A 72,089-nucleotide genomic window follows, 5' to 3' on the forward strand; every position below is an offset into this window, starting at 1 on the left:
GTTTGTGCCAAGTCACTCCAGTGATGAGAAATTTAATGCATGCCGAGTGATTCATATGCAAAGTGAACAACGAATGCTGAGTGATTTAGAGGTCATGTTACAACATTGAAGATATAGTGGATGTTGAGCATTAGAGGCTTCAAGTGTTGAGTAAAAAATTTTGGACATAGTTGTTTGTAATGACACAAACTCCTATGTAAACCATTTTTGGGCCAACTTAAGGATTATTTTTCGATTCTAGAAGATAAGAATGAATCTACATTGAGAATCTCTATGCAATACATGCAACCAGTTAGATAAAGGGATGAATTAAGAGGCAAAATGGGTGAATCACAATGATTAATTCCTAACTAACCTTAGGTCACCTAAGTATTCTTAAGGAGGGAAAACCCTAAAGAGTTTATGTGCGAAGAGAGAAGTTTGCATGCACAAATAGAGCATTCATGGTGACTAAGGAGTTGTGAGAAAGATATGAATTATAGAAGTAGTTAGAAAGAATAGAGGAAAGTAGAGAGAGGATAGAAGTGATACATCTGATCATGAGTATCAAGTATACATCAAGAAAGAGAAGATCTGATATCTAGCAAACCAGTGCTAACTGAAGGATCAAGGCTGAAACATTCTAACAGGTGAATAAGTAAAAATATCTTAACTGAGTAGTCCTAGTAGGCTTTTGTAAATCCTTTAATAGGGTAATTACTTTATTGTAAGTTGAAGTCCTTTAACCTACCACACTTTTAGCAGGGTTTTGAAATCCTTTAACAGGGTAAGATTTAACAGTCTTTGTAAGCCTTCAACAAGACATACCTTTCACAGGGTAGATCATATCTTATGATCAAACAATTGTAACCTTCATTGGATACACTTTACAACTGCAATAGTGAAGATTTGTGGGTGTCATCCCCACCCTAGTTTTGCCTTCTCATTAGAGGGTTTCTGGTTAACCAAACATCTTGTGTCATATGTGCTTAATTGTTTTCATGCTATGGATGAATATGTTTAGTTTGGTATTTCATTTTGCATGCAAATTGTGAGATGGATGGTTGGTGAATATTTTAATGGTTAGAGTCTTGAAGTACTGATACCCCCCCCCCAATGCCACCACCACCCCCCCACCCCACACACACTCTCAAAGTTTACTTTGCCTATTTTTATTTCCAATAGGATAGACCCATTGTATATCAGATTAATGAATTTATAGCTGAAATGAGAGACAATCTTGAGGGCATCATGGATGCATATTTTGAAATCTTCAAGGAAAGGATGGAGAGTAGGTTCAAAATACTTAAGCAACTAGTGGATGATTATGAACAAGACATATGTTTCCTTGTAGATTCTGACAAGGTGCATATTTAGGCAGTTAGACCTAGAGTTGCATGGGTAAAACCTCTTGGTTATGAGGTAAATATTGATGATACTAAGGACATCATTGAGGGTCTTGATGAGCATGTGGAACCTAAAGTACCCTATTTTTGAACCTATGAAGAGACAAAAACCAAGATTTCACTTGAAATCAAGATTCCTTAGATTTTGAAGAGAGGAAGGAAGAAGGTGGAAAAGATTGAGAAGGAGAATGTGAAATCCAATTCCCCTCTTCTGCTCACAGAAGGTAAGGGGTATGCCATTGAAGAGGAAGGAGAAGAAGCATAGGAAGAAGAAGAAATAGAAGAAGAGCCTCCAAAGAAAAAGGGGAAAGTAATAATAACAAAAAGAGCTACAGAGTCTTCACCTACCTTCTTCACCAGAAGACCTACCAAAGTCAAGAAAGAAGCTCAGACTTCAAGATGAAGAAGATGAAGAAGAAGAGTAGAAAGTATCTTTTAGAAAGTTTGCTCCTACCTTTGAAGAAATATTGAAAAGACTCGTAGAAGGTGGAGGTATGACATATTTAAAATCTCTTAAAGTATGAAACAAGAAGTAAAGAAGAGAAAAAGAAGATAAAAGAACCCTTAGTGGCAAAGATGGCTAAATGGAAATACTCTTCAAGTGAATTAACTAGTCAAGTTCTAGATATTCTACTTAAGGCAGTAGCACCTCGTTGGGATAATGTTGTAATGGTTTCCAAGGATAACTAGGAACAAACCTTGAGGAAGGTTATCCCAAATCTTTCAGACAAGGAAGTGAAGGAAGCATGAACAAAAGCTAACTTCTAAGTTCAATGCGTCCTTGATTTTGTCAAATGATATTGAATGTGTTGTACAATCCAACACAAATAAATGGAAGAATATTTTTGGATTACATGAAATAAAGCCCATTGAGGAAGTTGTACAAGTAGATGATGTCGATGATGATGAAGAGGAATAGGATGATCAAACAGTCAGTGATGATCTACTTGAGATTCAAAATATTCAAGATTATGATCCTAAAAATATTCTAGCAGAGGTAATGGCCTCCCTCCCTAACTCTCCAAGTAAAGACTTAGTGATATCTAGCTTAGAGAAGGTTGCAACTGAGTCACAAAAAATTGGGTTAATCATTGTTCAACCTAGCACTCAATTAACTATTGGAGTTGTCTTACCAAGTATAGAGATGGGTACTATTACCACTACTCCATCTACTGAGCATCAAACTCTACTCTTCACTGCATCAAGCTAGACTGAGTCACAACAAGGTATTGTAAGTACTCCTATTGTTGTTGTTTCTCAAATCAGTAATGTCATTTCTATTGTGAGTGATTGCGCAGTAAGTGCAATAATAGTTGAAGTTAAGCCTCAACTAAGCATTGAGGATTTGAGTAAAGGTAAGGAAGTCATTCCTTCACCTATTCCAAAGGGAAAAGGAAAAGAGATAGAATTTTCCAATGATGAAATTGATCTAGAGGAAGATATAGTAATTCCAGATTGGGATCTCTCCAATATAACTCCTGATTAGATGGACACTCTTAGAGAACTTTGGAAGAAAAGAGCCAAAGAGCAAAAGCTGAGAACATAAAGCAAGAAAAGAAATCAAGTGCTGGAAGATATCAAAGGTATATTTATTGATACACTTGGTATTGAAATTGATGATAAGAAATCCATTTTGGATCAAATTGTTGAGATAGTTCACAAGTTCAATGAAGATTTGAATGGTCAAGAGAAACTACTACAGAAGGTAGAGAGAAAATTTGACAATAAAGTTTTCGAAAAGGTGGCACAAAAGATTGCCATAGACTAAGTGGAACTATCCACTATTCTTATTTCTTTTGAGAGCACTGTAAATAATGTTGTTTCCTTGTTTGTAAAATTAAGTGATACTACAAAATTTACCAAGGAAATCAAGGACAAGTTGTCAAAAACTGATACTGATCTAAAGGCAAGTGCAAACTAGTTGTCACTTGACCCTAGCACTAGCTCAACACATTTTGTAAAGATCAAATATTTGACAGACTTGTAAGTAGAGTTACTAAGAGAAGAAGCAAGAATTAGGTCTACACTAGTAGAAATTCAGAGTATGATAATTTCTAACATGGATATAATACAAAAACACATTGTTCATAAAAAGACATTAATCCATAATAACAACTTTTCCATTATTGATCATATAATAGATTTATCGGTTGAAGTTCAGATAGCTTTGCACACTTTTAAAGTTTTGCAAGAAAATTGGGACAAAACCATGTCTCTAGCTTTGAAGGTACATAGTGATTTCCTCTCACATATTGGTATTACCTTGTAAATATGCATTTTTGGCATTTGTGTCAAAAAAGGGGGAAATATAGTTATATCATACAAATGACAGATATATATCTATAAGGGGGAAATATAGTTGTACAATAGGAATCTATGTGTATAGAAAAAGCAGCAAAGCTACAAAGACAATTTTGAAAAATAAAAAATAGAATCAGTGTCAGTTGAGTATTAGCAACAACAATCAAAATCGAGTTACAAACCCAAGCACATTGATAAGGGGAGTTTTGACTTATCATTTTTAAGCATTCAAAATTTTTTGGTATGGTAAGTGTTTTGTCACTAATGCCAAAGGGGGATATTGTTGACCTTATGGTCAAACCATTTGTCAATCAGTGCCAAAACACTTAGTCATATAGTTGGTTACATTGTTACTAAGCTTCATAGTGTAAACCAAGTTGTTGTGGTGTCAACCAAGCAGAAAGTAAGTGTTAATTGAGCTGAGTTGAAAGATAGTGTAAATTGAGCTAGTCGTGTAAACTGAGTAGAGCTTCAGTATTGTTGACCAAGCTATAGTGTCAATCAAGCTCTATAGTGTCAACCAAGTTCTACAGTATTTGTCAAGTCATTAGTGTTAACCGAGTTCATGTCTACTCTAGAGTGATCAATGTGGATCGAGCACTAGTATTAATCGAGTGCCAAAGCTTGTTGAGTTCACTGTGTTGGTGAGTGTTAGTATATCACCCGAGTGGTCTTCAAAACTCGAGTATCAACATTGAGCCAACCTGGTGAAGATTGTTGAACATGGTATTGTAGGCAACTCCAAAAGGTAGTTATTTGGATTGATATAAATGTAAGATATCTTTTCATATCCAAGTGAGATTGTAAAACAAGTAAAAAGCACAAGTATGAATGTGAATTAGAAGAAGACTACAAGTAGTATAAGGAAAAGAAGAGTCTCATCTATTACAACAAGGTGATCATTCTACATCAAAGGAATCTCATTCAACAAACCAAGTTGCATAACAGAGATCAACTATTGGTTTATCCTAACAGGTGCATCAATTAAATCCTTTAACAAGGTGGACATAACAATCTTATGCAGAATCTCCTAACTAAGTACATACTTCATTATATTGTATAAATCCTTTTACAAGGTGGACCTAATAGTCCTTACTACTCCTAACAGGGTAGATCACCATAAGCGATCAATTGTAAGCCTTGACATACCACCTTTATATTGCAGTACTAAAGCTTGTGGGTATCATCCCCACCCCAATTTTACTTTCTATTTGAAAGGTTTCTGGGTTACCAATACTGTATCAAGTATTATGAATGTTTTATTAATTTTAGTCTTTCATGCATGTAATTAGATCAAATTAGTTTGTGAAGGATTAATTGGTGAATTGAAGTAAAAGTTTTATTGGTATCTGATTCACCCCTCCCCTCTCGGTCATCTAGTCTATCCTATATTTCCAACACTTCCTCCTTCCTTTTATTTTCTTGTTTCTCACTCTTTCTTTTCTCTTCATCTTCATCTGCTTCCTCTTTTGAATCGATATAGCTAGAGATATTGATGCTTGCATGAATGGGAGTCTCTTGATCAAATGGAAAAACATATGAGTGATCAAGGATTGAAATCTAAATTGGTCGTTATTAACTTTCTTGATCTTTTCCAGGTTCTCTATCAATTGTGCTCTTAGGATTTCACACAAATTGACCAATACATATTTTGCAAGCTTCTTATATAAAGCTAGCTGCCATATCGTCCTCTTTGGAGTTGTAGCACGTACTTACTAAAATAATTCTTCTCAATAATCTGACATCATCTTGCTTAATCTTACTGATGATTATTCCCCTACCCTTATAAATTGATTTAGTGTTTTTAAGCACTAACTTCTTGACATTCTTTTCATTTACTAGCATATTGTCTTCATTGCATAATCCAGTAACCTCAAAAATTGCCATGCACCTCCATAATATTATTTTCCTCCTTTTTTAACCATCAAAATAATTACTTTAAAATTTTATATTTCAAGATCAATTAAAATGACTACTTAAAAATAAGCAATAAAATGAGTAGTTGCATGGGGCCACTAACTAGCTGCACAAGTCTCTCCTATAAAAGTTGAGAGAGTAAAAAGGCATACACATTTCAACATACATTAGTAATCACCATAAAGTATTTAGTAAGTATAAACTGTGATGCAGGAGCATCTTGGGTGTGAGGGCAATCTTGCATTACCCAAAAATATTTTTATTTTCAGCCTTTTATATTTTAATCAAGACTAGTAGATAGAGGGGGTTACTATTTCTGGGAGCTTACTATTTTTAGTAAGTTTGTTATACGAGCTCATAATGTTCTAATTTTCTACATGAAGGTTTATTTCAAAATTATAAGCCTACCATACAAATCTTATTGCTCCAGCTTCAGTATCAGAGAAATTATTGCATATTTTCGATCAAAAAATTTGGAGAAAAATATTTGAACTCAATTTTGAAGACCTTAGAGGCTCCGGATGAGGTCCGAAAACTCGAAAGATGGGCACTTGCACTAATTCAAGCCTGTAGATTAGGAGCTAAGGTTTCTGAAAAGTGGTTATAATAGCCAATTGGAGCAACGATTTGAGATTTATGGCTTTCTGAAGTTGGGCTACCCAAAATTTCTAAAATAAATGTCAAAGGTGTATTTGGTCGACTCTATATGTATTGTTAGGATCTATCGGCCTTGCGTATTAAGTTTGATTGTCTAGAACCTTCTCGGGCGGCATAAAATTGCCTATTTAAGAAATGCCCGAACATTGTCTAGGACAACTCGGGGTGATAGTTCACAGCTTTGTCTTGCTATTTATTGTAATGAAGGCACCCATGTGGGTTAGCATATTGTAAATTTGAATTTTGTAATTCTGCATTTGTGGTGATAATAAGAAGCCCATATTTTGTTCTCGCAACTGTTGTTGTTTCTTTGTTTTTGTTATGTTATTGGTATTGAGGGGAGCACCCTTCATCAGCCTGCAAGCAATCAAAATAGTAAAAATAGAAAAAAAAAGGTGCTTTACAACCACTAAAATAGGAAAAACAAAACATGCATTGAACATTATGTAAGTGTACATTAAGCATATATTCAAAGCATTATAAGGAATACCTAGGATGAAAATGAGACAAACTATAGAGCATAATCTACGAGCATTCAAACAAGAAATTTTCAAAGAATTCAATGTGGCATTGTATCCTTCTTATAGAAATTTTGACATAGAAGAGGTGATTGATCGATATAAATTTTGAATTGTGGTATGAAGTGATAAGTCGTTTCATACAATGAATTATATTTAATGTTTGCTTCATGCAATCATTTCTTGATTTCACATTTGAATTATTTGTTCCTTCTTTTTTCTACTTCCACCTATTTAATTCAATTCAATTGGTGATTCTTACACCATTCAGTGTGCATACATGTATCAAAATAAGTTGGCTTAAATTCTTCAAGCTATCATATAATTTGGGTGTATGTAGATGAGATCATTTAAAAAGTGGTTATCCACCAATAGATATGGATCTTTCTTGTTACCAAATATGTAATAAATATGTAATGCACTTATTTAAGTGTCATAAATGTATTATGAAATGCATATTAATATTTGTATTCTTCAAAAAATTATGTCAATTTAAAAATATGCACAACAAATTTTTTTTAATGATATGAATGTCACTTTTTTGTGGGAGTTGTGGAATATAAACATAAATATATCCCGTGGAATATAAACATAAATATATAAGTGCATTTTAAGCGATTATCCCGTGAATTTTTGGCAGTAGGTATTAAAAAGAAAACATTTTTGGTAGAATCTATCACGAAACAACTGTGGTCATTAGACCCCTAACGGTCCCTCAATGCTCAGGGTGGGTCTGGATCCAAAAAAACATTGTATCAACTATATTGATGTGCCTCAAAAAAAGTTAAAAAATCGACTATTAAAATATGAATAACGTAAAGCTGACGCATATCAAAGGTAATATGACCTGTCTCGAATATATGTACATATTAGGTAATCAATAAAAAAATAATAAATATTTTGTAGCCAAATGACACGAGAACAGCAAAGCCCTTTTTCCATTTCACACGTATCTTTCGTATTGCAGGGAATCTACTTCCATAAAACATGATGCCCTTGTTTCGTGCACATCATTCAGTAAAATGGGAATGGCACTGAGCTCATGGAGTGTCAGGCTTCCAGAGATATCTAGATTTAAATATACAGAAGCTAGATGGATATGTAGGAGCCTGGGACCTTATGCATCATTCTGGAGGAGGGACTGGTCGAAACAGAAGCATTTTTAACTAAGATTCATGGCAGAAAATTTTAGATTACAAAAGAAATAACTATCAATATGACTTATCTGGGACGACACCTGTCAAGAATTATAATATACAAAACAAAATTTTTTCTATCCTTAGATCTTGTAAACTGCGACATTATCAAAAGCTTTCATTTCATTTAAGATAAATATTATGGTCCCTGAGCTTCTTTATCTTTTCAACAAAAGTTTCGATAGACATTTCTCAGTTCGGTTTCTCCAAATTTAGTGTTAGAAACTCAGCATCTAAGTTTGGGTTGCGTTATAATGAACGAGTCAAAGGTTGAAACAGTTGCACGGGTTGCTCAGTGGAGAATTGAGAACTTGGTTTCATCTTCGTACAGGAGGTCCGAACCCTTCAAGATGGGCCTCTGGAATTGGTGAGTGGTATCTATTGTTTGGTTTTATTTTGGAGCGTGAATTTTAGTTGAGGTTGTGGGCTGTCTATTAAATTGGGTCACAGTTTGATTAGACTTTGGTCTTTTCAACGGTCGTTCTGAAGGTCATACTAGGTCACTTCGGCATATAAAATTCTCTACGGGAACGAGGGTAGTTTTTCATTTAATTTTTTATCTTATCTAAATTCGGCAATGTCCATCCATGTATCCCGGGTACCCATAACTTTTTGTATTGTCAAACCACCTCCATCCTCTGTATTGTTGATTCATTTGCACCTTTTGTACACTCTGCTACCACAAACTCATGATATATCTCACCTTATTACTGCGAGAACGATTTGAACCTAAGTTGTGTCTTATGAGTGTCTCTGTTTGGCGAGGAGTTCTTAGTATCTATCAATGCAATCACCCAAATTTGATCCTGGGTCGTCACCATCATTGCACATATATTTAGACTTGTAGTTGGGGTAATACGTTTGCCTCTGTGGTTAGAAGCTTGAGCCAATGAATCACCCTACTCACAGCCTTTCTGGCAGGTTAGGGTTTTGGTGTCTGGATGTTGTGGGATCACTTTATGGTAGAATCCACTTCCACTTATTTTTGTTGCAAGAGAATTTAGGATAATGAGTAATTTGTGGTTTACTAAAGTTCCTCAATATCTTTTCATAAATAATTTGCTAATCCAGGCATCTGTCTGTGGAGAAGAGCCGTTGTGTGTACGTTCGGTTGTTTCCAGAACCTAGCCGACATTCAAAGGAGCAGCCCCCAATTGCCACATTCATGCTTCGAATATATAACGTTGCAGCCAGTAGACGCCCCTTGACATCTCTGGGTGAGTATACATAGCCATATAACAGATTAAATAAGATAGTTGGCACTGGAGTACTATCTTTACAGTTGGCAGGAGAAAACTTTTTGTTATCTGTGTCTGTGCATAGAAGGATTTTGGGAATATCCGTGTCGAAGTTTCAATATTCCTGACATTTTGGGTTGCAACTTTTAACCCTGAAACATCATAAATGGTGAGAAATCCCTTGTACCAAGTCAAATGCTAATGTGAAAAGTGAAAACTACATCAATCCGAAAATTGGGGCATGCTTATAACAAGATAAACCGGAAAGCTGGTATTGTGAGATTAGAATCTTTCTGTTGGTCAAAGAAAGTGATAAATTGAAAATAAAATAAGAATAGGAGTTTAGCTTTTGTAATTTTGGCTTGATATAGTTGTGGGTTCAAGTTCGTATGGTGAAAATGTTCTGTTGCACACCGATTGTTAGGACTAGATTGTAATTTTGTATGAACAAAATAACAAAATATTAAGACACAGTCAGCTTCATTGTTATATTGTATGAACAAAAGATTAAGGCACACTCAGCCCTGTTGTTCTATTGGAAAAGTTACGAAAGCAACATATTTCTTACCACATAATGTCTTGGTTAAATTGAAATGTTTACGTGGTGAATGGTTGGCAAAAACTTGGAAAATCCGGGCAAATTTAAAAATATAAAATGAATATAGAAAAAGATACTATTTTTAATTGGTAGAATGAAGTTGGCAGATTCCTTACTGTAAAATGCCACCGCCCCATACAAATAGAGTGCTGGAAGATGTAGAAATGTTTCTTTTCCTACCAGGCTATGAGATACTTTAAATTTCAATACAAATGACCTTTTTGAACTGTCTATACATGACTAAATGGCCATTGGGCTTTGGATGGTAACAAACTAACAAGCTAACCGCAGGCATGCTAAAGACTTTTAATATACAAAATTAGGGACCATAATGAAGAGTTCAATAGTTTCACATATCACTGATGAAACTTGCAGAAATAAACTGTAGAAAAATTTGTAAGAGATCTCCCTCTGCCATGGAAAAGACTGTGTCTTTAATTATACTTAGACCACCTTGTGACAGTCTCGTGAATCCAGATTTCTGCATGAGTACCAAAGGTTGGGTTTTGCTCCATACGGACTCTTCAAGTTGCCACATTGCCATTGGGACATCTGCAGATGAACCCTTGCTTCTTATTCCATTGTTTTAAGTCCACTCTTCAGTTTTATCTAGTTTCTTTTAAGGAAGATTATAGCTTTGTCTCAGTTCCTCCTTTGGCCTTATGGGGTTGTTCATAATGCCATTGAAGTCTAGGACCTCTTTATCTTTAACCCACTCTTTACCTGCACCCATTTAAATTCCATAAAGCCTTGTAGGAGAATCACTAAGTTTGAGATACTCTTATCATGGGAAACATGAGAACTAGAAATATGAGATCAGTGATCATGAGATGGAGAATGCTGATAATATGCAAACTTCTGAGGCACAGATATTTGCTGGGAGGTGTATTCAACCAGCTATGTTCTAATACCAGTTGATAACATCTTTAACGGCAACTATTATGTTGTCACTTCATAATCTATACCAATTGTATTCACATAGTAGAATATAATTCACACAGACAGACTGAGAATTGATCATTACAAAATGTTTGTGCCTTCTATTAATATTTTTTTTGCCATGCTTACAACTATATTGTATTTAATAAAGTTACTAGTTCAAGTCTGGGTATCTCAGTATGGCATCTTTTACAGGTTGGGCATCTGTACACAGCATATATAAATCAGTGTGTGTGTGTATAATTAAAACCTTCTTTTATAGAGCTTGAGCATTTTGTTCTTCTCCACACTTGAGGACGGAAACTTTTTTAGTAAAATTTGGAGGACAAAACCCCTCTCAATTTGCAATTGAGGTATGCTGGAAGTTTACAGGTTTCTGCTTTTAGTTGTGGTTGATATTTCCAGTGAGTTTGATGATTTAATTTTAAGTTAGTTTAGAGGGATTTCTAGTATATTATATTTTCATTGTAATTAAAAGACAGATTTGGTGTTATTTTGGGGCCATACTTTGGCTGCTTGTATATTTTGCATTGCATCTGTCCCAATTCCTTAAGGCAACACATCAATTGTTATTAAACTATTTGAATTTTTAATGATAAAGAGAGATGGCGCTCAACAATTTCAAGAGCAAGATAACAGTTTAAGGTTTTTTCATTTGTGGTTGAACCTTTTTCAAAGGGCTCTAACTTATATGAAATGCAATACAAATGCTTCTGTGTCGTTGAAAAAAAGCTGTTTATATCATTTGGAAGTTATGTTGAGCATTGTGTACCATTCATTGGGGTCGTACTCATCATACAATGTGAAGGAGACTCTGAGTTTGTTCAAATTATTAAAATCCATCTTTACAAGCTGTATTTTTTTGAAGGGAAATCATGCCATATTTTGGGAGTTATTAATTGCTATTGCTTATTTCTCTCAAGTGGCCTTAGGCAAAGCATGTTTTGCTATTCAAGAAATCTAGTTACATACATATTGGGTAGATTTGCAAATGACAATGGCTAGAAAAGCAATCCATATATATGAAACCCACTGAGGATACCTGCAATACACTATAACTGGACAAGAAAGATGTCCAACAGTACCATAATTATTCTTGCCCGACCTCCAACTACTAATCCAACTGATCATTTTGAATAACTTGAAATACTTGTTGGATCTTGTGCTGGTCCAACCCATTTCGATCAACAATATTCCACTTAGTAGACTCCTTAGAGGACGATTTACCTTCGAAATCTGCTACCATGTTCTATTCTCTAAGAGCTGTGGACAAAAGATATCAGCTTAAAATTAGAAGAAACAAGGAGAATTTTCTGACAACTTGAGCTTTTCTCCATGAGGCATCTTCAAAATTCCCATTATTCAGAAAATAAACCAAAATTAAAGAGTTTTACTGAGCTTTTCTCCATGAGGCATCTTCAAAATTCCCATTATTCAGAAAATAAACCAAAATTAAAGAGTTTTACTCACAATCTTCGTCCATCCAAGCATAGTTGCCTTTTATATGGCCTTTATAAGTGCCCAGACCTCCGTCAACTTATTGGTTCACCCCCACATATGTAGAGAAGAAGAATTGAATAGTCATTGCAGTATTGACCAATTCTTCCAATTCCTGATGGGCCTGGATTTTGATGGGCCAACCCATCTCTGTTAATGTTCACAAATTGTAAGGAGTAGACCATTTTTTGGACCACTTTCTGTGAAGAAAGCTCTCTATGGCTTGTCTAGTACAAAAAGTTGTAGAAGAAACACGCTCCAAAAGTTTGGCAACATGACTATCCAAAAAGGATAAGGTGCCTTAACATACAATTTGGCTTCAGTAGTTTCTTTGAGCGTGCTTCTAATTTTATTCCAAGTTGCAAAGCTAGACTTTGACTCCCTCAAAAATGGATCGGATTCATTCTAGCTAAATCTGCCAAAGAATAAAGGAAGGACCTGCAATCCAAGAAGCCACCAGGAAAGACTTAGTAACTAGAGGATGACCTTTATTATCCCACAACTCAAAGAGAGGAAGCAAGAATTCCTGATCTATTCCAAATAATCCACCAAGGGATCCAAATCACAATTGAGAAAGACCTCTGGATAAAAAGATGATTAGTCAATTCATCACTTCTATTACAATAGTCACAAAATTCAAATTGATGGCACATGGAATCCTCCTTTTCTAATGCTCTCCCAACTCAAGTATTTGTTTTGGAGTAAAAGCCATATGGACATGTTCCACTTATGGTAGGTGACTTTATCACAAATTTTCTTCCACGTACGCATGGTTCCCACTTTCCTGCAACTATGGCAAAATAAATAACTTTATTGTTATAGCTCCAAGATAGAATATCAGGCTTCATTATAGAACAAGGGTGACTAGAGAGAATAGAGGCAAACATGTCCTGATCTTCAGTAAATCCTCCTCTTGGCTTACTTTGGAGCTCACATCACTGATAAACCACAGATCTCCCTATAGTGGTAGAGCACCTCGAATCTATAGCTGTTGACAATTGTACCGGCAAGAATTTCTTAATCAGGGACTAAAGTTGGGGAAAAGAAGAAACAACCGGAGGATTGTTGTCCTAGGAATCAGAACAAAGAGCATAGTTACTCTTATTTATTAATCATCCAAAAATCCCCTCCTTAATTTGAGAGGCCCCCCTTTTGGTTGTACTCCAAATTGTAGAACCCTTCCTTATGGTTGATGTAAGTTTTAGTTCACTACAACATGCACAATCAAACACTCAATGTTTCAAAGTGAAACATCACATACTCAACTCTCTCTTGATATAGGGACACTTATTATGCTAAGCCTGCAAATTAAGATCACGAGGTGACTTCAAGTTTTTCTCTATTGTGGACACTCGCTTAGTGGAAATTATTTGATTTGCCGGATCATCAAACCTTATACTATTTCATTCAACGGGTATCAACTGCTTGCACTTCTATAGATTTAGCTCCACAATGTGCAATGAAAATCTAGTTTGGTTTTCCAACTTGTGCATCTTAACTTAAACTTAACTTCTATAACTACTTCTATTTCTAACTATGAATGCAAGTAATCATAGATGGACTCAAACTCTACTAGACATAGCTCAATTGGCGACTACACCCACCTAGTGCATGTTTCTATGGTTATACTCAAATGGTTTTCAAATCAATATCTACCCTCATCAATTCCATCAATGGATGCAAACTAAATATTGGATATCAATTGAAGTTAAGTACTTTCACTAGCTCACCACATAAAGCACTCCTACCATCAACAAGAGTTTAGTGGCCTAGTTTATATTTGAGTCAAGCAAGTAAACATCCACAATTCGTTCATCCAATTAAACTAATTGTAAACAACATGAAATGAAATCCTAAGCTATGTGGGGAAATATGGATTCACCATGCAAGACACTATTGAAAAGTATAACAAATTTGGTATTTTATTAGCAATACTTCTCCAACAAGTCCCTTTAAACAAATGACAGGGGTAGGGGATTATATAGGGGGGCCCCAATTACATTGAACGACCAAGATTAAATTGAAATCAATGGCTTAGATTAAACCATTACAAACCCTAATTAGGGAAACCAAAAGTAGCCAATAGAAGTGAGGCACCACAAAATAAGCCAATGAGAAAATTCAAAGGTTTGAGGGCCAATAACAAACAAGGAAGCTGCCTAGTCATCAGCCAAGATATATATTTCATTTCTTCCTCTCCCTTGTAGCAAAAACAGTGAACTTAAGCAAAATTTCCCAAAGTTTCTCCATTTCAATGCTATGAAGGTTGTTATGTTGTAATTCTATGACCTCTAACTTCTCCATGTAATCTTCATCTTGATTTGACCTCCTTATCCTTAGGATTCTTCATCGTTCTTGGAATTCCTTCTCTTGAATGGCTGGACTTTATAGTGCTTGAGCCCTTCGTATTTCCACTTTCATCGTTTGGAATTCCTCTTTGTCTTCTTCATCTTCAGATGTAATCTTTGGAGCAATCCCTTGAACACATTGACATCTTCCTTGGCATATCAAACTTTCCTCAATCCATTTCCTTGTATGACTCAATCATCATTAGGATCGCTCCCTTGATGGGAACATTGTCCTTAGATTCTTTTTGCTCTCGGCCTCAAACTTTTCCTTATGTCCTTGCTTGATGAAGGTTTGATCTTTGAATAATTTCTTCAGCTTGAACCTTGAAGTGTTGTCCTTTGAATTCAATCGCTTTAGACTAGTCCTCTTTCATTGCTATCCTTGGCCTTGAGCTTGGACGTGTCGTCCGCATGCTTCTGTTCACTTCCTTGTGACTATCCTTTCTTTTGATTCAAACTTGGTTCCTGGTACAAAGCTCATAGTTAGTTAGGATTAAAGACTAGAAACTATTGAGTCTAGATCATGAAAGTGCTTGAATGTATCCATGAATTAAACGATTAATTTCACACATAGTTTAAATGAATTACTGGCAGAGTACTCTCCGAGTTTCAAAAACTGGTCGAGTTTTCTGGCTTGGCGAGTTTCTATGACTTTTATTGGCACCCAAAACTTGCAGAAGTTTTGGCAAGAACTTGTTGAGTTTTTGTTAAAAACTTGGTTGTAGTTTTATAATAGTAGTTAAAGGCAAAAAACAACCCAAATCAGTTTCATTTCTCATTTCTTCACTTGTATTTTGCTGAGAGGAGGGGAAAAGTCTTCCAAACACTTGCAAATTGATTTCGATCGATTTGAAGTAGACTTGAGGCATTTTTGAAGCACATTTGCAGTGGGTTTGGAGCGGAGTTTTTGAAGAGGATGCCATCAATGATTTGAAGAGGCAGGCTATGGAGGAAGGCGTGGATTTGGTTTCATGCTGGTTGACATTGGTTGAATGAGTAGTCACTGCTAGTGCCAGGAGAAGCTAGAGTTAGAGCTATATCTAGGATTGAGGACAAGCCACAAACTGAGTTCGATATACCAAGCAAGAAGGCAATCATGGCCAGTTCAAACTTCTCAGATTAGACCCTCTAGTACCTCTCCTTTAGTTTTTATTAGAACTCAAAAGAGGAAGATGTAATTGGAATGTGATGTATTTATTTTTAGTTTTACATAAATTATTAACTATTTTGATTCCAGCCATGAATCTTCTTCAGGAGAATGTGATTTTGTACCCACTTTGTGTTTAAATATATCTAGACTAAGCTTGTTTGTTTTGTGTTCTCGTTTATTGACTAATTTGATGTATCTTCTCATTGAATTTTGCAACAAAATGCATTTCTAATTAAAATTTAAGCAATTTTTTAAGTTGCCGAGTTTTTGCTGAAAATTGGCCGAGTTCTCCTCGAATTTATTTTCTAGAGCTTGGCGAGTTTTCCAACTATGCGCTTAACCACAAGGTTTCCTCCATCTTTAAACCCATAGTTGGAATGTAATGTCCCCATCTTTTTAGCAGCTAAGTGGAGTTCTTTGCCTTCACGTTCTCCAAAGGCTAAGTGGAGCATAAGAGGAAATTAAATTAATTTCCTATAAAGTCATTAAATAAATTAAAAATTAAAAGGTGACTTTATATTTAATTAATTATTGTATTGCAAGGAGAAACTTCTAGACAGTGCATTAATTATTGGAAAGGGGGAAGCCTCTAGTAATATAATTTTCTAGAAGCACAATTAATTATTGTATTGCAAGGAGGAGTTTCTAGAGAGTGCATTAATTATTGGAAGGGGGGAAGCTTCTAGTACTTACAATTAATTAATATTTGATTTCCTTCTAGAAGGGTGTAGGGAAAGTATAAATAGAGGTGGGAGCTCCATTGTTTAGCATCGGATGATGGTGAATTGCATTTGATAGGAACTTGGATGTATAGTTCTGTTCTTGGCATTAGAGAACGTTCATCCTCTCTTGTGACATTCTAGATGTCATTCCCTTGGGGTTTGGCCTTTGGAATTCATTATTATCAACTCATTAACAGGCAACTTGGATGCATTTCTAGCCATAGGCCGATTGAATGTAATTAGTGAGTTGAACAGTTTGTTATGTACTTGATAATGCTGGAGTAATTAGCGAGTTGCTATGTATTTAATTTTATTAGTTTGAGAATTAATAATAGTTCAGCAGTAGTCCAATTTTCCATTTGCATGAATTCTTTTGTTTATGTTCATGTTATGTTCATGCAATTGGTTTAGTTCTTGGACATTTCCAGGGTGCCCATTATAGTGGTATCAGAGCTATAAGTCCTGCCATCCTGTGGAGGTCTTATAGGGAATTTGGGATAGCCGGATAGAGGAAAAAGTGTTTGACAAAATGTATATCGGTTCAGATCAGAAAAATGTAATGTTCAGGTTACTGGATACATTAGAGGAGGGGTAGTGTATGCAACAAGAGCAGAATAGGCGAATGGATATGATGCAACAGGAGCAGAATAGGTGAATGGATATGATGTTGCAGCTTGTGGCTAGACAGATGGGGATCAATATTGATGATTTGTATGTTGCTCCAGTGCAGGAGGTAGTTGATTCCTCAGATGGGATTGAGACACATATAGAGCCACCTAGCTATGATGTTGGTGAGGTGGTGTTTCAAATGAGTCAGTGGATGGTGATGCAGCAATAGTAGAATTAGGAGAATGCGAGGATACTGTCATATTAGCAGCCACTTTTGTGTCAGTTGAACCATCCAACGAGGAGTTTAGCAGTATGTATGTGGTTGTAGATGTGTGCTCTAATGATAGTACACTTGTTATTGCTAATGAGGTGAGTGATATAGTGACAGAGCCATATTATACTATCGATCAACAAAGTGTTAATGTTCACTTCTGGGATAGTACTATGTACAACATGGATGCAACATTGTCTTATGACAATCTGATGTTTGAGGTTAATGTTGATCACTCACCTGAGTGGAGTTGGGCTCAGTTTTCACCATCTACAAAGATTTAGTTTTGTGTTGCAATATTTAGGAAGAAGAGGTTTCATAGATCTTCTATGGAGCCACCTTCTGGGACATTCTAACTTCTACATCATCAGCACAAGTTTTGGGTGCTAGGCTGCAGGAATGTGGTTGGTCCTAATGATGCTCGTTTGCAGTTGGTTTAATGTCCACAGGGATGTTAAATACTACTTCAATTGGGATCCAGGTGGAGGTTGGAGTTCATTGTGTTGCTGGATTGCTTGAGGACAAGCAATTTCAAGGAGGGCACACTGTAATGTCCCCATCTTTTTAGCAACTAACTGGAGTTCTTAGCCTTCACGTTCTCCAAAGGCTAAGTGGAGCATAAGAGGAAATTAAATTAATTTCCTATAAAGTCATTAAATAAATTAAAAATTAGAAGGTGATTTTATATTTAATTAATTTAATTAATTATTGTATGGCAAGGAGAAGCTTCTAGGCAGTGCATTAATTATTGGAAAGGGGGAAGCCTGTAGTAATTTAATTTTCTAGAAGCACAATTAATTATTGTATTGCAAGGGAGGAGTTTCTAGAGAGTGCATTAATTATTGGAAGGGGGGAAACTTCTAGTACTTGAAATTAATAAATATTTGTTTTCCTTTTAGAAGGGTGTAGGGCAAGTATAAATAGAGGTGGGAGCTTCATTGTTTCGCATCAGATGATGGTGAATTGCATTTGATAGGAACTTGGATGTATAGTTCTCTTCTTGGCATTAGAGGACGTTCATCCTCTCCTGTGACATTCTAGACGTCATTCTCTTGGGGTTTGGCCTTTGGAATTCATTGCTATCAACTCATTAATAGGCAGCTTGGATGCATTTCCAGCCACAGGCCGATTGGATGTAATTAGTGAGTTGAACAGTTTGTTATGTACTTGATGATGTTGGAGTAATTAGCGAGTTGCTATGTATTTAATTTTATTAGTTTGAGAATTAATAATATTTCAGCAGTAGTCCAATTTTTCGTTTGCATGAATTTCTTTGTTTATGTTCATGTTATGTGGCTTAAATCTAATGCCCATTACAGTGGTATCAGAGCTCATTACAAGGGCCCATTACATGGAAAATTTGCCAAAGCCAACAACTTGCCAAGACTCGGAAAGTTTATTTGGGAAAAAATTGGCCAATTTTTAAAAATAACTCCGGAACCTAAAAAAATCGCTAAAATTTAATAAAAAAGTACATTTTGTTTGTAAATTTCAATGAGAAGATGCATTTAATGAGTTAATTAAAGAGAACACAAAAGACACAACTAGAGTTTAGATATAAATACATGCATAGTGTTTACAAATTGCATTCTCATGAGGAATGTTGATGGCGGGAAGCAAAATAGTAAATAGTTTTTGTCAAACTAGAAGTCTAGAAGTAAATACTAAATAGTAAATACATCAATACAATCACATCTTCCTCTTTCCAGCTCTGCTAGTAGAAAAGAGAGGGGGTCTAGTCTTTGAAGAGATGCCTTGTATTGAGATTGGGCGTGAGTTGTGTGACTTTGAAGTCTGTGCCTGTGCCTACTCGCTCGACATCCCTATTGACTGGCTTAGTGTCCTGGAAGTGTATGTGTCTCCTCCTATGTGTGGCATTGGAAATGTCTCCTCTAAGTCTGAATCCTCACCATTGTCGTCCTCAATGTCATCCATTGTGAAATGAAAATTTGTTCTAGCACCTCCCTCCATGGTCTGCCTCTCCAAATCAGCATCCTCCTTTGCTGGAAACAATGGACTTGGCTCTTGTGCCGTCTAATTAGAATAAGGATCTATTTCATCTAGATCAAGTGGACCAAGTACTCCTAAACTCTGTGCCTTTTTTATGTGCAACTTAAGATTATCGTGCACATAAACAAGGTCATTGAGCCTTTTTTGAGTCAATCTGTTTCTTTTCTTTGTGTGGATGGACTCAAATAAGCTCCAATTGTGCGCACAATGGGATGTGCTACAAGGTTGGCACAAGACTCCAAGAGCAATTTTTTTAAAGTTGGGGGTATTTCCACCCCAAGTTGACCACCAACCATCTGCAACACAAAATATAATAAGTTATAAAGCAATGAAAAAAGATATGCAAAAGTTTTTAAGTTTAAACTTTGACGGTTTACTCGGGACTTCAGTGCCTCTTGCTCTCTTTGCTAGCGTAGAAGAGAACAAATTACCCCTTGATTCCACATAGACATGTTGTTCGGTCACAACGAGATCTCTCTCCATTTCATCGGATATCATCCTCTCAATGCATCTAGAGAGACCCTCCATGACTTCTCCATTAGGATCTGAATAGGAATCATCAGCCCTAAAACAAACAGAAAATGAAATCAAGTCTTAGTACAAAACCTTAAAAAATAAAGTAAAATAAAGTCTTAGTAAAATCTGAAGGAGAATCATTGTACCTGGATTTGGGGTTGAGGAAGTAGCTTGCTGTATGAATGGGTTGGTGGAGCATATTATTCCACCTCCTATCAATTATTTCCTAAATGGGGTGTCAAATTTGAGTATTTGCATGGTAGTAATTTCTAACAGCCTCTTTCCTTATCCAAGGCCTCATAAAGACATCCCATTGGGGATTGTTGCCCATCACATATGCGCAAGTGTAATGTCCCCAATTATATCTTAAGAATATAGAATTGTAACTTCAGCAATGGGGACTTCGTTTTGCTAAATTCCTTAGAACATAACATAGATTCTCTTAATAGCATACAAGAACCAAATTATTGGTCCAATCTATATAAATTTAATCAACTTTTCTACTCCCTTAATTGTTTAAGTGTTATATGCAAAGTTAATAAGGGTATGGAACTCCCTTGTGACAATTTGTTGTTATGTATTTTAGATTGTAATGTATTGATTGGTAATGAATACAAAATGGTGAATGTACATATATGACTTTTCCCTTTATACTGAGCAAATGACCATCCTTCACAGTTCTCCCAACATATGTATATTTTCAGTTATAATGTGACTCTTTCATGTTTACCACCAAGTAATGTTATTCCTTTATTGAATTTCCTTCCAAATTATACATATAAATGCTATATGTTTATTGTTTGTTATTAATATGTCTTCTTAGTCTCTTTTCATTGGTGATGTTTTATACTGCATCCAATAGTCTTAATCGTATTGTGTAGTTGCCTCTTCCATTTCTTCTGCAATATTATATATTCCCTTCCATTTGCCTAGATAGATTTCTATACTGTTTCCTCCTCAAGTCTCTACCTCTATGCTTCTCTTATGCTATTATTGTTGAACATATCATATAATATTTAACATCAACACTAATTGTCTTGAATCTATGTCACCACATACCTCTATATGAAATTGCATATTGTATTCATATACTATTCTTTTATTGATTTTGTTTGACTTCTTCAGATCACTTTTTTTTTTCTTTGTATGGATATGTGAGGGATAAATGATAGTGACTCAAATGTAGATTCCACCTCTATTCCTGGAATCAATGTCTTATATTGCTTCTTATTGTCTTTACACTGCAACGGGTGTATATCTTGCCGAGTTGTATGCCAATGTGGAATTGAAGTAGTGAATCGGATTATTTTTTTCCCTTATATGTGTGTTAATTGACTGTGTTCTCCTTAACCGCTTATTGTATATTCCACTATCATCGATTTCTCATATGAACTATGTCTTCCATAAGAATTGCATAGGCGCTATTCTCTTTTCATAGTCAATGCTTCTTGTTGATACTCTTTCCCATTCGGTGGCTAAGATTTTCTAATTCAGTGGTGATCATTGGTTGGAGCTTTGTGACCGCTAAGACATGGAGATTCGATTCACTAGCTTAAAAATCATGTCTATGGATTCATCCTTTGTTTCCAGTTGTGTCATGATACAAATAACATATCCATGTTTACTTTGTATGCTGGCTGTAGACTCCCTAGATGTGCTCCCCGGTTTCTTTCTTACGAATGCCCAAACATTGCCGTCTAGCTCTTCATTCTTTTCTTTCCTAGACTGCCGTCAATAATGGTATCCATTTTCCTCGCTTATCAGTTCATGGTTTACTGAGACTGAAACAATGTATCTAATTGGATGTTTCCAAATTTAATAGTAAGACTCCTAATGCAATTGATTCTTCACTGGCCTGAGACCACATAATAATTGCTCCTCCTCTCGTCTATGTGAGGCTTCTTTTTTTTCCGATGCCCTCATAACCTGTCCTTCCTTGCATAAATATCATGGGTTTTAGGGGTCACGACCAAATGGATTGGTTGTGACTTCTCATATATGTGCTTAATTATATTTTAATCGGTATATATTTAACCTTTTTTAAGTTTTAGTGATAGCTATTAATAATATATGTTAATTGAATGGTATTCATTTATTTTTAATACTACTTATGCATTTTTTATAATAGCTTGTAATAACAATTATATTGATAAAAGGAAGTTGACTTCAATTATTTTGTTCCATAATTATTGATTATTAAATAGGAGTTAAAAGTATAATTATTAACAAGGAAGTTTTACAATCGTTATTCATTTATGATTATTATAAAGGAAAAATTTGTTCTCTCCTAAGTCACGGGGGTCATTACAACAAGACTCTAACTAGGGGCACAAACATCTATTGACATTTGAAAAATACATTACTGACATAGTAAGTTACAAATTAATAATGAAACTTGAATCAAGTAAAAAAATAATGTTTTGATTCTTGAAGTTAATGATAGTTTTTGTACCACTTACATATTAGCAATTGAATATCTAATACAGAGTATCAAACACACAATTCCTCTCGTGAAAAGTTAATACTCATGGGACATGAGAATAACTCCAGTGTTCCTTACACTTGTGGATACTAACTTAGTATATCGATGTGATTTGTTGGTAATCACGTAGGTGGGCTTACGTTATTCCTTCAAGGACAACTTGGATTTTGGGATGATGGTAATGGTGATTCGGTACGAGTGCCAGATGATGTTGATGGTGATCGAGGGTGAGTGTTCAAATGGCTTATACTTTCTTAACCACCTTCTTCAAAACCTCGACTAGTCAACTACTCGCTAGTCTACTCCTACTCCTGTGAATGGAAAGATTAGCAAATGGACGGGGATCGAATCTAATGAAAGTTTACTAGCGGCTCCACCCTCATAGATGCAATGATTCAAAAGAAAAAGAACTAGTTTACCACACAAGGCTTCCCAACAAGCCGCTAGGATGCTAGTGGCCTAGTTATAGATCCCTATCAAACATCTACTAATATCACCATACAATTAGCCATCTACTTCTACTCTAGCAACATGAAATGAAATCTTACTTTTAATTTGAGAGATGAGAAGAACCATGCAATACACCAAAATGATCATGTATATCCACTATGCAAGCCACAACAATGGATAGAGAACAATTTTGATAGTATTTTGGCAACAATTCTCCAACATAACTCCCTCACAAATGAGAGCAAAATGGCCTTATATAGAGGCTCCAAATTACAATGAATGGCTGAGATTAAGAGGCAAAATCAAGGGCCAAGATTATATCTTACAAACCCTAATTAGGGTTACCATTATTCAACCAATTACATGAGGGCACCAACTTTGTGGGCCAATGAAAAAATTACAATAATTTGTCAAACAATGAGAACATAGGACACTTGCATGATTTGATTGCATGCACATGAAAGTGGCACCTCATCAACCTTATCTTATAAATATATTCAATCCTTGAGATAAGGTGAAGCCTTGGATGCTTGAGTTTGTCCATAGAAACTTTCTCATCACCACTCAAACTTGCTTGTACTTGATGTCCTGAACTTGAAAGGATGAGGTCTTCATGCACTTGGGGTAATCTTGCCTTATCCTCGGTGGCTTCCCTGGATGCGAACTTCTTTGCAACTTGAGAGCCTTGCTCTTGGCCACTACCTTGAAATCAAACTTAATCTCCCCCATTATCCTTGCCTTCCTGGTCTTCCAACCTTCCCATTCGAATTCAACCAAGCTAGCATGCAGGAATAGCCAAGCCTTGTCTAGCCTCAAATATTTTCAAATCTCTTCTACTAATCCGCTCTTTCTTGAAATTGTGGGGCTTCTTGAATCTTAATCTTATCAAATTCGCCCGTCACCCGATTTCATTCTTCACCAAAGCTCGCACTTCAACCTTTGCCAGCTTGCAATCAACTAGAAGGGCTAGGACCCCATGTGGAATTGCTTCTAGTTTTGCACTACCCTAAGTTGTAATTCTAGATTTTCACTTAGAATTGTAGCCCAATCAAATTTGCCCCTTCCATTTGCAATTTCATCAATAAAGAAGTATATCTAGTTTTCGGATTGCATACCTTGAGCTAGGCCCATGATCCGGCTAAGAAGCACCATGAGATCGCCATATTCTGATTTGAAGTCTGCCACTGTGAGCCTCGATGATCTGGTGACTCATTTCTTTCCTTCGTGCAGCCAATTCTGCTTTTGTAGATCTTTGCCATGGAGAATTGTCCTTCCTTTAGTCTGTCCTTTACCTGTATCATATTTACTGTACCGACATTGGTATCGGTTATTTGCCTCATTTTTGAGAAGAAAGTTGTTTTGGGCATCATATTCTCTTTGTCTTTTTTAGTGTTCGTTCCCTTAGGGTTCTTGCTTGCACTAACATCTACCATCCTAAACACTTATTTTTGCCCCTTCGTTCTAAGTGATATGGACTACCCTTGTCAATCTCCAACCTTCTTTTTATCGATAGATTCTACACTTATTTCTGCCTTGCCAAGGCCTATCACTACACATAATCTCCAATCTTCAACTTAGGGGTGGGACTACCACTTATCTCTGCCCCTTCGTTACGTCAGGATGGACTACACTTATATCTCCCAACTTCAACCTAGGGTGGTCTAGCGTATTTCTACCTCGCCAAATGCTTTATCATGAATTCTACACTTATCAATCTCCAATCTTCAACCTATGATGGGATGATGAAGTGGTGGATGATGAATGCAAGAAGAACCAAGAGAAGCAAAACTAGACAAGAACAAAAGAGCGAAATTCACTTAAGCACCACTTTCAACTCTAAATGAATTGAATTTACCTTTATCAATGGCCGGGTCTTCTTTTGAATTTCGGATCAGACCTAAGAATTTCAAGCCCCTTGCAAATATTGATGCCTTAGCTGAAGAAATCAGAATTCTGCCCACTTGAAATTGCCCATGCATGTGCCAAAAAATCAGACCTTAATCACCTATTTCCTGTGCCAAATAATACTGCTTAGATTTGATGCAAAATTGCAGCGCCTCAAAAAAATCAGACTTCCACAAATTTCGGCTGCTCCACAAAAATTACAGCTCCACAAAATTCGTAGCTCCACAAAATTTGCAGCTCCACTATGGAAATCAGACATCAATCAAGAATCATCCAAGGCAAGGAAAATCATATCTACCTTATAAAAATCGCCAAGAACTGCCCTATAAAAAAAAGGCTAAGGAAGAAGAGCTGCTCCCATATGCAAATCTGCCCTTTGCCAAAAATCGTCCAAGGAGGAAGAGCTACTCCAAGCATGGAAGAGGAAGATGGAAGAATGCGGAGACAAGGGGAAGGAGAGCTTTCTTATACCCAATTCACTTGCCTTCCCTAGCTGGCCGATTTGCACCTAGGAGAGGAAAAAAAACAAAAAACATTAATTAATGCACAATTTGGTCCCAATTAAATGATAAGCCAAAAATTAATTTTGCCACAATGAGATTTGCATCATTAAATTGCTGGTTAGACCAAAATTGCAAAAATAAAATTAATAAAGCTTTGGAGATGCTAAACGTTTTCATTTAATGACGATTTAGTAATTAATATATCATTAAAAATTGGATTCGGCAAGCTAAAATTGATTTTTTCAATTTTAAATTTCTTTAAAGACTTTAAAATCTTCAAGGCAAATTTAATCCATTTAATGTCAATTTTTGCAATTTAATCCAAAATCGATTTTGCCATGCTATTTAATTTTTTTTTTAACTAAAATAAATCATTTCTCTAGAATCCAAAATTGATTTTTTTCAATTCAATTTCACTATCACAAAATTAATTTTCACCAAAAATTAAATTTTTTTTAAAACAAATAAATCTAAAAAGTTATTTTGAAAATGCTAAAGATTATTCAATTATATCCAATTTTCAAAATAAAATCTTCTAAGTCCCCAAAATTTTGTAATTCTATCCTGCCAAGTATAGTTCTTTGAAATTTGTTCAGCCTAAAGATAAAATTACTCGTTACGGAAAATCAAGCTTAAAATTGGGTGAAAAAACAAACCTAAACCTCCTCCCTCCTGGCTTAAAAGTGTCCAAGACGTAAAATTTTATAAAATCGGAAATTTTTTGGACAACTTCAAAAAATTATTTATTGCCAAGGCGATCGAAAAAAGGGGGTCCCCAAAGTTTTGAGGCGATGGTGTGAAAACTTCACAATAGAAGTTACCTCCACAATCTCAGTAGCCTTTTCAAAAAGCCTATTATCAAAGACTATGCGTGCCACAACCTCTCCTTCAGGCTTCTTTGAGTATGGTGAAGCAACCCAATCAACACACATAAACATTTGTTTCAGAGGCAATATTGTGTCGATAATACTTTGCAACGTCAAGAACACCATTGCAAACCTTGTCATAGTGGGTCTCACTAAATCTTTGTCTTTAGTGATCCTTCTCATCAAACTAAGAACCCATGGGTGGTTATAGATATATTTGGTGACTCGCTTTGCATCTTCCACAATCGGACTCACCCATTCAAGTTTTCCTTTGTCCTCCAAAAGAAGGTCAAGGACATGTGCTGCACAAGGTGACCAAAAAAGTGTGGGATGCCTCTCTTGGAGGATTCTACTTAAAAGATTAGTAAAAAAACAATAATTAGTTACAAACTTTCCATATTTACACCAAATCTAAATTGAATAATACCATTGCGTTACGCTCATGATTCATATTGAACATAAAAAAACAAATTTACCCGCTTCCACATATGCTGCTGCATTATCTGTGAGGATTTGCACCACATTCTCTACTCTCACCTCCACGACAACATTCTCCAACATTAAAGCCAATGTGTGTGCATTTTTCACTCTATTGGAGGCATGGACAGATTTTCAGAACATCACATCATCTTTTTAAGAAACCAATAAATTAATAATGGTTCTACTTCTTCCATCTGTCCACGTAAAATGGTGCAGCCATATTTCTTCCACTCTTTCTTTTGGTCTTCTATCAATACTCTTTTCCTATCAACCGCATTGTCAAGCAACCTACAAAATTTAGGTGTGATAAACTGTTAGTAAAAAATAGGAAATACTAATTAAGATTTAAATTATAACAATGAACTCAAGTGGATTTCAATTATTTATAGTTACTAAATAGTAAAATACTAACCTTCCACTCAAATCCTTGTGAGAAGGGGGCTTGTACCCTTTGCCTGATATTGAAATTGTGTTCACCAAATTTAACCAATAGGGACTATCAGCCACATACATTGAAATGTTGTTGAAAATCCAAAACTTAGCTGCTGCAATATTAGTTTGCTCATGCACCTCCTTGTTCCATCCAGTGCCCTGTAGTAATGGTTGTGATTCAACTGTGTCCTTGGACACAAAATAACTCCCCATCCGTGATGCGGATGGTGATGAAGAACTAGGTAATGTAGAAGGAGCGGAACCAACAAAAGAGGCACTTTATTTGCGGATCCATGGGCTATGAATAGATTCCACTATGTTCTCAAGTGCTTCTTTTTGAATATCAATAGGAGCTTCTTGAGATTCAGCTATGGCTTCCCTCATAGCTAATTTGCCCCTCTTCCTAATCAATTTTTTCTCTTCAGCAGCTGCAAGTAAGCATTAATGATTCTTTTTTCTTAATTGGTTACCTTGAGACAAGGAGTTGAATCATGTTTTTTTATGCCTGCAAGGTGGTACTTGAAGCGGTTTATGCCTCCATAAATAAGTTTTTCACATGGAATGCATATAACCTTCCCAACATCATTTGGAGCTTCCTAGGCATACTGCCATGCCTTATCTCTTGCATTTCTAGGCCGAGTGCCTATATGTCCAAATGGGCATGGAGTCTATGGCCACTCTTCCTATGAACTTGTTAAGCTTTCTAAATGCTTAATCGCTACCCCAAAATTGAATAAACAAAGTTAGAAGTTAGAAGTTAGATCTATGAGTGTGAACTAAACAAACTAAACGACCAACTAGGGTTTGTTTTTAAAAAATCTTACATATTCTTCAAAAAAAATTGTTGAACATAGAGTTGAATGGCTTTCAAATGATTCAAACACAGAGTTGAAATGCTTTCAAATGATTTGAATTCATTTACAAGCATCAGGGAAACAATAGAACATTTTATAAAACTATAAAAACAATCTCAGCAAACTTACTCAGGAAAGAGATTTGTTTTCTAAAACTGGTTGGAATTCTCTACAAATCCACTCAAATCTGCCTAAAATAGCTTGCAATCATCTAAGAATGCTTTGGAACCTTAGTTACTGATTCGTAAAATAAATCCGATTCGGGCATTTGAATCAGATCCGTGGATTTGTGAATTTTTTTCCCCAATTATGATTTGTGTATATATATATATATTTGTACTAAAAAATGAGAGAAGTATACATAATTCTAAAACTAAATCATTTCATGGTATGAATTTGTGATTCTGGTATGAATCTATGGATCGAAGCCATTATGATTATAAGAAAATAATTGAAAAAACAAAAAAAACTTAAACAAAATCGAAAAAAAGAAATTTTTTTTTTAGAAGGATGCAAATCTAGGCACGGGTCCGGCCTATAGGGCACAAATCTGGTAACTAAGCTTGGAACCATTCTTCTCTCCACACCTCAAGCCTCTAGAACACAAATGAAACTGGTGTAGAAAAAAACATTTTTTTTGCTCTATATTGCGTGGGCATGTTTCTAATCAAAAACTTGCTGATTACTTGCCTAGTAGTTGGCGATTTTTTCCTTCTGGCCGAGTACTTAAATCCATGATTAGTTTGGCGAAAAAATTGCCCAGCTCCTTAACTCGGTGATTACTAGAAAATCGCAGATTAAACTGCAATTCTGCCAACTATGGTTAAACCCACTCTGCTTGCAACCCCATTTACTCTTTTCTAACCAGCAAATGAGAGTTCAGATAATACATATATATCATCAAATGAAATGTACAGATAAAATGACAACAATCATGAAAGATCAACAAAGCTCACAAAAGAGATATAACACTGTTTTTCACAAGTCGAAAAATTTCATATGGATGAAAAAATACTCGAAAAGTGCCTCATTGGCTAAATTAAACAAATCACTATTTACAGAGCTTCACTGGCTAATACTTTCTCACTGAAGAATGAATATGCCTCACTGGCAAAATCAGAATTTCTCATAGAATCAGAGAATATGCCTTAGTGGCAATCAAAACACAATATTTCAGAATATAAATGAACAGAGGTATCATCACTGTTTCAATGTGAAACATTTCCTGATAATCTCATTATCCTTGAGATTCAGGAACAATAATACATTTGCGGCAGTATACTGTATTCTGTTATATACAATATGAGCAGACTCTCTATTCATAGCACAGTATCAAGATAACTCCAAATATCTCTGTTCAGAATATACAATAAAAACCCTTTTTACAAATTATGTTCTTCAAAAACTGAGAAATCTCTTACAGAGACTGTTTTTCCTCTTTTTTAAAAAGTGCAAAAACTCCTTTTTAAATATTTTTATTTTTCAACTGCTTTCTGAAACTGCTATGTTAGCAGGAAAACAGAGTTTCTAGCTATACTATCCATAACTGCTAAAAGATCCCATTGAAATCCCAAAACAAAAACTGTCAAGCATTTAACTTCCGAATTTGTTAAGCCAATCAACCATGATAATTATGCAATCCAGATTCGGAAGAACAAATACCATGTCATTCTGAAAACAATTCATCACGACCTGTTATTCTTCCAATGACCACTGATTTGGAATGCCTTGCAGATGAAACCACTGTGCCCTAGCATATCAGCTAGGGGTTCAAGACTATGAGAAACTAAAACAAATAAAATGCCTTTAAACCAAAGCAAAGACAATAATCCTTTACCATTTTTGAAGCCCAAGTCATGGTCTGTCAAAACCTTTGACTATAATACCTTTTAATAAGTAAAATGAATTTGATCCCGAATGTAGAAGCTTTCACCAATGATGCTATCTATTGATACTCAGTGTGATAATGATAATGACATTATCTATGTCGGTCAAAAACATAACATCCAAACAATGATGTCGACCACACGAAGTGTATCAAAATAATTATCAATGCCAAGGTCAAAGGAATGACCATCAAGTAACATTGGGTCCAATCAAATTCGAATGCCATTTTCACTCCAATGAGATAAACCATGCCTAGCATGCCAAGCATACTAACTATGTCATACTTTGTTATTCAAATGCTGCCAAGTTCGCTGTCACATATATTGATAACCACTGTCAACTGTCAACTATCATCAATACTGAATGTCAATGATATGCCAATGTGAATATATGTCATAGTGTCTTTTGTGTATACCATGGGTATAAGCTGTTTTCACATATTATGCCAAGATTAAAATGCCATTACTCACAGATTTGTCATCGATCAAGTGATTATTTTTGTGTAACACAAGTTCTATTGACATTTGACACCTTGTCACTCGATAGATACAAGCCTTGTATACCAAAGACTATTAATAATTTGTACGTCTTGTTTGCAGTGATGTTAAGAGACAAAGACATGTAAGACATTAATATCTAATATGTAACAAGATAAAGAATAATAAAAAGAATACACATCAACCATGTAAATAAAAAGGATGTAATATATCAATGATATTCATCCTATAAATTTGTCCACTGTCTAATGTTATCACAGAGTATCCAATCTGTAGACCTGTCCACATTCTATATACCTGTTCATACAGTATCAAATATCACCAACTGTATCATGTATCCTGTAGGTAACCAATGTCCAATATACCAAATGAACAATACCAAGGATATTCAAACGTGTCACTGTGAATATAGCAATCAAGTAAAGTATGTGAACAAAATACAATGCCTGTAGGCTGTAACAGAATCTGCTGATACCAATACCAAGAGATTTGTGTCTTTGTCATCAAGGAAAATAACTGAGAGTGCAACAATATGATGATAATCTACTAATCCCAGAAAAAAAGAAATGACAGCTCCCCCTGCCAGATTTACAGGTTGAAGTTTTAGTTAGTCCATAAGGATCAAACAACCATATCCCATTATCATATAAAACCTCTACATGAAATACTCAGAATCCAAAACTGAATAAATGAATTTCTAAAATCTTAGACACAACTAGAGAAGGTTCTGATCCTTTTGTTCCTAAATAGCAGTGACATTCCCAATGTTTGGACCTTGGACAATAGAAAGTTCAATTTACAAAGGATGCCTGTATTATGAGAATGATGTAAGTGGTTGGTGGAAAGAATGAAGGCATTAGGTTTGACATGAAGAGGAATTTTAGTGCCTTACCATGGTGTAATGGAAATGCAAATGCCATTTGTCTTTCTCTAATTCCTCCAAATTGTTTTGAGAAATTATTGAGATGTCTTGTGATCGCCAAGTTTGTCCTGTACTTTAGATTAATTGTTCTGAGTTCTGTGTTTGTCTGATATGCTTGGATTCTCAAAATATATGTTTGAGTGTTTAGATTAATGGAGTATTTTACAGTAAGGGTTGTATATCAATTGTACCCTGTAGTGTCTGATATGCTTGGATCCTCGAAATCTATTTATTGGTGGTTTAATACATGGGGCATTTGTGGTAAATATTTTTGTCGGTGAGAGGGACAAAGTAGTCGTTTCGGAATATCAAAAGGACTATGATGTGTTACAGCAGCGGGGTGCCAAGTTTTGATGGGTTGGTTGAGGTTTTGGGATGAGGTATTGTGGAGTGTTGGTGACATGAATGTGGATATGAAGAAGTCATTCTTTTGGGCATGTAGAACAAGAAAAATAATTGTGGGTTAGGGGAAGGTATAGGCTGGGTTGTAGACCACGATGAATTGTTGGTGACACATATCTAGGCCCTGCCATGGAAAATGATCGTGCCACGTTTGTTTCACAAACAATGCTGCTGGAAGTGGAGCTCATGATGCTGTGGTTTTATTTGGCTGTGCCATCCAAATTTAATTCAATCCAACCAGGGTGAGTGGGGAAGGGTTGTTGCCATTAGGCTTTGACTGTGACTTGGAATCATTTAGGAGATATCTTCCTTTTAAATTCGAATAGCTCATCATTCGATGGAGTTGAGATACCTTGCTGGCTCAAGATCAAAGTCAAAGCAGTTAAATGGAGATTTTCCTTTGTCAACTTGAAGAATTAAATTGGAAATTCTGCTTGCTTGCAGAAGATTCAAACTTCTACAATTGAATTCAAAACTGCAATCTATACATCACAAAGATTGTGGGCTGCAGCTTTTTCTATAGGTCATAGGTTTGGAGTTCCTATTCCCAGTCTCTGTCATACCTTACAGTTTTGTTAGATTGAATTGAATGATTGATTCTTAGTACGCACATATCTATCAAATTGCTCCACAGAAAAATTGTTTGGTAGCTTTGGAGAAAAGGTTGGTCTATATTTATACATTTTCTATTATTTTGGAATTAAGGCAGGTTATTTGTCCCTTTGCATTTTTCAGCTGCCTGAAATTCAGTGTTGGAATTTTCCTGTGAATCAGCAACCATAAGAGTAGTTACTTATTTATCTTTACACAAATAAGAAAGTGATGGTTATGTGATGATTCTCTTGAAATAACTAAATCTCTCCATATGTGTGCACGTGTCTGTACTTGTGTGTTATTGTGATATGTGTATGTTTTTAGATGAATGGAATGTAGCACTAGTGGAGTGGAGTAGCTGAAGATCATTTCTCAATAGTCATGGTTAGGTTAAACTAGATCATGGATTGTGATGTGAATATCAGGATTTAACTGTGTGATTTTGAGTCAAACTCGATGACCCATGTTTCATGAGTAGTGATTCAACATGAATCCATCTCTCATGAGAATAAATGGAACACTTAGCACTCATTGGATCTAGGTGATGCTCACAGGGGTGAAGCACCGGGACTTCCCGGGAGGTCACCCATCCCAGTACTACTCCAGCCTGAGCGCGCTTAACTACGGAGTTTCCTCCACAGTTAAACCCAAAGCTTGCAACCCCATTTGCAAAACCTTCACCAAGTGTTGTGCCTTATTAACCATTCATTAGAAAGCCCCTTAAGCTCATCAATTGATAAGTAGGACATGATTTCCACAGCTAGTCAAATTGTGATGTGAATATCAGGATTTAACTGTGTGATTTTGAGTCAAACTCGATGACCCATGTTTCATGAGTAGTGATTCAACATGAATCCATCTCTCATGAGAATAAATGGAACACTTAGCACTCATTGGATCTAGGTGATGCTCACAGGGGTGAAGCACCGGGACTTCCCGGGAGGTCACCCATCCCAGTACTACTCCAGCCTGAGCGCGCTTAACTACGGAGTTTCCTCCACAGTTAAACCCAAAGCTTGCAACCCCATTTGCAAAACCTTCACCAAGTGTTGTGCCTTATGAACCATTCATTAGAAAGCCCCTTAAGCTCATCAATTGATAAGTAGGACATGATTTCCACAGCTAGTCAAATTGTGATGTGAATATCAGGATTTAACTGTGTGATTTTGAGTCAAACTCGATGACCCATGTTTCATGAGTAGTGATTCAACATGAATCCATCTCTCATGAGAATAAATGGAACACTTAGCACTCATTGGATCTAGGTGATGCTCACAGGGGTGAAGCACCGGGACTTCCCGGGAGGTCACCCATCCCAGTACTACTCCAGCCTGAGCGCGCTTAACTACGGAGTTTCCTCCACAGTTAAACCCAAAGCTTGCAACCCCATTTGCAAAACCTTCACCAAGTGTTGTGCCTTATGAACCATTCATTAGAAAGCCCCTTAAGCTCATCAATTGATAAGTAGGACATGATTTCCACAGCTAGTCAAATTGTGATGTGAATATCAGGATTTAACTGTGTGATTTTGAGTCAAACTCGATGACCCATGTTTCATGAGTAGTGATTCAACATGAATCCATCTCTCATGAGAATAAATGGAACACTTAGCACTCATTGGATCTAGGTGATGCTCACAGGGGTGAAGCACCGGGACTTCCCGGGAGGTCACCCATCCCAGTACTACTCCAGCCTGAGCGCGCTTAACTACGGAGTTTCCTCCATAGTTAAACCCAAAGCTTGCAACCCCATTTGCAAAACCTTCCGGGATGGGTGACCTCCCGGGAAGTCCCGGTGCTTCACCCCTGTGAGCATCACCTAGATCCAATGAGTGCTAAGTGTTCCATTTATTCTCATGAGAGATGGATTCATGTTGAATCACTACTCATGAAACATGGGTCATCGAGTTTGACTCAAAATCACACAGTTAAATCCTGATATTCACATCACAATTTGACTAGCTGTGGAAATCATGTCCTACTTATCAATAGATCATGGATGTTATCCATTCTAACACCTTGAAATTATCGGGCATAATAAATTTCTTCTTGCCTTCATCTAGTTTGAAAGCTGGTAATATGCTGTTACCTTCCATAACAATTCTAGAAGTTAAAGGCAAATCATTAATGGTTTTTCAAAGTTTTAAAACTGTTAATACTGTCCTGTTATTTAAATATAAAAGTTGATAAAGTAGGTTTGCTGTTTAATGCCTTTCCTTTTCATTTTCCTTCTGCTCATTCAGTTGATGCAGTTCATGACAGGTTACTTCGAAGCAGTGAGGATTATGTGTGGGCTGTAGAGATTGCTTTTCATGGAAGGTTTATCATTGATGTAGAGTTTCTAAATCTAAAAGTTACTTCAGTTAATGTAAGAATTGTAACAATTTTCAGTTCCTACAATTGCAATTTCTCATATTAATGTAGATACTTGCAAGTGTACATCTCTAATATCCTCAAAATGTGATTTATTTAATGCCTTGCAATGAAGGGGGGTGAGCCTTCTTCTGTATGGCCAAATGAAGGAATCATGCGAAGTCAAGCAATAAAGGGTACACTAGCATGCCTCTCTCGTATGCTGAATGATGGGCTTCATGCTGATGTTACAATAAACACCGCTAATGGTACTGTTAGAGCACATCGGGCCATTCTAGCAGAAAGGTCCACTGTATTTGAAAGGATGCTATCAGAAGACTTTAAATGTAAAGAATCATCAATAATTAACATTGAAGATATTTCTCTAGAAGCTTGCACAGCTCTCTTAAGCTACCTTTATGGAGGCATCAAATATGAGGAATTTAGAGAGCACAGGATAGCTTTGCTCAGGGCTTCTAAGAAGTTTGATATTGGGGACTTGAAAGAAGCATGTGAGGAGAGCCTCTTGGAGGATATAGATTCTAAAAATGTTCTGGAGAGGCTTGAAGTAGCCTGGCATTATGAGCTAACCCAATTGAAGAAGGGGTGTTTGAAGTACCTGTTTGATTTTGGGAAGATTTACGAAGTGAGAGAAGACCTCAACATATTTTTCCAACGTGTTGACAGGGAGTTGATGATTGAGATGTTTCAAGAAGTACTGAATGCTTCAGGGATAGCTTAAGCATGTACATCACTCAGCGAAAAACAGAAAAGCATAATTATGTACATAATAATCTATTTATGGAGTATGTAGGAACTTTAGTGGATGACAGCCTATGTCCCAAGTTCGCCCATGTATGGATCTCCTAAAAGTGTTGTTAGTTTCATTAGAAGAAACCAAGGTATTTTATTAAGTATTCTGCATCTACCCAAGGTATATTCTTCTCCCATGTTGAGCTAATTTACTTTTGCGGATAGTCTTGCTGTTTCAATTTCAAATTCTTGTAGCTTTTCATAATCTTTTAGCCGATATATATGAACTTGTGTTTTTTTCCTCATCTTAAATTTCTGTTACTGTTGCAGTTTGTCTATCTAGAAAATAAACTTTTTGTTTTACACATGTGAATCAGACCTTTGGGATTTAACATTTCAATGACATTTTATCAGGAAAGCTATGTAATTAATTATTGGTCAAGGGTGTGATTGATGTAGAATGTGTTTATGACACAGAATCAAATTGCTAATGAGAGTCCAATATAATGCAAACAATTCAAGAGCGAAGGAAAATGTGTTTCACAATTGCAGGGGGGAACCTCACTAGCTCTTATGCTTCTGGAACTATAACTTGCATGTCACATAACAGTAAGAATCTCTTTTATTATAATTATCTATAAATAGATACACATGGTTTAAGTAGGAAGCAATTAAATCAAATATAAATGGGTTGCTTCATAAACACATTAGTGCATGAAATCCTGATCTGCTCTGGCAGTTGGCAATTTATACTCTAGCACCACAGTTATTATTGACCTCTACACTGTCCCAACGATTTGTTGCTAAAGATAAAGTGCTGGTATACTGGACTTAATAATATTTGTGGTGATATTGGTAAAGGTGGATTGGATCAGCAATGCCATATTTTAGTAGTGATTCTTCTTAAATGTCTTTCCTTGGGAGCTCAGTAATAAATAATTTGTATATCAATGCTTTTGTTAGTTTTGAATTGGTTTGATAAGAGGCAATGGGCTTATATCGTATCCATCCAAATGCAGACTCTAGTTTAGAGTTCTTTGTTCACCCTCCTATTACACTGGTAGTCTGTATCTTAATTTCTTAAATAATGTAAACGAGAAGACAATTGCAGTGCTAAAATATGTTTTGAGAATTTTGACAGTATCTTCTGCTTACTGACACTGGACTCTCTCCCTTCCCCCCTTTTTTGACCACGTCACCTAAGATTGAATGTGAAGTGCAAACTTACTGCAGTTTTTAAAAAAATTTGAAACAATGCAATTCCAAGAATAAAGCTACCAGGAAGCAGGTGATAGAAATTTGAGACTATTCAATGTACAAAACAGCCAAACAGTGATTGTATAGAGATACAAATGAGTTCATAACTTGGCAAATTCCTTGATTCTCATCATTAGTATAGAGTCATTCATAACTGGCAAAATTACTTGATTCAGATTAAGAGCATGCAAAAATGGAAACTGAGGCGCTGTTTGATTTGCTCAAGCTTGCTCATGGTATCTACATTCCTTTTGTACAAATCTGGCACTGTGAGAAAGGAGAAGCCACCTGAAGAAATATATCAGAGGAAATCCATAGGATAACAGTTAAAAACATTCATTACTTCTCGTTTTCCAAATGTGCTTTCAAATATCCGCCACTACATTATTATGCATTCCATAACCAAAATTGGCCTCTCTCCATTTTAATTCATGACCAAAAATGGCTGAAAAATTTGTAAAAATAAGAGTCCGTTTCTATGTAGCATGAGTGAATCCCAAAAGATGTGTCATATTTTCAACCCAAGGACAAATCGGACAACTTGCTGGTTGAACCAAAATACATATTAAGGTATATCCTACAGGTAGCTTGCGATGTAAAATTTTCCAAGCCAGCAAGTATCAAAATCAGTTTTGGATTTTCAAATTTGTGCACTCATATTTTACCAAAATTTGCTACTAAATCTGCACTTCCATTTAAGAGTTAGACAAGGTGTAGAAGAACAGTGATGTAGCATTTGCCTGAAAACTTCTTTTAAGGGGGAAAAATGCAATCACAGGAATGCAAATTTTCATTCATAGCTCAATGGGGATTAATGACTACACAGAGAAATTGTTTATTATTATTGTTATTAAGCCCTAGTTCTCTTCAATGATCCGCCAAGATGCCCAATCAAACATATGAAAATCCCAAATGTCAATGAATTGTTGAATCCCCTTCTTAAATGTACAATAACCATGTTTAGGAAAGCTAAGAGCTAAATGCTTGATCATATTAAGTTTACTCCACCAAATAGACATTGAAAAATAGACTAGAGGAAATGAGTCTTTAGTTTTGACAAATGGAAAGATGAGGATTGTGTCAAGCCAATTCACATTTTGCCACTTATTTTTAACTGAAGCTTAAGGATACAATAACAAAGCAGAATTTTCCAAGGTCCATCACCACTGGTAAATCTTATAATCCATTTAGTAGTGAGACAACCTTTGAGTTTTGGGTTCACGATTATCAAACGTCCTTTAACTCTCAGTTGAATGCAATAAGACCATGATGAAACAATGAATTTAGGACCACTTGGACTAAAGGAATTAGTTAATTAATTTAACAAAATCTTCCCTACTTTTTAAAAGAAAGGATCCAAGAGGAAGAATAATAGATGTGGACAGCAATGATAATTTTATTAGCAACTTGAATCCTACTAGTCAATGATGAGAATCTATTGTTGAAATGTGAAATCAATTCTAGTGTTATTTGCAACAATGATGAATAGTCATCATGGGGTACCATGGTAGTGCGTTAGGTTTGTGCTCATGCAATTGTCACAACTATGTAGCTTCAAGTTGAAGACTAAAGGCTAGGGGTTGCATGTGGAGCTGCTTATGCTCCCCTTGCCATGCCAAAGGTGGATTTTGTTTTTGGGGTGCTTTAGGAATGATCAATCCTCCATGAGAGACAAACAAATCAATAGGAAGATAATCAATATTGAGATCTTACATAATGTGCAAAATGTTGCTTATAAAGTCATGGAGAGAGTTGGCAGGGAGAAATAACCAAAGAGAACTCAAAATATACCTAATTAATTAATGGCGCCTAAGAAGGTTGCAAGTTGGGAGTAAATATTAATTTACTCTTATGTTCAATCATTTGGAGAGTAATTGTTAGTTATCACTATTAATCGAAAGAGAGATTAGGACCATTCATGCCCATAACTGCAAATTTTGGAGACCAGAGGTGTTTTGGCGCCTGCTAATTCCATCCCCATGGCTTTTGAGTGACCTAGGCATGGATGGGTAGCTGCTCATGTTTCAAACTTGGGCATTTTAACATCGCTCATTTTCAAGAGTTTAGGGGCCCCATTTTCAAGTCGAAGCATGCTCCACATGGTGGTGTTGTTCAATGGATATCTCCTCATTTTGGCTTGGATTTTGATATTACAAAGTAATTGGAAAATACGTAATTGGAAAATACTTGTTTAATATTAACAGTGATTAAGAGATCAATCCATACAAGAGATTGAACGATGTTTCCTTAGGAAACAACTACAAAGATTAGAAACATTCTATTTTAGAAAGAGGAAATTAAATATTAGAAACATTCTAATATTTACAGGAGATTACAATAGATGACCATTAGATGCTAAACATAGATAATAGAAATTATCTATTATCGTAATACTCTCCCTTAATGGTTAATCTATCTAGAGCATGAAGTTGTCAAAAGGCGTAAAGACAAATTATGTGTGCTCTGCACTATTCGCTATGGGCTGCCAACCAGATTGCTTAGATAAGGTAGCTAAGTGCTTCTGAAATTCAAACTTCATGTGCCCATACTTGTGGTAATAGTTGCATTGAATGTTCTTTTCCTGGAGCCTTTTGAAGTTGGAGCAGAGGACTTTTGCTAAGATTGATGTGAATGAGACTTGCACTTATCCTTCTGAAAGGATTCAACAACAAAGGCTTTCTTTATGGAGGGGAAGCTTGAGTTGCTGCGAAACTGTTGTTTCCACCAATCTTACTGAAGCAAAAGTGTGCAGAGCTCTGTGAAATTCAGAGCAACACCAGAATAAGTGATGTTGAGACTCGATAAAATGCTCATAGGACTTGGGTAAACTTGTGAGGGTTATGACCATAATGTCCTCTTCCTCCCTCTTGTGTCTAATGGCAAGTAACTGATCACAAATTTTCTAAATTATATTTAGGTGATCTTGGAGTGATTTTTGCTCATCTATGACAATAGAAAAACAAAGTGTTTTTGAGAAAGAAGGCTCTGCTTTTGTTTGAAGTCTCATGAAGTGCCTTGAGATGCTCCTATATCTTGACAGTTGTCTTGCCAAATGAAATCTGAGGGAGTTGATCATCAGATATAGATAATTTGAGAAGCATCACCGCCTCCCAATTATGCTGAACATATGAAATTTGATCAGGACCAACTTGAGTAGGTCGAGTTGTAGTACCCATAACCACTAGATCGTTGTTATGATATATGGAGATGGTTAACATTCATTGTTTCCACATGCCATAATTGTGATTGTTGAACTTTTGATTTTCCTTGAGAAAAATATTAGTTAGGGATGCTATAGCACATTTTTCAGTGAGAAAACATGAAAATTTGTGAAGGCATTTACTTTGCAACAAAAAAGCGAAAGACTTAGAAAAAATGAAGAGGTACCCAAAAGAGAGCTTGAAAACCCAAAAGGAATATGTTGTCAGATTTTGGAAATGTTGGCTCAAAAATTAAGGCACCTAGAAAAATGAATGACAACCTAGATCAGCTCTAAAAAAAACCCTGCACTAAGAATTTGTAAAAAATTTCAGATCCGCTACAGAGAATTAGGGTTTTGACCAAAAATAACCCTGGCTACAAAAAAGGCCCTCCAAAATGGTGGATTTGTAGAAAAAATGCCAATTTTGGGCATAATTCAAGACCAAAGGTTTGTAAAAACCCTAGACATGTTCAAACACTACAAAAAATGACCACTTTTTATTTAATTTTAAAAAAGGTAAAAACGAGCCACAAAACATACATACGATTTTTAGAGAAATTTGGATGCAAGTGAAAAAAAAATATGGGTGTGAGTTGCAAAGAAATGGCCCAACAGATCTCTACGTAAACAATAGAATAACCCTCAATTTTTAGAGGAATAAGTTGCACTAGTTGCAGATAGAAGGGTGCAAGTTTGTAGACCAGAAAAAATTGTGCAAGTTATAGGCAAAATGATGCAATTTTTTTGGCAAAAAACCCTAGTTGATCCAGAGGTTTTGGAAGCATATATGAAAATAATTTCAAAAATAAAAGACAGATAATTTTGACCATGAAATTATATTTTTTTTTTCGAAAAAAATTAGAGTATTGGCTCTGATACCATATTACCAAGTAATTGAAAAATATTTGCTTAGTATTAATTGTGATCCAGAGATCAATTTATACAAGAGATTGAACAATGTTTCCTTAGGAAACAACCATAAAGAATAGAAACATTCTATTCTAGAAATAAGAAACTAAATATTAGAAACATTCTAATATTTATAGGAGATTATAATAGATAACTATTAGATACTAAACAAAGATAATAGAAACTATCTATTATTGTAATATTTGATCCTTGTAGTCCCTATTTTCCACATTCTCTCTCATCCTTTCCTAATAATATTCTCATTCTCAACCATTTCCTAGAAACTCCTAATGATACCCCTTGGATTCTTCCTCTATTTTCTTTTGTCAACATTTATCTCATCATTGTCCATCTAAGCTCAAACATCATGTGAATGAGATCAATGGTTCTTCTTCCTTCCAAAAGCACAAAAAAACATAGATGTCACAATGAAAAGTATAGGACTTCAAGGAGGCATTTTTGAAAACACCATTGGGACTAGAAATTGATGAAAAAAAAAGGATCCCTATATCTATGGACCTTGCTTCTTTACTACATCAAAACATTAGAAAAGCTCTCCATCCCCATAGCATAGTACGGTTTAAACAAATGGGCAAGTCAGGATGACTCTTTCAACACATCTTCTCAATCTACAAGTATAAGGCATACTTAGAGAGTTCTAATTTGTAAATTTTGGTACCAGACCTCTCTTTCTAATCTTAAACTCTAGTGCAACTCTTCATGACCTAGTGTTAATGAGGTATTATATATTGATAATGGCCATGGATATTTCATTATGGTATTTTCAAACAAGAAGGATAGAGATTTTGTGCATAGAAACAAATCCTTGTTCATGTTTGGTTTTGGGATACCTACCCAACTTTGGGTCCTCTATTTTATTCCTTTGGCCAACTCTATCCTCTTTGCTCCATTTTGGTTATCATTTCCCTCAACTTCGTTAGAATTTAGAGAAATAGAGGCTGTTGCACTTGTGAGCAATCGGTTGGGTATATTCTTGAAGCATGTCTTCAAGCCTTATGATAAACTTGGTCTAACTATCAAGTTGTGTTCCTTGCTTGACCTAAACAAAAATATCTTGAGGAGTTTGTAGTTTTTGCTCGTTATGGTCTATGGAGTCAAAATATACTTACTAATAGAAGACCCAAACTTAGTAATATTAATATTGATAGATTGGGTCATTTTACTTTAGAGTTTCATGGAACATATGGTTTAGAAATAGTAATGTGTAAAGATTATGTTTCTCAAGCAACTCTTTGCTTAGTAGCAATTGATAACCTACAATGGAACCCCTCATGAGATCTCTAATGCAAATTAGTTGATCTTGACTAATCACCCACCCATGGAGTCTATTGAATTAGAAGCTTCAATTACTTAAGTTATAACTACATACAATGATTGTGGGGTGTTGAGTTTAGGATCGTTGTAAATGTAATAGCACCACTTGTAATGTATGTGCTTTCCAAAATCAACAATCTATCATATTTGTGTTGTGAATGAGCCAAGGAGAGACATGTCCCTTCATGAGACTTGTATATTCATTATTATGCGATTAATATAATGACAATTATGTATATATGTAAGTAATTTCTCAAGTCAATTATATCAATTTCTCTAATATATATTGTATGAGTTAAGTATATACATACATCTCATATATACTAAACATATATACACGTCTTCACTAGTTTTGATTGAGGTTTTATCCGACTAGGCTACACAACATTAACACTCCCTCTAGAAAGGGAGGATAAACACATGGTTAGATATTACCTCAATGCGATATCAAGTTGTTATTATCAAGGACAACTTTGATCAAAAGATACCCACCATTTAGATATGATCGCATGATATCAAGAGTAATGACCTTAGAATATCAAGATGCATGGTATTCACCAAGTACTTCGATTAATGACCTCTTGAATATCAAGTTGCATGATATTCACCAAATACTCAAAATGTCCAAAAGGTACATGAACATGCATTCTCAACAATGCTTACCATAGGAACATTATATTCATAGTTTTTCTAAGGAACTTAATCCACCATGCAAGATAGAATCTATCATGATGTGCTTAGACATCATAATATATACATCATAATAGAATTTAAGTTATTGTAAGACCTTTAAATAACTTCTACAAATACAAGTGAACATTTGCAAGTCGTCACTTCCTCATTGTGTACATAGGGGGCAAACCCATGAAATCACGCAGTCATACACATGAGATCAAAAGTTTACACGAAGTTAAACTCCCTTTGATTTTTATATCAACTTTCCTGACCTCATCGTACAAGGTTGCCTCTAATGAAGTGTCAGACTCCCTCTGAATCTGATAAATGCATGATCAGCCTAGGGTAGTCCACCATCCTGTATGGAGGAGCATTGAACTCAAAATTGCGGAGTTATGGTTTTCACAGTGAGGGGTATGTTTGAGGCATATTGGGCAACCTTGTCCTAAGTGCACATAAAGTTTGGAGTAATCATCTTGGAGTTAGAGCCATTTTGGTGGCTGCTAATAACATGTGTGTGCTATAAAATGCGACCTATTGGGAGCACGAATCAACAAACAAACATTAGTTAGAAACTTCAAATATGCATCAAAGACTCAACAAAATGAAGGAATATTAGCTAACTAATGATTGCTTGAGTTTTGCAACTCTAAGCAGCCAACAAACCAAATCCTCCAGCCACCTCTACAGCTCAACAAGGGCACCCATGAGAGGCCTTGTTGGTGTGTTAAGATGGGGGGTATGGTTAGTGTGCTCTCCCAAACACAACAAAATGATGAATATCTTGAGTGAATGTGCAAATGTGATTGAGGATGCAATATGATCCTTAAACTACATGAAATGAAGAATACTTCAAGAAATGGCTATGGAGAAAGCCATACTTGAAAGCATCCAATGGTGAAAATATGAAATGCAACAAATAAACTAACTAGATATGCAAGCTAAACTAAGATGTGAATGAAATGGAGATGAGAAAATGCATGTAAACTAGAATGCATGTAAACTAGACCAATAATGCAAATGCAAAGCTAAACCAGCTACCAAATGGTTAGTATTCACCTAGAAATCTCTATGAAAACTCAAACTACAATGAAAACCCTAGCATGAAAACTCAAGACTCAAAATGGCATGGCAACAATGCAATAATAAGAGATGCAAATGCTTGAGACAAGATTTTTATTTATAGGCTTGAGGGAGGGCTTGGTGATGTGGCATCCATGTAGATGCCACATAAGACATGTGTGAGCAAACTTGAGAAAAAGAGTGGGAGACAAGAGTGCAAAGGAGAGTGGTAGACATGCCATCTCACACGTGTGAGCACACTCTTAGGCTAATGAGGGGGATTAGGAAGGAGATTAGGATGATTAAGTGGGATTAGAGAAGAAGTAGGCTTAAGAGGATGAAAATGATGGTTATAGGCTAGGCTCTAGGTTAGGCTTAAGATTAAATTAAATAAAATTTAATTTAATCATGGGTTTAGAGGAATTAATAGGATGTGAGGATTAAATAAACAAAATTTATTTAAAAAAAGGGATGATGGAGGATCATGTGTGAAATTAATTTAACACATTAAGGCTAGGGGTATTTAAATTAAATTTAAATACTTAGGAGAAAGAACTTATTTAATTAAAATAATTTAATTAAATAAGTAGAAGAATGTGAGTAATGTAATTAATTAATTAATAATTAATTATAATGTCATGGGCAATATTAATAAATTAATATAGTCTTTTGGGACAATTTTAAGCGTCTACAACATGTCCCTAATTTAATGGCAAACTTTGGAGATTGTATTCGTGAGCTGTGATTTGAGAGAGTTGGCATGTGCACTCTTGGATTTTTTTAGTTGGATGACACATGGACCTATGCCTAAGGGCACATACTTTTATGTTGTCATTTGAGTTAGTTATGCATTGTAAACTTGGGGCTTGTTCTAAGTATTTAGTTATTTCATATATTTAATTTTTATTTCCAAATCTACTTGTGGCTTGAGGGTGTATTTAATGTGTGTTTATTTAATGTAACTTGCTAGGCCCACATGTGGCTTGGTTTAGTATAAGTAGAGGGTGGTGTGATGTCTAGAATCATTCATTCAACATGATGAAGAAGAAGTAGCTAAGAGAAGTGAAGTTGAGAAGAGCTAGTAACTAAGTGTGGGCTTGGAAAAACAGGAAGGTTGTTTGGTTAGATTTTTCTCAGGGTTCTCTACTAGATTGTGAATCTGGGCTACCTAGATGTTTGGATCTTGCAAGGTCTTGCAAAAATGTTATTGTAATTGCTGATGTATTTGGTCGTAACCTAGAAGGCCTTACAACTGGGCATGTTGGATGTAAATCTTGTGATTCTATTATAAGAATTGGTGTTATTTTGGATTTAAATCTCTGTGTTATTGTTTATATTCCATTGTGTGGTTATTTTTTGGGGGCTAGGACATCTCCTTTAGAGATTCTCCTAACTTGCACCGTGTCAAGTAATATCAAAGTGAAGGTTTGATCTAGTTTGATATTATTAGAGTTGGTTGATCTTGTGGATTTGTTACATCAAGTTTGCAAAGATCTTGGAACATGCTTCCAAGAAGATTGGACCCTAGGGTGTTTATAGATCTTTGTGATGATGTGGAGACTAAGATTTCAGAGAATATTATATCACATTTCAAATATGAGATGGAGTTGATGAAGAATGATAAGGTCACTGAGATCCTAAGAGCTATAGTTGATGTACCTAGGAATGTGGGTACTGGAGATGGTTATGAGGAAGTTGTTGAAGACTTTGAAGTTGCTAGATCTAGTGGTGAAGACATAATTGATTGCATGAAGAGACTTATGGAAGATAGGTCTGGTTAGTTGGAAAGATCTGGAGCTCACTTGAAGTTGAAGCATAAGATGAATGTTTCTAATGTATTAGGTACTTTGAATCCTGAAGACCTGATTGATTGGATTGGTGAATTGGAAGACTAATTTGAGTTAGAGGATAATGGTGATCCACTCAAAGTAGGTTGACACAAATTAAGTTGAAAGGACATGTTGTATTATGGTGGAAAGAATTGCAAAGAGATAAACAAGCAGGTAAAATGAAGATCACTAGATGGAGATTTATGGTTACAAAATTAAAGGCAAAGTTCATTCCTGTTGATTATGAACTTGAGTTGTTTAAGAGGTTGCAGAATCTAAAACAAAAGGATATTATTGTGAAGGATTATACTAAGGAGTTCTACAAGTTGACTATTTGGTCTAGACATAGAGAATTGTCTAAAGAAAAGGTAGCTAGATATATTAATGGTTTGAGATTCAATATTCAAGATGAGATTGATATGTTTAATATTGCTTCAGTTGAGGATTCTTATTAGTATGTTATGAGGATATAAGATAAGACATCAAGGTAATTCTCAAGGTAAGGAAAAGAATGAACACTCTAAGAAGGATAAACAAATTGCTACGGATGAACCAAAACCTATTGAGCAAAAGAGAAGAACAAATAAGGTTGCATTTAAAGGGTATTGTTTCAAATGTAGTGAAGAAGAACATAGAGTGTTTTAATGTCCCAATGTTGATAGGAAGACTGTTGATAAAAGAGACGTTGTGGAATGTGGATTAAATAAATGATCCTAAGGGGGATAATTTTCCAATTCAAAGAGTGTTGCATAGCAAGAAGATGTTGGAACCTTGTCAGATGCATAATTTGTTTAGGACTCATTGTAAGTCTGGAGGCAAATGATGAAATGTGATTTAGGATGGTGGTAGTAATGATAACCAAGTTGCTGAGAAGATGGTTTAGAAACTTGGTTTGAAGAGAATGAGACATCATTGTCCTTATATGATCAGTTGGTTGCAAGATGAACATGCTTTGGAGGTGAGGGAGCAATGTCTCATTAATTTTTAGATTTGGCAGTATGTTGATCAAGTGTTGTGTGATATTGTGGATATGAATAGTTTTCACATATTACTTGGTAGGCTTTGGCGGTGTTGCACATGATTGTGTCAAGAATGTGTTTATTGTTGAGAAGGGTGATAGGAAGAATTCTTTTATTCCTTTTCAGAATGTAGAATTTGGTGTTGATCTCAAATTGATTTTGACTAGTGAGTGTCTATAAACTGAACTCATTTACTTAGTTCATGTCGAACAAGTAGTATATGCCGAGCACAACATAGAGCATACCAAGTCCATAGTGAGTGCCAAGTCACTCAAGTGCCAAGCCAACAAATGTATGCCGAGTGATTCAGGAGCTGAGTAAGTAGTGCATGCCGAGTCATTCAGATGTTGAGTCACAATATAGAAATTAGTATATGCCGAGCATCATAGACTTCAGATGCCAAATAACACAATTTTGTCATAGTTGTTTGTATTGACACAAACTACTATGTAAACCATTTTTGAGCCAACTTATAGATTGAATTACGATATTTTGGTGATAAGGACAAATCTTAAGTTGCAATCCCTATGAATTACATGCATCAAATCAAGTAAAGGGAAGGTTTAAACAACAAAATGAATGAATCACAGCCGTTGATTCATACCTAACCCTAAGCCACCTAAGTCTTCTTAAGGAAGACAAACCCTAAATTTCTTATGAGCGTGAAAGGGAATGAATGAATGATCAAGGAGAGTTTTACATGCACAAACTAGGACATTCATGGTGACTAAGGTATTATGATCTGAAATTGCATTGTAGAATTAGCTAAACGAGAACAAATAAAGGAAATAGTAAACAATAGAGAGACATCTGATCAAGAAGGATAGAGAGTACATCAGTTTAGAGGTTATGTCATCAAGCAACAAAGTGCTAACCACATGATCAATGTTGAGACATTCTAACAAGTGAATCAGTTAAATCTCTTAACAGAGTAGTCCTAATAGGTTGTATTGAAATCCTCTAACAAGGTGCTTACTTTATTGTGAGTGAAAGTCCTTTAAAAAGACACATTTTTAACAGGGTGTTGAAATCCTTTAACAGGGTAAGACCTAACAATCTTTGTAAGCTTTTAATAGGGCATACCTTTTAGAGGGTAGATCATGTCTTATGATCAAACATTATAACTTTCATTAGATATACTTTATTACTGTAGTACTGAAGATTTGTGGATGTTGTTCCCACCCCAGTTTTACCTTCTTATTGGAGGGTTTTCGGGTAATCATATCTGGTGTCATATATGTGTGAATGCTTACTTGTTTACATGATTTAGATGTACATGCTTTACATGGTATTTCAGTTTACTTATTGAATGTATGAGATGGATGTGTGGTGAATGTTTTATGGCTTAATATTTTTAAGCACTAATTCACCACCCCCCCTCCCCCCAAAATTAACATTTCCTATTTTAATTCCAACAATTGGTATCAGATCTTTGTTCTTTGGAAGAGAAGCTTTGCAACTTTGAGGAAAGATCTTGAAAATGGAAGTCCACAAGTTGGGAAAGATCATTGAGAATCAGGGAATTAAAATACAACTCATTCTACATCAACTGAATGAAGCAAGAGAAGACTTAAAGAAATATTTAAAGAGAAGGAAGGAAATTTCTATTGAGGAGAATGAAACACAATACAGAGAGATGGACACTACTAAGCTATTTGCTAATGGAGACTCCAATGAATTTGATGCAGCAGTTGTAGATCTAATGGAAAAGAAAAGAGCCCAAGCTGAAGAAATCAGAAATCTCAAGTTAGAGCAAGAATCACAAGCCATACTACTATGTGAGGTGACTATACTGAAAAAGAAAGCTATGGAAGACAAAGCCATGATTGAAGATGACAAAAGAGTTTTGACCAGAAAACTAGAAGAGAAATCATCAAAGCTAACTAGGATTGCTAACATGCAATTGGATACTCTGGGTCAAATGATGAATGCCAAGTATGAATTGAATGTCAAGGACATTGAGATAACAACATTGAAGTTGCAGAATGAGCAATTGAATAATTACCTACAAAGGGAAAAAGAATCTGTTGAAAGTTTTAATAAACCTAATGAAGCTATCAAATACTTTGAGCAATTATTGAGATCCCTTAGATCCAACAATGATACATCTAGAATGATACACAAGTACTAAAGAAGGAGAGTCATCCAAAAGCGCTGAAGAAAGGAGTAAGGTAAGAATTCTAAACCTACTTTTCATAATTGTGGTAAGAAAGGACACATTGCAAATGTATGCAGGAGCAAGACTGTAAATTAGAATGTTAAGCAAAAGAGCATGGGTCACTTTCATAAGTGCAACAAACAAGGTCATCAAACACATGAATGCAGAACTAAGACCATGCACACTCAAAGATTTTGAAGGATATTGTTATAACTGTTAGAAGTATGGATGTAGAGCTTTTGAGTGTAGATCCAAACCCATGTGGTCATCAAATAGGCAAACAAAGGTAAAGAACAATGACAACTCTTATAACTGGGATTATAATACAAGGTATAGTTGTCACTATTGTCAAGAGTATGGACATGTTTTTGAAAGTTGTATTAGAACACACTTCATAAGTGACTACAAAAGATGGTTGAGTCAAACCACATGTTTTAGCTGTTTGAAGATTGGTCACATCAATCGATATTGTCCAACAAGGTCAAAGACACCAAGTTGTGAGTTCAATAAAGGCAAAGGCAAGACATATATTGAAAATGTCAGATTTGAAATGAACAAGACATGGAAGAAAAAGGAGGATTGCAGCACATTAAATAGAGAAGGGATCACTTCACCCAATGTTTCAGATGATCACACCTCATCAAACTAAGCAACCAAGAGGTATGTGAGACTAATATTAAAAAGTTATATCATACATCAATTCTAAAGGATTTAGTTTTGAAAAGTTTACATAAGCATGAATAAAGATGCAAGGTGTTATTAGGAATCAAAGAAAAATCTTTAAGTTTTTCATGTTATTGCCAAACACGAAAAGTTTCCTATGATTGTTGTGTGAAATGCTAGAGGATGTTGAGCTAACAAACTGGCTAGTTGTTGCCTAGCTCATAATGGTTGCCGAAAGAATGAAAAGACTAGTGGATGCCGAGCTTACAGTTGTGTAAGCACTCAACATTAATTTTTGTATTTCAAAGGGGTATTTGATCGATTTCTACTCATTTAACATCATTCAAAATTGAGAGAGAGAAAGAAGAGCTAGAGGTGATCTGGAAATTTATCCGAAGTGTTTGCAGGAGATTTGAATAGCTATTCGACATCATTTCATCAGATTTTGCAAGGTATTTATTGTATGCCGAGCTACGCTATTTCTAATTTCGAAAAACCTAGTTTTGTAAAATGGCGTCTAGTTCTTTGAAGGCAAAAGGTGTAGAGGAAAAAGAGGTTTTAAATGTTTAGTTGGTTAGAAACAAAATAAAACAACCTATTTTCAAATCCATTCCAGACAACATACAAACAAGATCCCTCCGGTGTGTTGTCTATGATACCACCGCAAGTTTTAATGATTTAGGATGTCAAAAAATGCTATAATTGTAAAATTGGGAGTATTGGTGACATGGAAATAAGAGAAGCATATGATAAACTATGTAAAAATGGTGTGTTAAGGGACGAATTCAAGATTGTAGAAAAGAAAGGGCTAACTCGTGCCCTAGATTTTCCTAACATTTTCAAAATTGAATGGATCAGGATTGTTTTGAGTAGGATTCATGATAGTTCACTGTGGTTAGATAATGGGCCAGTCAAAATATCAAAGAGAATAATCCATAGGGTAATAGGGTATCCAACCCTAGATTGGCCAAAGACTATGAGAAGTGAATCTAGAGAAGTTATTGAAAAGAACACAAGAGCTGTGTGGAATAAGAGGAGAATGACCATAAACACCATCACAAATCCTTTGATAGATTTTGCAGTAAGGGTAATTGCACATAAGTTTTACCAATCAAGCAGATTGAACAATGTACCTTGTATTGCAATGGATATAGGTTACAAGATTGTGAAGAAGGATCATACATATGATCTTGCCAAGCTACAACTACAACAATTGATTGAAAACCTAGGAGCAATAAAGAAAACAAAGAGTGCTCAGTGTAAATTTGGATCTATTTTGATATGTATCTTCTTTTATGTTTAGAACACATTTCCTATGTTTGACATTGTGGCATGGAGGACAAATAGGTCTATTGTAGTCCAAATAGGAGAGTTCATTGAACAATTAGGTGAAAATTTTGAGTCAGTAATGACTAGTTACTTTGAGGACTTCAAGCAATCCATGAAGAAGAGATTGAAGATTCTAGTATCATTAGTGGAAAAACATTATGATGATGTTTGTTTCCTAGTTGATGCTAATTATACATTTGTTCAAATAGCAACTTCAAGAGTAAGATGGCTAAGGCCATTAGGCTATGAAATTAATGTAGATGAGCCTCTGTAGCAATAACATCATTACTTGCAGAAGAAATAGACAAAGATGCCAAAGCATTTGGTAATAATGAGATGGCTACATCTAAGATTACTATGGAGTTAAAGACTACCTCTGTCATAAAAAAGAAGGAGAAACTGATAAAGAAATTGAAAGCGAAATTCGGTGAAGGTGCCGAGCAGGAAGAGGATGAAGAGGAAGAAGACACTCAAATTCAAGCACCACTTGCATTGACACAAGGAAAGGGTGAAGATCAACAAGAGGAAGAAACAGAAACTGCAGAAGGTGTTGAGGAAGAAGAAGCCAAGGAAGCACCTATTCCTACTGATCAGAAGAAGAGAAAGGCTAAGGCATAAACAGTGACAAGACCCAAGAAGGTTGCTAAACCAAGCCAACCCAAACCTAAAACATCTACCACTAGGGCCAGTGCACGTGTCACTACACAAAAGGCTAAAGAGAAAGCTAAACCTAGAGAGCAAGAAGGAGGAGCACATAAAAGACCAAGGAGAAAATAAATTGCTCAGGTTGAATTTGATGAGAAAAGAATTGAATCTAATGACAACAACCAATTCCAAGTGGTGAGTCATAATCCATCTTTAGATCTAGACAACCTATGTGAGAATGTTAGAAATAATGCAGATTTATCAAGATTTTCTCACATTGATGTTGAAAATTTTGGAAAAGTTGAAAAGAATCAAGTGGAGGAGGCAATATATGCCATGATGGCTACTTTCAAGAAAGCTCCTCTAGAGATTGCCAACTTCGTACCTAAAAGCCTATATGAAAGAGTTGAGCAAAAATGACACTATTGTTTAGATACTAAAAGGAAAATTATAGAAACTGCCCTCGCTCAAGTTATGCTTGAACTTAGCAAGCCACAAATTGCTAAATCCATAAAGAAATATGCTATTAGATTTGTTCCTAAATATAGAGCTTTCAACATATTACAAAATGACATAGAAGATGTTGTAAAGAAGACTACATAGATGTGGAAAGTTACATATGGGTTAGCTGCAATCAAAGTAGGAGAACAAGAGCCTATTGAGGTTAAAGATGATGAAGAAGATGACAATAATGAAGGCACAATTGGGGGAGTTACTAAAATGAATGTAGATGATTAGGCAACAACTGAGAAAGAGCACCAACAATAACATAGTGTACAAGATACATAAATGCCAAATGTCAACCCTCAACAAATAACAAGTGTGAGTACTGAAACTATCACAGTAAAGGATGTTTCTGATCTCACTACTTAGAACATCAATCCCCTAACAGAGGAAGACTTGAGAAAGATACTTGATCAATCTACACTATAAGCTAAATTGTGTGACAACCTTGTATTGGTGAGTGTAGATGAAATTCATAAATCAATGACTACTACTACAAGGGAGGAGGTGAAAACACAAAAACCACCTACAATTACCCCTCAAGTCACTAGTATACAATCTTAAGATAAAATACCAAAAGTTACACCAGAAAAGGTTGATACAATTGGAGAGGATAAAGTGGAAACTCAAGCCACTACTGAAACATAGAGTCAAATAGGTCAGATAGATTCATCTGTACCTCAAGCACAAGTTCAAGGTGCAATTCAATATAATGTGGCAGAAAAGGACAAGCATGAAGAGATTGAGTTGACACCCAAGCCGAAGGAGCTAGTAGCAATTCAAGCAATGGTAACTTTACTTGACTTTGGCACTCCTTCTAGTCACACTCTTTAGATGCTGAGCACAGATGCAACACCTTTTCAATTCTCAGTGCCGAGTCCTAGTTCATCAAAGGCAGAAGAGGTAATAACATATGGAGGTATAAGCTTATATGAAGAAATTGTTTTGCCAAAATATGATTATGCCACAATGACAATAGAGCAGATGGGTATACTTCAAGAAGCCCTGGTTAGAAAGAAACATCAAGAACTACTCATAAGGGAGCATAGGCAGAAGCAAGATTTGCTTGATATTGAAGACATCTTCTTGTATGCATTCAATCTACCTACTCCAGATGAAAAAAAGCCACTCATTGAACAATTGACAAACATAATGGAAAAGGTAAGTGATGTAGACCTTGATACTAATGCAAAATTATTAGAATGCTCTAAAAAGAAATTTCAAAGTAAAGTGAATGAGAAAATATCCAGTGATATAGCACTTACACAAGTTGCATTGACAACTAAGATAGAAAGTGTGAAGAAGGTATTTGAGAATATTTTATCTTTGTACACAAAACTGTGTAATCGTACAATCTTCACACAAGAGACGTCCTACAATCTTCATACAAGAGAAATGGAGTCATATTCTAAGCTTGGAAAGTCAAATAAATTCATCAGGTGCAAAATTGTCCATGACTCCAGCACAAAGTGAGAAGCATCTCAGGAATTTATTGCAAACCCAGAGTTAGTAGCAACATTATCTGTAGATGAAGCCAACATAAGGGCCAAACTGATAAGCATCCAAACTACATTGACTCCTCACATGAAGATTTTGCACAAGGAATTAGGCAATGCAAAAACTCTTAGGAAGAAAGACCCCAATCTTTCTACATTAGATGGCCTAGTTCACCTTGCTATCGAGCTCGCCATCTAAATTAATTCTTTGGAGGTAGCTTGTGACAATTAAGATGCAGCTCTTAAGATTATTCTTGAGGTCCATAAATATTTCTTGGACAAACACACTATTAGTGTATAACCCATTGACATCAGTATCAAAAAGGGGGGAGAAAGTTAGCTTAAGAAAACGGGGAGAAAGAGAGCTAAGCTAAGAAAGAGCATGGGGGACCAAGCAAAGAACAACAAGCACAACAAGAAAGTAAAAGAGTATTAGTTGAGGCACATCTACTCAGTAGGAGTAACATTTTGAGTACAACACCATATCTAACAACTCAGGGGGAGTTATAAGAATTTGAGGTATAAGTTGTTGCAAAATTTTGATATTTTGAAATTTTGTATAGAAGGCAAATAAAAGATATGTTATGCTCATAAGAATAAAAATATTAATACATGACCAAGTGTTTTTGACACTCATGTCAAAGGGGGAGATTGTTGATCTCAGATTGGTTTTGACTACTGAGTGTCTATACACTTTGAGTTATTTACTTAGTTCATGCCGAACAAGTAGTATATGTCAAGCACAACATAGAGCATGTCGAGTCCACAATGAGTTTCGAGTCACTCAAGTGCCAAGCAGACAAGTGTATGCCGAGTGATTTAGGAGCCGAGTAAGTAGTGCATGCCGAGTCATTCAAATGCCGAGTCACAGTATATAAATCAGTATATGTTGAGCATCAGAGACTTCAGATGTCAAGTAACACAATTTTGTCATAGCTGTTTGTATTGGCACTGATTCACCCCTATTTACCTTTCCTATTGTAATTCCAACATTTGGTAGGAGGAACTTGAGTTTTGGTAGCCAAATTTAGTTGAGAGATTCTCGAAGGGTAATCGATCAGCATGGGAAACATACCTGTTGCATACCAAAGATAGATGTGAAGATGATAGTTACAAGGAAATTTTTATGGAAGTGGAGCAAAGGAAAGAGTGTACAAGTTGATAAATTGGAGGACATGTATGTGAAGAACTAGTTCAGGGTTTGTGCACCGAACCCTAAAAGATGTTTTTCCAGTTGTTAAGAACATCTTTTCTTCGCACCTTGGGTGTTTGATGTAGGAGCATCCTAGGGTAGTTTGCAATCCTATAAGTAGGAGCATTGAGCTCAGAATTGTGGAGCTATGGTTAATGTAGTTTGGGGTGTGTTCGAGGCATATTGGGAAACCTTGTCCTAAGTGCACATAAAGTTTGGATTAATCATGTTGGAGTTAGTTTCATTTTGGTGGTTGCTGGTAACGTGTTCCTGATTTTACTAGTAGACTTTGGAGATTGTATTCGCTAGTTTTGATTTGAGGGATTTGTGTGCACTCTTGGATATGGATAGTTGGATGACATATGACATATGCCTAATGGTGTTGGAAATGAAAAAGAGTAACTGAGAGGGGAAGGGTGAATCAATTACCACAAAAAAAAATCCAAGATCCCTTAAGATGTCAACAAAACAAATCCTTGTTGTAACTCAGTTAGCACTGAATATATTTCTGTCACTCAGTTAACACATAATATATGCACCTTAAGATATTAGATGTGATTAACCTTAATTAACTTAGTTGTAGAAACATAAAGGAAATAACATGAACACATGAGACACCAAGATTTAACATGGAAACCCAATTTGTGTAAATCACCATTTGCAACTAGTTACTATTTTTCACTCTTATGAAATAAGCCCTGTTAGGAGCCAAACCTTTTAAAAGTTACAAAACATAGTGTTAGGTGTGACCCTGTTAAAGGATTTAAATCACCCTATTAGGAGTGGTCTTGTTAGAGGTCTTTAAACACTTCAATCTAGAAATGCCACCTTGTTAGAAGATTTTCCAAATAGCTGTTAGGCTAACTCTATTAGGAGATTTTATTCACTGCTACAATTTTTAGAGAGTAACAATGACTTGACTTGATTGATGATGCAACTGACTTTGATGATTCAAATCTTAGTTCTAACTTGATTACTTGATCCTCCTTGATCAGAATGTTCTTTGTAGCCCAGTCAACTCAGATACTCTATCCTCTTGCAGATATCCTTCCAATTCGCTTCCTTAATTCTTCTTCTTGAATTCCTCATGTTCACATTCTTCAATCATCAACTTGACCTTATACTTATATGAACTCAGTCAACATAGTGAACTCAGTCAACATAGGATCCATGCTAACTTGGTAACCGAGTAAACTCAGTTAGCACAGGATCTGCCTTCGATGCCCGAGTGAGCTCCTTAGATATTAACTCTAAACTTGGCTAACATTGACTGCTCGATAAGGCTTGACATTTTGTGTAACATCAAAGCCAAAATACAATGAAATAATTTTTTTCTACAATCTCCCTCTTTGGCATTGGCAACATAACATGTCATAGTACAATGAAATTTTTAGAGAAAAATAAAACTAAGGATAATATCCTTTGTTTGATTCTACTTCTCATCCATGAGAACTCTCTCTATCAGTGAGAACTCCCTTTAACATTAATCTCTCCCTTTGGAATGATTCTCTGATTTCTCTGACAAGAAATTTTCCCTTGACAATGAACTATCCTTCTAAGAATTTCTTTGATATGATAACAAACTCTTCCTCTTTAGTGATACAAAATTTCTGACATGACAAACTTTTCGTCTTTGACATCTCATGCAAAAGACAAAAATCAATGGATATGTCATGTACCTGATGTAATAATTCATATACAATCTGCTCTAACAATACTACATCAACTTAACTAATCTTCAAAATGCTCGTTTGATGCATCACTAAACTTTGTTTAGTGAGCTTCAAATAGAGGAATGACCCCTAGCTCACCTCTTAGTTACAAAAATGCATCCTTAGGTAATAGCTTGGTGAATATCTCTATAACTTGTTCTTTTGTATTCACATATTCCGATCTCACTTGCTTTTCTTGCACTAATTCTCTCAAAAAATGATATTTTTATTGCAATGTGTTTTGTCTTGGTATGCATCACAGAATTCTTGGAAATGTTAATTGCAACGGTGTTATCACATAAGATAACTAATGGATCCATGATTTCTTCCTTCATACCTGGCAATAATTGGTTGAACCAAATGATGTTGGAACAATTGATTGTTACTACAACATATTATGCTTTTTCTGTAGATTGAGAGATACAATTTTTCTTTTTTCTTGTCCAAGACACTAGCCTCTTTCCAAGAAAGAATGCTCAACCACTAGTGTTTTTCTTGTCATCAATACTTCTTGCCTAATCAACTTCAATGGAGGCTTTTGATTCAAGGTTTCCTCCCTTCTTATACCACAAACCATAATCTTCAGTACCTTTTAGATACCTCCTAATTTATTTTATTGCCATCATAAGATTTTCCCTTGGATTAGCAGAAAATCTTGCCACTATACCAACTGCTAGTGCAATATCAGGTCTTGTGTGCACTACATACTGAAGTTTTCCAATCATTAATCTATATGTAGTTTGATCTGCCTCTTTGGAATCATCATTTTTGGAAAGCTTATGTCTAGTAGACATAGGTGTTCCAACTGGTTTAAAATCCTCCATTCTAAATTTCTTCAATATCTCCTTGATGTACTTTGATTGAGTAATGTAGATGCCATCCTTCTTCTGTTGAATTTGCAGGCCAACAAATAATTTAATCTCTCCAAACATTGATATTTCAAATTCTTTACTCATTTCCTTAAAAAAAGATTTGTACAAGTCATCATGTCCAGTGAATAATATATCATCTACAAAAATTTCTACCAGCAATATCTTCTATTTTGGTCCTTCCTTGATGCATAGGTTGTTATTGCCATTTGTTCTTTGAAAACCAAATTTACCAAATAACTATGCAATCTTTCATACCAGGCTTTGGGTAAAGTTTCTTGTAATCTGAAAACCATATTCCTTTTGCTAGGATTTGTGAAACCTTCAGGATACTCAATGTTAACTTCTTCTTGTAGGATTCTGTTTAAGAAAGATGACTTTGCATCCATCTGACATACTTTGAATCCTTTATGTGCAACATAAGAAAGTAGTGTTCTAACACCTTCTAGTCTAGCAATAGGAGCAAATATTTGTCCATAGTCAATACCTTCTTCTTGAGCATAACCTTTGCATACCAGCCTTGCCTTGTTCCTTGATACTTATCCATTTCCATCTAACTTATTTTAGCATACCCATTTTATGCCAATTACAATTTTTGTCCTTGGGTCTGGAAACAAGAGTCCAAGTTTTGTTCCTTTCAATTTGTTTAATCTCTTCATTCATTGTCTCAATCCAACTTTCATTGTTTAATGCATCTTTAACAGTTCTAGGTTCAACTTTAGTAAGAAAACATGTACCTTTTAGTTTGTTCCTTGTCATTGTGCCTTTTGATTGATCTCCAATGGTTTTCTCAGGTTCATGATGCCTTTTGACATATCTAGCAAGAATATGTTCTTTGCATCTGGAATCTGGACTTGATTGACTCGGTTCAACATGCTCAAAATGATCTTCTGAATCATGCTCAGGTCCCACTATCTATGACTCAGGTCCTTTAGACTGTGATTTGATTTCCACTATTTGAAACTTGGATCCTTTAGATCGTGACTAAGATCCTTTAGATTGTGACTCAGGTTGCACTAGCTACAACTTGGGTTGAACTAGAGATTTAGGGGACTCAGGTGGTGAAGACTGCTGATTTGCAAATGCATTTTCTTGAACTTTAAGTAAAGTATTAGGTTCATAGTAGACAAAGTTTATGTAATTTTTAGGTTTTTTGCTGCTTTGTTCTTCACTCTTTTTTGCAAATTTGTCAATTTTCACATGTGCACTTTCTATAGTCTTGTGAGTAGTAAGATTCATACATTGATATGCTTTTCTTTTGTTGGAGTATCCTAGGAATATGCCTTCATCACTTTTCACATCAAATTTTTGTTTCCTTGTCTCTTTTAAGATATAACATTTTCTTCCAAATAATTTGAAATAACAAACATTAGCTTTATAGCCATACCATAATTCATAAGGTGTTTTCTTTGAATATTTCTTCAGCTGAACTCAGTTTAAGGTATGAACTGTTGTGTTGATTGCTTCCTTCCAGTATTTGATTGCAACATTTTTCTCTATCATGAGTTTCCTTGCACAATCCATAATGGATCTATTTCTTCTTTCTTCTATGCCATTCTACTGAGTTGTACTAGGCGTAGATACCTATCTTTTGATTCCTCTTTCATTGCAGAACTCATTGAATTTATTTGAGATGAATTCGCCTCCTTTCTCTGACCCTAGACATTTCAATTTCTTACCTATTTCTTTCTCCACTCTAGCTAGGTACCACTTGAATTTTTTAAATGCCTCAGATTCATCTTTCAAGTACATCACTATCATCATCCTAGAATAATCATCAACAAATAAAATGAAGTACTTATATCCATAGTAGCTTTCTATGCCACTAGGTCCACAAAGGTATGTATGAACTAGTTCTGGAACTTCTTGCTTTTGAAGCTTTTCTTTCCCATCTTTCCAATTTGACAATTCTTGCACATGCCCATATCATGATTTCTGATAATTCTTGCTTTTGAAGCTTGTCTTTCCCATTTTTCCAATTTGACAATTCTTGCACATGCCCATATCATGTTTCTTTTGGCTTGGAATTCTTCTCACTCTTCTATTCTTTCTTATGTTGACCAGGTTTTCAAAATTCACATGACACCATATTTTATGCCATAACCAACTTTCCTCTACTTGTGCTAGGAAACATGAAATTTCAGTGAGATCTAGATAGAATAGATTACCTTTTGTTTGATTGTTAGTCCCAACTAGATTTCCTTTCCCATCTAACAGTTTGGCCTTTCCATTCATGAATTCTACTTTGAATTGTTCAACTATGTCACATTAAGTATATTGTGTTCATTCCTTCAACCCAGTAGGCATTGCCACATCTAGGTTCATTGGTCAATGCAATGCAACCTTTTCCTTTTACATAATAGGGTTAATCATTACCAATTATGACACTCCCACCATCATAGTGTACCAAGTTCTCAAATTTTGTTCTATCACTAGTCATGTGGTGTGAACAACCACTATCTATGATGCTAATATGAGAAATGAGGGTCATCTTATCATTTTCATCATCAGATTCATCTTTAGTAATGATGTAAACCATTTGATCATCATCACTACTATTGCAATCTTTAGCCATGTAACAAGATTTCTTACCTTTATCCTTGTTATCTTTGTAGTTTTTGAAATCTTTCTTGCCTTTGTACTTGCTGTACTTATTTTCTTCTTTGGCTTATTTGTTTGGACACCTTGCAACAATGTGACCAACTTCTTTACAAGAAAAATAGATTAGGGGCATTTTACCTTTGTACTTTCCTTTGCCTTTAGGGAGCCTTCTTGCAAGTAGGGCTTCAATAGTTTCAAGGTCATCGGATCCTCTTCATCTTCACTATTAGATTATTTTCTTTTAGATTTTCAACCTTTCTTTTTGAGTGATAGTTTAGCTTGAAATGCAGACTCAATGCTACCAGAGTTAGGAACATAGTTATCAAAGTTATCTAACTCAAAGGCTGTCAATCTTCCCACTAGTGCATCCAAAGTTATACCATTTTTAGTATTACATCTCATTTCTTGAATAGTTGAAAATCTATTTTCATAAATGGGAAGAAGAGTTCTAAGTACCTTGCTGACCACTATCACATCATCTATTTCTCCTCTTGAGGCTTTGATTTCACTTACACTTGCTCTGATTCTTTCACTATACTATGCAATGTTTTCATCTTCTCTCATCTTCATTTGATCAAATTGACCTCTTAGACTTTTTTCCTTAGCTCTCCTCACATTTTGATCTCCCTAGATATATTCAAACTTGACCCACATCTCATGAGTAGTATGACAATCTTTGACTTCATCAAATTCAAAATAATTGAGAGTAGAGGCAATGTAAATCATTAATGTTGTGATTCTTCTTTTCTTGAATATGTTCCATAGTCAAAGGTCCAGTAGGTGTCACATACTTGTTCTTTAGGTATTTTAGGCCTGTGTCTCTAATGGTTGCCAAATGCAACTTCATAAATTCCTACCATGCTTTGGAGTTATCTTTTTTCAACTTAGGAATTTCCCTTCTGTAAGACATCTTGATCTTTAGCTTAGGTCCTTGAAACCTTATTTGCAAGCACCAAATGCTCTAATACCAATTGTTGGAAATTCAAAAGAGTAACTGAGAGGGGAGGGGGGAATTAGTTACCACAAAAACAAATCCAAGATCCCTTAAGATGTCAACAAAACAAATCCTTGTTGTAACTCAGTTAGCATTGAATATATTACTGTCACTTGGTTAACACAGAATATATGCACCTTAAGATATTAGATGTGATTAACCTTAATTAAATTAGTTGCAAAAATATAAAGGAAATAACATGAACACGTGAGACACCAAGATTTAACGTGGAAACCCAATTTGGAAAAACCACCAATTGCAACTAGTTACTGTTTTTCACTCTTCTGAAGTGAGCCTTGTTAGGAGCCAACCTTGTTAAAGGTTACAAAACACACTATCAGGTGTGACCTTGTTAAAAGATTTAAATCACCTTGTTAGGAGTGGCTTTGTTAGAGGTCTTTAGACACTTCAATCTAGAAATGCCACCTTGTTAGAGGATTTTCCAAATAGCTATTAGGCTAACTCTATTAGGAGATTTGATTCACTGCTACAATTATTAGAGAGTAGCAATAACTTGACCTTATTGTTGATGCAACTGAATTTTTTGATTCTGATCTCAGTTTTGGCTTTATTACTTGGTCCTCCTTGATCATAATGTTCTTTGCAGATCAGTCAACTTGGATACTCTGTCCTCTTGTAGATATCCTTCCAACTCACTTCCTTAATTCATCTTCTTCAAATTCCACATGGTCACATTCTTCAATCCTCAACTTGATCTTATATGAATTACCTTGTCAAGTTGGCTTGAATACACTTATAATTAAATGATTATCATCCCTTAAGTCAGATAACATTAACTAAACTTAATATGTTATCAATTGACTAATACACAATTGAGCACTTAGTCAACTTAGAGAAACTCTTCGTTAATTAAACCAACTCGATCAATACTTAAATTGACTATCCTTTGGTAACCGAGTGAGCTTGGTCAACAACGGATCCATGCTAACTTTCCTTTGGTAATTGAGTAAACATGGTTAACAAAGAATCTTCCTTCTGATAGCCTGATTTTCTTCTTACTTAGTTTTCTATGAAACTCAATAAATCAAGAAGAATTGTGAAAGGTATTTAGGGTTTATAAACTTGTTTTAGCATTTTGTAAAACCCTAGACAAGCTCTTTTGTATTTTTGTTTTGTCAGAAAGAACAAGGGAGTTTGTAATTTCCATGAGTTTTTCCTCATCCTAAGTTTAGAAATATGTATCCTCTTATGTTTCATGAACATATCAAATGGGCTAAGTTGCGATGGTGTGAAATAAAGGAAAGCGCATGTCTGCGTGTTTATTTTGGCTTAAGGCAGCTACATATGTGAATGTGCGAATCAAAGGAAAAGGCCAGTACAAAATGTTAAGCATATTATCACACAGTCAAGATGGATAGCCACATTTAGAGTTGTGGAGGAGTGATAGAGTGAAAGATGAAGCATCACCTGGTCGCAAGCATAAAGTGTTCCAAAGGCTTAAATGTAATGAGATTGCGAGGTGTTAAGGGTTAAGGGCCTATCGCAAGATCACAATGACCATGAAGATGAAGTTAAGTATAGATGCAAAGTTGCAGTAGGATAAAAACTAAGGGTTCAGAGCATCATGAGTTTTATTATGACAAAGGAGGTTTCTAGTGCGAAATGGAGAGATGAATTTGTTCATGGCAGGGGCACTTATAAGTTTTGAAAGCATAAAATAACTTTTTCAAATGACAAAATCTAAAAAGGATGTATGAAATTTAAAAGACATAGTTTTAGTCTATTTTATGAAGATTGATAGGTTTTCAAGTGTGCCACCCTTAAATGCAAATTAAAGCCACACTTTCATCACTGAAGTTGATAAAACCTAGAAGAGAACAACCTATTGTCACCATTTCCATAGAGTTGTTTGAATTTTCAAGCAATTTCAAATACATAGTTGATTTCTGAGCAAGTTTTTTCGAAATTGAATACATAGAATCAGTAAAGGTAATTGTAGAAATTGCCTAGAGAGAAGAAGAGTTGATCGTACAGGCAGTGATTGAAGTACTAGATGCTCCCCCGAGGGTTCCAAGTACATTCATAAAAGAATGGATGCACATCTTGCTCGTTTCTACAAATGCTCAAAATGCAAATGACCTCATTTTCAAAGACCCATATACAATGTGTAGAGATGCAATTATCCCTGCTAGAAATGGGTATGAGTTGTTTTGGTTTTTCTATAAAAATAGAGTAAAATAAGTTCCATTTTGTAACCCTTGGGTAAGAAATTTGGGAAAATTGATAGTGCCAGAGGTTTTTGTGGATGTGGATTTGGTCAAAGCATTAATCAAATGTTACAATCCTATAAGCAAGTCATTTCACAGGAAGGATAGAAGTGTTTTTCTAGCACTAGATAAAGATACATTCATAGAAGCATTTGATTTGGGTGGACCCATTTCATTGCCCATTGATATTAAATATCTTAATGAGAATTTCAAGAAACATACAAATTTCTATATGGGTAAAAACATGACTCGACACATTCCCAAGGTGAAGAAGGATGTAGGAGAAATTCTAAAGAGGAAAGATATTGATGAAGTCATGCCCTTGGATTTCTTTCAGAGGTATTTTCATAATACTATGTTTGGTGTTGACAAAGTCTTAGGTATAGATGGGACCATGAATGCTTCCAGAGCACACTATATCATGGCTTGAATATTCAAGACCCTAATCATTATGTTGGATATGATTTTGTTGAATGCATTATTGGGGTATTCACAATTTTTTTTTTGTTGCCCAAGAAGGAGAACTAAAGGATTTTAAGTTCCTTCATTACTCCCTGCTCATGCATCTTATTCTGGCAAAGAATGTTGATATTTTTGATCAAAGCCTTTTTGAGTCAATGCAAGAATGGGGAGAGAAGCTGTCACTACAAAGATGGACATGGGTATGACAAGTGTACCATCCATAATCAAATTTTATCTCTTTTTATAATGAATTTGTTTATCCATTTTTAAAAATGATAGGTTGTGTGGTTGAAAGAGTTCCCAGAAGTGTTAGGAAGATTGTTCGACCTAAGTGGTGTTTTGATGATGGGAAACAATTGACTCATGATTGGGGTAGTGCATTTTTGTTTGAAGATTACACTATTATAAGAATCTTTGGTTGTCCTCAACCACCTCACATCTTGCCCAAGTATGTTCCTGAGAGATTAGGATTGGTAGAAATTTTTTGGCAACTTATTTCTTTAAATAGGGAGTATTTAGGAATAGGTTTCAAGAAAGGGACATTTTTATGTAGATGTACCAAAGTGGGAGATTTTGAGATTGGGAAGAATGCTATTGAGCCAACCAATTCTTTCCTGCAATATTGTAAGATGCCAATTGGGCTAGCTAGAACCTATGACCCCTATAATGTAATAAGGCATGTTTTGAAAAACATGTGGGGATACAATTTGCCTCCTACCAAGCCTATGTGGGAGGAAGATATTACTGCTAATGTATTCAATGAGGATGTATGCAGGGAAAGAATGGTAAAAATCAGAGACATTTTTAGCTATGAGCAAGAAATGGGAAAGGTAGACCCATCTTTCAAAGGGTTTTATCCAAATGAAGAATAATAGGTCAAACTGGATAAGTGTGCTAACAATTTTGATCAGTTGGTAGCTCAAGTTCCTCAGGCAATCAAGAGGAAGATTGATCCAAAGTATATGGATGGAAAATATATTGTAGAGGTATCTAATGAAGAGGATCAATCTAAAGATGAACAACCTGAACAAAATGTTCAAGATATTTTTGAGAGTTTGTTGGAATACTTTAAAATAACTGAGAGGGGCGGGGGTGAATCAATTATCCAAGGTCAACATGTATAAATAAAACTTTTTATAGCTTTAGTGAACCCATAAAACATTTATACTCATGCATGCATCCATACGATTATGCAATTACTATGAACTTGTAGGTAACTTTCAAATCAACTTGTAGAAATGTAAAAACATGAAACATAACAGATTCATCAACACACTTGACACAATGATTTATGTAGAAACTCAATTTGGAAAAAACCACCAGTAACATGCTACTCTTTTCACTCTTTTGAAGTGATGCCTTGTGAAAGGCCAACCCTCTTAAAGGTTACAATACACACTGTTAAATGTGACCTGGTTAAAAGATTTCAATCACCCTATTAGGAGTGAGCCTTGTTAGAGGACTTTAAACCATTCACTTAGAATGTCACCTGGGTAAAGGATTTACAAATGATTGTTAGGTCAACCTTAATCTAAAGGATTTACCCTAGATTGATACAATTGTTAGAGAGTAACAATAAGGCTTTGATTTGATACAACTTACAACTTCACTTGCAGATTATAGATCTCTATATTTAGTCCTCAATTCTGCTTGGCCTTCATACTTTGCAGCTCTAATAGCTTGTTCACCCTTCAAGCATTCATCTTCTTAAGCCTTCTTGCTTAACATGCCATTGCAGACTCTTCTCTTAGGTCACTAGATGAAGCAAAACCCTTGACTCTTTATCTCCCTTAGGTTCTCGCACATGACAACCTTGCTTAATGACCAACCATTCCTATAAATAGGAAATTAAGATATTTTGTCACTCATTCTCCATCATCCAATTTAGGGTTAGGATGGATTAGGTAGGATACAATGTATCTACCCCATATCTCATATCTCTTCTAGAAACTCCTCCTAGAATCCACTTTGAAATTGCCTAAAAATGGTTTACCTTGAATTATGTGCCACCATCTCATCAACCTTATCTTTCACCTAGTTCACACAATCCAAGAAAAAAAACTTTTTAGCTCAGATTCATCGAATCCATGATCTTTTAAATAATGCAGCAACTCGACATTATCAACCTTTTGATGCTTGGCACATACTACGTTGCTTAGCATCCACTATGAAATTACTTGGCACAAACTAAAGTTTACTGGTGCTTGACATCAACTAATCTTTACTTGGCATCCAATGTTCTGCTCAGCATACACTAGAATGAACTTTTACTCAGCTCCAACTAATTTTCTACTAGGCTTGAATTGACTTTGCTTGGCACCTACTATCCACTCAATTAAGCTTGGCAGAAAAACTTTGTGTAACTTTTTCTTCTAGTATTTTTTAGTGTAACCAGCCTTTGTAACCTTAAGTAAATTACCAATACATCATGTCATCACTATCTTAACTGATCTTTGTAGTTCATTACATAATCATAACTCAACCTTTCCTCTAGGTGCTATTGTTACATCTTTTGATCAAATCCTCTTTATCAATCAAATAAGTGATAGAACTTGAATCTTATAAGTAGTTTTCTTACAACAAATAGTAGGTTTGACATCAATGACAAAAAAATGATTGAAACACATAGCCTTCTTCAAAAATCTCCCTCTTTCAGTAATCTCTCTCAACAATGATCTTTTCAATCAATTTATAACAGAGTTTTGCATGGGCGGAACAAAGACATAAGAAGAAAAAGATGGTAGAAATACTAGACCATGCTCAGCAGAAGGCACTTCAGATTTTTCCAAAAGGAAATAAGTACTTTAATGATATTAGACGGAGGTTCCTAATGTCTCAGGTGTCTGAGAGTGAGAAAAGGGAAAAGAAACTGTAGTTGGAAACACAAATGTTTGATGATAGAATCATTGAAGCCAAGAAGTTTTTGGATGGTGACAATTTTATTAAATCAAATGAATTCAAAAGCTTCCTTTTTAAAATAAAGAGAAATGAATTGAAATTAAGTATGAAACTTGGAGATTTTGATGAAAAGGTCATTGAATTGGTACAAAAGTTGTAGGAATATGACCTTGCTAGTGAAACTCTCACCACCAAAGAAGCTAGAGACTTAGTCAGAAGGAGTGGGATGATTATCTTCCTAGGATGGGATCTAAACTCTTCATTTTTACTTGATCAGATAAGAAGACAAGAGAAATTAGTTTCCTTTGAAGATGAAAAATAGTATGGGGAGATAATGTGGTCAGGGTTTGATGTAGATGCCCAAACAATGGCTATATGGAGTTTAGCTTCAGAGGATGATAAGCCCACTCTCATGGAAATAAAAGAATCCCCCAGGAGAAATGTTATATTTTGGCACGTGCAATCTACATCCAGTGACCAAACTTTGGGAATGCATACCTCAGTAGCATTAATGGTAAGCATAAAATGAATACCCTTCAAGCTCAATTAGAAAAGACCTATGAGAAATTTATTGGGACGAGGAGCTATGAAGAGGAAATGAAGAAAGCTTATGTCCTACAACAGAGGGTTATCAAATTGGAAATATAGGTGGCTTCATTGAAGAAAAATGTCAGAACTATTATAGAGGTTCATGACAGATAAGTGCAAACAAAGGCCTAGATATTTGAGATAGGGGAAACATTAGGCTAGGCTATGGACATTGATGAAGAAAATTTAGAAGCCATGAAGGATGTGAAGATTAGAGCTTTAAAGGGTTTATTAGTTCATAATATTAATGCATTGAATATAACCTCACAAAATGTGCATAGCAGTTATATTGCCTTAAAAGGAGTGGAATACAAATGTGCAAAGGCAATTTCCCTGTTATCTCCACTATTTAACACATGAGGCCCTTACATTCAATTTCTTGACAGTATAAACCCCATATTGCCTTAGAAGAAGGACCTACGAAAAGCAACCATTGTGAGTATGAGAAAGGAAATCCATAAGGTAAAAGATTTAAATGGTTTCTTTGGGGGGGGGGGGGGGGGAAATACAAGTACAAAGTAAAATGAAAATAATTGTCACTGGGACACCAAATTTCATACCTACAATCTTGAATAATGAAGGGAAAATCAAGAATTGGGTGGAATGGTCATCATCCTTTGATAATATCCTTAATCATCCCAGGTTTTTGTCCTTTTGTAATAATGAAGCAAGTGCCACTACCGTCTATGATATGATAAATATACTTTATAAATTAGAAGCAGAGATGTCCAAAGTAGCTTCTGAAGTTAAAGCTATAATTGATGCCAAGTGGATCGAATGCCTAGAGGAGCTAGACACAATCAGAGATATTACGTGGCCTGATATTGACACAGACATCATTATGTGGGAGTTAATTGCAGAAATCAAGGCACTACCAGCCAATGATAGTGATTGAGTAAAGTTGAGGAGAAATTCAAAAAAGGAAGAGGTAAAAATAAGGCATGGATGGTGACAAGAGCTAAAGGACAAATTTGATTCGTTTAAAGAATATTTGCTGACAAATGCCATTTGCCATTTCATAACTATGTCATGATTTTGGGACTAAGTACAAAGGATGTTTTGCATATAACATGGTAGGAATATCTTTGTACCTATTTACTGATTAGGATTTTGACAAGTGTCCTCCCATCTAAAGCTTATTGCAGTCCTTCTTATAAAAGGATTCCCAAGATGTGGCTGATTTTTTCTAGAAATTGTAAGAATCATGTTATTATTATCAGTCAATAACTCATTGTAGTTTTCATGGTTTATTTTCTTTTTGTAATACTGAGAACAGGAGTGAGTATTGAGAGGTTATATTGCCTGTTTTTGAAAGTTTTTATAGTCTTTCCAACATTTTTAGGATTTTCAAAATGAAAATTAATACAAAGAAGTGAATGCCATATTTTTGTCTTTGAATTATGTCTCCATTGTTGTATATTGGTGATTTTGGGATTGTGTAAACAAGTTTTATGCAATTTAATGTGACTAAGGTTATATATCAACTTGCTGCTACTTTTAATTCAATGAGTTAAGTAAATGCTCCAATGAGTTGATATGGTTTTCTAGTTATACAATAGGGATATTCATAAGGATAGGTTCTGGGGATAAATGCTAATAGATTAATTGTAATGCAATTGATTAGTTCAAAGCATTTTTGCTGGGTAGACTCTAAAATCCCAATGAATCGGGCATTGATCATATGTTTAATTTCAGTTTGAAGAAAATTATGGGTTTACATTGGGTATAAATATAAAACCAAGTCATTTTTACTATTAAATGTTTGAAGAATGTCAAAGCTGGTCAACATTTATTTACATTTAACCTTTGAGTCTGTCTTAGTTCCTATTGCCCAGAATTATCTATAGATTTAAGAAGAATTGTGACCAATCTTCTATAAGGGATGGAATATTATTGTAAAAAGTCATGGAATGAGTGAAATTTGAATGTAGTATTAGGTTGTGAATCTTTAATCCCTCAGGTGCACCCACCTTGGTTTTGTAGAGTCAAAAGAGTAGAAAATCTTTCATGATTTTGTTGAAGTTGGATCCAGATCTGAAGAACATATAATTGTTTATAGGAAGTAGCTAATCCTTAGGTTATTGTAATCTTCATCATCTTGGTATTAAGTATTTTTTTGCTTAGGAGTGTAAAAACACCAACACCTTTGATGCCGGAGTGATCTTGGTAGATACTAACTTTGAACTTGGTTAACACTGGAATGCTCAACATACATAGGAAACTGTCTTCAACACCTGATTGAGCTCAACTGACACTGGCTACTCAGTAAGGCTTGACATTTTGTATAACATCAAAGACAACATACAATTGAATAATTATTTTCAACAAAGGGCACATACTTTCATGTTGTCATTTGAGTTAGTTATGCATTGTAAACCTTGGGCTTGTCCTAAGTATTTAAATATTTCTTGCATTTAATTTTTTTTGTCAAGCCAACTTGTGGCTTGAGGGTGTATTTAATGTGAGTGTTTATTTAATGTAACTTGCTAAGCCAACATGTATCTTGGATCTTGTGATGTCTAGAGTCATTCATTGAACATGACGAAGAAGTAGTGGCTAAGAGGAGCGAAGTTTAGAAGAGTTAGTAGCTAAGTGTGGGCTTGGAAAAAACAAGAAGGTTACTTGGTGTTTGTGAGAAGAAGTTTAGATTCTTCTTGGGGATCTCTACCAGATTGTGAATCTAGGCTAGTTAGATGTTTGGATCTTACAAAGTCTTGTAGAACTATTATTGGAATTATTGATGTATTTGACCATAATCTGGAAGGCCTTACAACCAGGCATGTTGGATATAAATCTTATGATTCTATTATGAGAATTGGTGTTATTTCAGTTCTAAATCTCTATGTTATTATTTATATTCCACTATGTGGTTTTTTGTTATGGGCTAGGACAATTCTTTTAGAGACTCTCTTGCCTTGTACTACGTTAGATATCAATCTTCCTTTTTGTGTAAGAACATCCCCAGAGAGAGAGGAAAATATCAAGGAAAATAGATATTTATAGTATGTATAGAAATTCAAATAAGAGAGACCACAATGAGTAGATAAAGGTAATACTTAAGGATAATAATTGCTTATCTGCACATCAACATCCTTGATTGTCCTTGTCATCATTTTGATTAAGTAAAAGTAGGTTTTGAAAGGACCTGAAACCTTATACAAAGGACAAGAAAGATATAACAATGAGGATCTTAAAATAACTATAGAAAACCACCTGAAAAACTAGAGGGACACACCAGAGTTCCCAACAAGAGGGCAAACAACCCAAGAAGCCACAAACCATCAAGATTTACATTTTGGTCCAATCTTTTGTGAACGTAAAGACATATCAAATGAAGGTTTGGAGGATTTTCCTTTCTTTCCTTTAAATAATGTCCAACCATCCTCCACCTTCCCATCAACCTTCTGCCAATCCCCACTAACCCCCAAAACCCCCTCAATAGGAGAAGCACTAGCAACAATGTTCTGGATAGAGTCGGCAACAGAAAAAGGGATAGCATCAACATTCTAACTCAAAGCTTCCAAAGGGACAACAATCAAATCAACATAAAAAACAATAGGTGATGGGTTAGAAACAACATTTTGATTCATATCTGTCATAGGGAAAACATTTGAACCATTCAAAACAACAACACAATCCTCAACCACATTGTTAGTATGAGAAGAGGTATCCAACCCATCCACATCTGTGGATACTTTACGAATCGTATAGTGATCATCCAAAACTCCCAACCACCAAGAAGGTGATTTCTTCAATCTAACCTTGTTAGAGGAGAATCGTGCAGTGAGATGGTCAGTCTTATGACATTTCCTACATTCGAAAGGAATACCTTCATAATCAAGAAGTTGAATCCAAGCACCATTTGGAGAAGCCAACTTCAACAATGTTGGGAGCCCCTTGTAGGCATCCATCTCCACAAGGATGTGAGCATACATAGTGTTATAGACATTGGAAGAAACCACATCAACCAATATAAAATCCCTAATGGCACCCCCATAGCCTCCAAGATAGAATCCTACCAAAAGTTAAGGGGAAGATTCAACAACCACACCCAAAGAGACATCTTATTAAAGGTTTTAGTAGTCAGATTAAATGTCGCATGCCAAGGTTTGGCCATCAAGAGAAACCTATCCTCCCAAGAAAAACCACGACATAGTATGAAATTTCTAAATCTACACTACATTCAAAATGTTTGGTTCCCAATATTTGGAAATCCAAGCATGCAAATCTGAAAGAGAGGGCCAAAAAACCCTCTAAAAAAAAATAGTTGTAGAATAGTAGTCCACCACATATGTATTGATCTCATCAACAATATCTTGTTCAAGATGAAGCACAAGTGGATTACTTACAAGAATAGGCACAAGATGAGTAGATCAAATAGGAGAAGAATTCACATCATGAATAGCTAGAGCAACGGGTGCAGGACCAACAACCCAAGCTGTAGTAGCCACAACTAGAGGGCGAAGGAAATTAGTGGCACCGTGGGTGGAAGCCTGAGTAGTAATGATAGGAGCAACTAGGGCATGAGTATCAGTCTAAATGGGGGGCTTCTGAGCTGTCACAGAAGCCAGAGTAACAAACACTGAAGCTTGAGCGAGAGTCTTCATGGGAGGAGTGAGAGTCTTCATTTTGAATTCATGGGAATAGTAGGCTAAAATTTGGGGGAAAAGTTTAGTCCTATACCCCATGCCAGTGGAGTAGGTACTTGGCAGGAAAGTCCTGTAAGGAAAACTGGCGTACAACCTTTCTCCACTACGAAGGGGAGTTGAACCTATGACCTCAAGGAAGTAAACCTCAAGGCACAAGCCTTGTTAGGATTAACCTTAGAAAAAAATAACAATTATATGCAAATATAACCAGTATCAAAAAATAATAGATCGCACATAAGAGAACACAAGACACCAAGATTCAGCATGGTTCACCCAATCCTTGGGCTATGTCCACCAACATCAAGTCCAACATTATTATTATCCATTGATTACAACCTAATTATAATCTATAATCCCTTACATCTCAATCCTATCGTAAGAAGAAATTTTTGCATCACACATAATGAAAATCCCTAACCATAAGCCCTTTTTATACAAGCTTTTTGTCACTTACAAAATTAAGGCTAAAATAATAGAAAAATAGTAGCCGATGCCTTTTAAAATATAAGGGCATTTTTGGCTTTAGGGGCACTACCCCCAAAAACCCCCATGGGAGTATTGGC

General features: G+C 35.5%; 1 protein-coding gene across 3 annotated transcripts; it reads left to right on the plus strand.

The window, feature by feature from the left end:
* Positions 1–7,686: 7,686 nt before the first annotated feature.
* LOC149549917 (BTB/POZ domain-containing protein At1g21780-like) lies at positions 7,687–35,447 on the plus strand. 3 transcript variants are annotated; one of them, XM_089793137.1, is made up of 4 exons: positions 7,687–8,341; positions 9,046–9,191; positions 34,398–34,513; positions 34,634–35,447. In XM_089793137.1, exons 1-4 carry the CDS (start codon positions 8,229–8,231, stop codon positions 35,237–35,239), a joined length of 981 nt encoding a protein of 326 aa, XP_089649263.1. In that variant the 5' UTR covers positions 7,687–8,228; the 3' UTR covers positions 35,240–35,447. The 3 variants fall into 3 exon arrangements, with proteins under 3 accessions (XP_089649263.1, XP_089649265.1, XP_089649264.1); XM_089793138.1 differs by lacking the exon at positions 7,687–8,341 and adding an exon at positions 8,440–8,936 and having other exon boundaries at positions 9,065–9,191; XM_089793139.1 differs by lacking the exon at positions 9,046–9,191 and having other exon boundaries at positions 7,706–8,341; positions 34,408–34,513.
* The last annotated feature ends 36,642 nt before the right edge of the window (positions 35,448–72,089 follow it).

The sequence above is a fragment of the Cupressus sempervirens genome, chromosome 7, assembly GCF_028749045.1.
Source record: "Cupressus sempervirens isolate cs-2001-9-10 chromosome 7, ASM2874904v1, whole genome shotgun sequence".
NCBI classification, from domain to species: Eukaryota; Viridiplantae; Streptophyta; class Pinopsida; order Cupressales; family Cupressaceae; genus Cupressus; species Cupressus sempervirens.

Bases quoted from the DNA above. Each gene is read 5' to 3' on its own strand.
- LOC149549917 (XM_089793137.1), top strand. From the start codon at position 8,229: ATGAACGAGTCAAAGGTTGAAACAGTTGCACGGGTTGCTCAGTGGAGA. The intron at 8,342-9,045 runs GTGAGTGGTATC...TTGCTAATCCAG, and splicing joins AAGATGGGCCTCTGGAATTG to GCATCTGTCTGTGGAGAAGA. The intron at 34,514-34,633 runs GTAAGAATTGTA...CTTGCAATGAAG, and splicing joins TAAAAGTTACTTCAGTTAAT to GGGGGTGAGCCTTCTTCTGT.